Source organism: Aptenodytes patagonicus, chromosome 2, assembly GCF_965638725.1.
Source record: "Aptenodytes patagonicus chromosome 2, bAptPat1.pri.cur, whole genome shotgun sequence".
Classification (NCBI taxonomy): Eukaryota; Metazoa; Chordata; class Aves; order Sphenisciformes; family Spheniscidae; genus Aptenodytes; species Aptenodytes patagonicus.
The window spans coordinates 146,049,969-146,122,057 of NC_134950.1; the positions used below are offsets into that span (position 1 = coordinate 146,049,969).

A 72,089-nucleotide genomic window follows, 5' to 3' on the forward strand; every position below is an offset into this window, starting at 1 on the left:
CAATATCCTACCAGAGTTTTATGCATTTTGTGGGAGGCTGCTGAAGACAGAAATACTTGTTACAGTTTGGTTGCTTCTGTTAACTAGGTGTCCTAGCGTTCAGGATACTTTAGACATTGACCTGGGCTTGTCTTGGGACTTATTTCTATTTGTAGTCATTTCAGTATTTACTAAGCTTCTTACATTCCTGATGCTCTGGGAGCCAGTAACAGAGGTAATTAAAAAGACCATCTATCTTATGGCAATGTCAATGACTTGCCTTCATTACACTGCAGAGTGGGAGGTCATGTCTGAACTGATCACAGATAGGTAGTACACAATTGTTTTAAGGCTACAGAGACTCCCAGTAGAGAGCACGTTCTTCATAGTAAGTGATTTTCTTAATAGATGATGCCAGTAGGCATCATGCTAGATGCTAGAGGCACTGTCCACAGGTGGATATGATTAGTAAAACTATTCAAGATCAGACAAACCTGTTAACTGAAAGTCTGCTCTTTATGAACATAGAGACAAAGTACTGAACAGGCCCTATTCTAGCCAGTGCTGTACTGACATTTTCGGACCGACTGAAACAAGGAAGTTTGATGAGGGATAGAAGGAAACATCCCATCAAACAAGGAAGTTTGATGAGCAGAATGATTCAGTCCCTGTGCCCATTCAGGCCTTCAGTGTTGTATTCATATGTAGGAAGTGTGCAGACATGAGCTATATAGGAGTACAAATCCCCTCTGCTACCAGAAGATCCTGGATATAGGTTTAGCTATTCAGAAAGATCCAATTACTGTGGAGAGAGGCATGAGTGGTGCTCATGCATGATGATTAAATGATTCCCTCAGAAGGGAAATGGTAATTTAATCTCATTTTTCTTCCCTCTCCCCGCATTAGAAAGAGTAATAATAAGATAAATAAAACCCAACGTGGTAGTTTGTCAGGAAACAACACATCTCCAAATTTCACCAAATAATAGATTTGCCGAGCACATAGCCATTGCTGTAAGATGTTGAGAGTAGAATCCTTGTAAAAAGCAATGTCCTGGATTTCCAGTCAAATAAATGCACAATCAGCTTCTCCCTGACACAGTCTGAAATCAAAAAAGAAAATTTAAGATGAGACCCAAATACAGTATGCCAACTGAAAACTTGTTACTTGCAAATAAGTCTTAGAAAAGAGTAAGAGCCTAGTTTAAGATAAGATAGAACTTCCTTCTCTGAGAGAGGTCCTTGAAAAAGCAGTTGCAACAGCAGGAGAGATCCAGATCTCACTTCCCTTAAGGAGCCTGCCTGCAAATTGCTGTCCAAAGGAATGGGTTAAAAAGGTTCTAGATTAGCTGAGATACTGGCAGCCAGGGCAAAACAAGCAAAATGCTCTATTCAGTGGCTCCTGCCACAGATGACTAAAAGTCTGAGGGCAAAAGGAATTCCAAATGTTTCATGTTAATAGAGCTGAAACATTGGCACGCAAATCCTATGTTTATGGTATTTTTTTAAAGACTTTTAATTATTAATGCTAGTTTTCTGAGATGAAGGGGGACAAAGAAAGTGCTGCTAAAAGCCTCACAATGGTTCTTTTGTATGCAAAGCCAAAAATAAATTTTAAAACTTTCTTTGGCAGTCAAAATAAAAATTGATTTAGGCTTTTGATGCCCTAGACATTTATTTTTGTATATGCCATATGCTCCCTTAATATTATTTGTTTTAAATATGTTGTTTCACTTGGAAGAAACCCAGAACAGGAGGAGAATTGCCACCAGCTGGAATTCTATTATAGCTGTAGAAGAAGCTGCAAACTATTATTTTACCTTCTTGGAGCTCCCTGCTGATAAATTTAATCAAGTTGTGTAGGTCTGCATGACTTCCCAGGGAGGGATGGCACCTTTAGCTGAGAAGATTGAGTGTGCGCTTTGTTAGATAGACTCATGCTGATTCTGATTTTTAATATAGCTTCCTAAAACAGGGCAGGTATTTCACAAAAATGGGACCACTGTCCCAAAGAATTTACAACCTGAGTTGACTCAGTATGACTCAGTATGTTACGGAAACAGGCAATAGGGAGAGAATGGTATGAGGAACTATATACAGTTATTAATAATAAGATGTGGTTCCTGTTGGGCTCCATTTTCCTGTTAAGCTTCTGAAATCCACGTTTAAAAGAGAAGATACAGGGTGCACTATTGATTTGTTTAGCACGGGGCTTGTAGAAGAAGGAATTTTCAGGACTCGTTTGGAGCAGAAATCACCAGTGTTGAGAGAGTAGGGTCTTGTGAGAGTTTCACACATGAGGGGCAATGAGGCAGTTACAGACCCCTTATTAGCAACAGTACAAATTCACTCCTGATACAGGTTGGAGCAACTCAGCTGACTTTCATGGCACAGTATGCATAAGCAAGCTGGTGTGGCTCAGTATTGCAACTACCATTATTAACAAAGAAACTGCAGATTTTTTTTTTTTAAATTATAATGAATAATACAATTATCACCTCTTTAATCTCCTTATAGGTGAAACTTTCCCAAAGCTATGAGAACAGCAGTGGGTGTTTTATTCACTTTCTAGGCTCTATATAGAACTCATTGCAGGTTGTTGGTTTATAGTCTTAATCTTTTTCCCTGATTTCCTGCTTCTCTGCTCTCCCTCACTTGTGCAGACCACCAGACTACACCCACTATCACGTTTAAGGGAATTTCTTGAGATGTGGTTTCTACAGTTTGTCTCTGCTTTTTCTCACTGTCAGCAAGCTCTTTTTTCTGCCATTGAGTTTCTGAATGGATTCCCTAAACTCAGCTTCCTTCCTGACTGGTTGTTTTCTTGAAAATATGATGGCGTGATAGCTCCTGGTTAACTGCTGGGTCCATCTTAAATTTAGGCCTCTCTTTAATTTACAAGAAAAAGTTCGAAAAACATTTTCAGTGGTTTCTGATTGCAGCAGCCCATTAAGTTACCTCTATTCTTTCACAAAGGGAAACTTTTAAGTACAAAATAATAATACTTTTAGTATTATTGGTTGTTATTTAATAAATTGTGATTTGAAATGATACATTTACAGTTTCTTAACTGAAATCCTTCTGTAGAAACCAGGTCTTTGGAATTTCTTCTGCCAATTTGAATGACACTGATGTGACAAGTTGGTGACACACTAGTTGCTTTATTTTGAGTTGTCTTAGGCTGAGGACTAAACAGTGAGAGAGAGACTTCAGAATTGTAGCAATTTAAAAGGTAATTGAAGCAGATTCCTTAGACTTCCCTTGTGGATCCTAAGGAAGCTTTCCACTGTCATGACACAAGACAGATTGAAAAGATGAGGGAATGAAAAGGCACTTTTTTCCCTTTACTATATTTTAAGTTCTGTATCTTGATGTGCACAGCTTAGAGAAGCTCTCGGTTCTGGTTCCAATATGTAACTGTGCAATGAAACTTGGATTTCCATCAAATTTAAGAGTGTAGGTTTTTCTATAATAGAGCCAGCCCACATCCTGTCTTTGACAGTAACTAGTACCATGTATGATTGCATTAGAAAGTTATGAAAGAACTTGATCAAAGCTGGTTGCAAACTTCGTAATTTGCTCAATAGATGGTCAAGTTATTATTGATTGGCTTATGCCCCTTATGACGGGCTGGGATAATTTCTAAACTATTAATTCCGTCTAGTGTTACTGGGACATCTCATGTTCCTCTGACAATTTTGAAATAAACAAGAGAACATCTCTGCTAGAGAAATGTCAACACACTTGTACGGGTCTTCCCCCCCCCCCCCAGTATTTTGTTTCACTGTGGATGATTTATTCTTTATACCATCTATAAATGGCCAATGATGTGCTACAAAAGCACAGCAAACTATTTATGACCTTTTACTAGGCAGAATTAAATATATAACCAGTTTGTACAAACACAGTTGTTTTGTACCCCGGCTTACTGCCAGCATGCCCATTACTCCTGAACCCCTTGTACGTGTCAAGACCTATTCCTGCAGGCATCCTAACCATGCTCATTCTCGCGTCTTCTGCTGTGCTCTCTGTTCCTTTCTCCCCTGCTCTGTATTAATTCATTCCCTTTGCGTGGCAGCGAGAACAAACGGGAGAAGGGAAAGGAAAGGGCAACTCTGTTGAATTCTTTCTTAGCAAGAACCATTTTCTTGAAATAAAAGTCTTACTAAAATGGGTAGAGGAACCTTCCTCCATGTGCTAGAGGCAAATACTATGTGGTTCTCAAGGAGACTGAGATAGACAGAGGACATGGGGAGTGCTGCTGTGTAAGCAGATGAGAATTGAGATGAACGGGTTGTTGATCTGTATTTGGTTTGTTTTTCCATAGGGGAAGATAGTGTATGATTTTACTGATAAAAGTTTGAAACATGCGTGCTAAAGGGCTGAATTAAGTTCCCTAAAGAATTTTAGTTTCTACATTTCTCAACTTCTCAGTATTTGACTGTGCACCTTTAAGAAAGCTTTTCTGACATAGCTTTTTCTGTAAAGTGCAGAAGTGCCACAACTGTATTAGTGAAATACAATAGAATATACTTTCAGTGGGTTATTAATTGATACTGAAAGATCACAACTCAAAATGTCTTAAATTTTATTTCTGTAAAAAATAAAATTCTATCTTTTAGTTAAATCAGATTTGCATTCCTTTTCATAAGGATAGTTCTTAGTCTTTGTCTAGCTGGCTTTTCTGCTGTTTGCAGCTAGATGGGGTGAGTGCAGCACTAAAATTCAGTCTAGACACCAGTGCTGAATTACAAAATACAGTGAGTAGATAATTTAAAAGTCCAACAGTATATTTAATATATGGCTACACAGAAATATTGTTTAGGTAAAAACATGTTATACTGTAATTTCTGGCAATTTGGTAAAAAAGATGCAACTTAAATTTTGTTTTTATGACTATTAAATGATTTTATGTCTTCACTGCAATCTTCATATTCATCATGGCTTATACCTAAACTATCAGATTGTGTTTCCTAGGCATTGTCTGTACCTATGTAATTGACTTGGAGGGTTATATATGGAATTTGAAGGGGATGGGAAGAAGGGAGCATATTATATTTCATAAAACAAATGAACCAATTGAGGGAAAAGAGAACATTATTTTCTTTTTCCTTAAATATTTATCCTTCAAGACCACTTCATGAAAGTAACCACTAGATAATCATCTGTCTTGCTATTTTTCTGCCCACTTGTTAAGAAGTTTTTGGCTGCATTTTTCTTTTTTCTTAAACCATGGACAGCTGAGCCCTCATTTATGTCCTTTGTCACTTAGTTCGTAAAAACATGGCAATGAAAGCATGGCAAGGCTTTGAGAATAAAATGTTTTCTAATTACAGAACATTGGCAGCTAAGGGAAAGAAGAAGTTGGATGCTTAAAAAAATGTTAAATAGATCTAGCTGAAATTTTTAACTTTGCAAAATTGCAGAGATGCTTAGACTTTATATCTAGAGGATACAGAGCAATAGATTTTATATCACTTATGCCCTGATAATTGTATACAATCTACAATACTTACTGTAGAATTTTATCCAGTAATTCCTTTGTCAATCCCAGCAACTTTGCTGCTGAACTAGCTACATATGGGGAGCTGAGGAATGGAAAGAGCCCTAGCTCAAGGTCCTATGGGAATCAGTGGTAGAGCTGGCAGCTGAATCCAGATCTCCTGAATCACAGGCCAATTTTGTACAAAACAATCAATTTTCTCTAGTTCGCACAATAAAGCACTGTCTTTTGTCAGTGAACATTTTAGCTGCATAAAGAATGTTGTCAAACTGTGGTAAACATCTATACTACTTCACTAGGGTCCAGTTCAGAAAAGTTGTGGCATTGCAGAGTGCCACAGACCTGGTTCATCGTGTTGTCTATACCAAGCTGGGCTGGGCTTTGGAAGACTCCTATAGTACCGCCTCTGTGGAAGATGTCTGTAACAGTTTTACTCCATGTTTTTGTTCCTGCTATATAACCAAACAGTAAACCATTAACATTTTTTCTGCTTTCTTACATAGTACTTTACATTTTCAAAGTGTGCTATGAATGTTCGTATGCCATATCAGCACTTCAGTTACGTCAATGAAATGGATGAAAGAGTATTATAGCATATTGTTTTACTTTTGGGGACAATGAGGCATGAAAAGTGTAAGTAATCTGATTGTAGGAACTGTGGCCTAGCGACTTATGCATGGATCCGGGTGGCAAGAGACCTGTATTTCAGTCAGAGCTCTGTCTGTCTCGTTATGTGATATTAATGACTAATCACTTGCCCTGTGTTTTTTTATTTCTAGGAGCAAAAGACTTATGTGTGATGGTGCACAGTGCTTTGTCCTGTGATCAGTCCAATACACCACACTTCTAAATACCTTGCAAAGGAGTTTATATTCAAACAAAAGCTACACTGCTTTCTCAGGCAAGGCAAGAGGGTTGCTATACTGAATGCTACACATACTGTTTTGCCAAGGGCACTATGTGTACCAAGAAAATGAACCATTTATAGACCTCTGAATTTCTGAATGACTGTGTCCTGGCTTTAGTAGAATTTAGAGCAGTAGTTAAATGTCAGTCTGGGTTTGCTGCAGTGCAGAATATCCTGACCATATATTTCTCTTCTTGTTCTGATGAATCTGCGGAATAGACAATGATAAAGGGCACGCTAGTCTAGGAGAAAATGGATGATAGAAGAACTAGGACTGTTGATTTGACCCCAGCTCATACTTTCTTCACAATAATGCAGTTCTCTGCTGACTGCATTGACCTCCTCTCCAGACTTGTGCTTCCTAAAAAAGCCAAAGGCCCGTGCTTCTAAGGGAATTGGGTCCATTGTGCATATTGTGTTTAAACACAAAGTGTATTCTGTTTTGGTGTTTTCAGACATTTGGGTGGGACATCTGGATTCATTAACAAAGCATGGCTCTTTCTCCTCTTACATGCTGATGAAGCAGGAAACTAATTTCACTGAAAACTGGTAAAGGCAGCTTTTTTGTCACAAAAAATGGGCTGATATTACCTTAGCCTGTCGTATACACAGTGCTGGAGAGAGTGCCAGGCAGAGCTCAGTGACTGCACTCTGCACACCCCCTGTGTTACACAAGCCATGGTATCATAAACAAAGTATAATAAACACTACTTATATCCCTTTTTGGCATTAAAGGTGTTTTCTCACCTCTCTCGGATCTGAACAGTGAAAGATTAATCAAGCCTCCAATCAACAAGAAGTAGCAAAGGTTTAACAACTATTATTTGAAAAAAGCCTAAATCTGGCACCTACTGTATCTTATTTGCCACTCAGTAGGCTGGGCAAGTGGCTTCCTACATTTCAAGAGGAGTGCTTGCAGAGAGGGAGGATTGCTCATGCCAGTAGCTCTCTGATGAAAAATGGAAAGCAATGATTATCTTCAAAAGTCCATGAAGGTTCAGTTAAGGTAAAATATGAGACATATGATCAAAGGACTAAAAAGTACACAAATCCCAAGTGAAGGTCTGATTCCATGACAAATACTCTGTTCACCCTTTACCAAGAGACATAAGGGCACCAGAGAAACCATCCTGGATGATTGAGGATACCCATCCCATAGTTCACTTTAGGAGGATTAAGAGCACATCTGCTTCCTTTTGTCAAGGCACATATTTCCCAGGCTGTTGATGGATTAGGTTAGCATCAGTAAGATGCAGACTGCACGACATGTATCTTTTCATCATCTTGAAGCTTTGTTTTTTTCTTTAAGAGTGGGAAGAACCCTGAAATGAAAAAAGTTGAACAAATAATTTTTCCCCAAAAAGTTATATTCATTTTTTTCCAGGAAAATTCAAGAAAGGCTGATTATGATTTAGCTTCAAACAATTTTTTCAGTCTATTTTACAGTATTGACAGTGAACTGGAAAGTTGATAATTGCTGAATTTCAGTGATTTTTATCTCCTAATTTGTAGTCCAAGGACCTATCCCCTTATCTGGTAGAGATTCCCATTAGAGCTTTTAGTTTAAATGAAGCTCTGAAGTACCTCTATGTCTGGATGAGGAATAAGGGGTTTCAGACAGAACTAGGAGCCAGGAAATCTTGCGCTTTCTCTGGTTTTAATTCTGTATATTTTTCATTAAGTCCCATGTGCTTCCATGTAGGAAAAAAATGAGGCTATTTTCTATCCTTCTTCCAGCCATTTGTTTTAGGACAGCCACAGGGCTTCTCTAAACTTAACTGCTTCCTAATTATCCTTAAAAGACAATTTCACTTGTGGTGATGAAGATAATGGATGAAACAGAGGGAGATAAAAGAGTAACTAAAGTTCACTGTGCTTTGACCCCCTACCCTGTCTCCCAGCCCCCACTCTTCCCAGGCCTGGCAAAATGGAGGCAGAATCTGGCTCTTAACCTTTTTGTAGCCTGGAGCAAGACAAATCCTTAATCTCTTTGTCTGTTTTTCCATTTGTAGGAAATAATCTCAGAGTAGCAAGTCTGTGTCTGTGAATGAAAATGAAAAGCATGACTGTAAATAGAAACTACTATTATTAGCTAATTTGGTTTAGCTATAAAGCAATATTTTGTTTAGTAATTTAATTAACAATGGGATACTCACTAATCAGGTAGATATTGCAAAAACTTTTCAGAAAGCAACAATCTTTTTTTATGCATCATTATAAGAAGTACTGAAAAAGTTGCTATACGCATTTCTGTATTGTACTGGGATTGCCCTTCTCAGAACCTTTTGGTTTTCATTCGCCTCTCATTTTTTGGCCTGGGTGCGACTGCTAGCCTAGAAAAAAAAAGAATATGTGTTAACCGTTTAGCAGTGTTCAGTGTTTAGTTTTCTTTTCTTTTTAGGAGGAAAATATATTTCACAAAGACTATCCACTGAATTTATAGTGCATTGCCATGGTGATCACCATGGAAAACTCAACAGTTATGAACTATCATATTCCACAAAATATTAAGAAAATGCAAAATTTCTTACTGTGGAGACACCTTACCTGTCAACCTGTGGTTCTGTTTAGCAAACATATCATTGTAATGAGAATCACTGAAGTAATTTCCTTTGAATGTTTTTATCATCGAGGTTAAGAGCTCAAGATTTGCTCTTACAGGACTGCTCTGCTTTTAGAGGGAACGTGAGGCTTGGGACCACGTGGGGAGGAGGCAGTGGTGTGAGGCTACAGCTGGGGAGCTGCTGCCTACCTGCAGGACTCGGAGGGTGGGATCTCCCTCAACAGCAACCGCTCCCAGCTGCGGAGCATGCTCCACCCTCCCTCCCCATCCAGGACCCCATCTGCCAAACACAATTTGTCGGCAGTCTAAACACATGTATCTGATGTTGGATCCCGGAGCTGGAGGGAAGCTGAAGAGCTGTTGTGTGGTCGCCTGAGACTGAAGCACCACACTGAGGAGAGCGAGATGGAGCCAGATGAATGTCTTGTATGTGAAGTATGAGGCTTGACAAGTCTGGCATTACGCACTCTGATACTGCTTTTGACTAAGTTAGCTTTTGATCTGAGTTACACCGTGATAAATCTATGTAACTCTACTGAAGTTTACTTAACAAAATTAAGTATCAGAGTTTATTTTAGTAGAGTTACTCTGCATTTTACCGGATGCAATTAAGATCAAAATCCTGTCTGAGTTATGTTGTTTTTAATTTTGAACAATTGAAATGTAAACAATGAATTCAGCAAACTTACGGAATGATGAAAGGACAAATTCTCTTCTTACTTATATCTACGGAACGTGAGTGTTTAGGATTTGATGCTGGTTCTGTCAAGGCCCTGTGTGTTCTGAGTGTGGCCCTGGATGTGTATTTTAAACAAGACTCAGACTGTGGTTGGGTGAGGCTCACCTCAAATGAAAGCTTAAGGAAAACTTTTCCTCTCTTGTAGTAACTACTTTCCTCCTCCTATAGCTGTCCACTTTTTTCCATATTAATGATTAATTGCTTATGTTCCTGCTTTCTTACTAAAATGCTGAGTCTTCCACCTACTGTTTCCTTCTGTTTTATTCCTTTATAGTTGTTCCAGCTAAGCACCATCTATATGCAAAGCATCTAACTGTTTATATGAAACATGTGGTTCTTATTTTGCTCTGCTCCAGACATGACGTGTATGTGCATAGGAAGATGAAGTAGTTAACAGTGCTAACAGAAAGCTAGATGTTTTAGAAGAAAACTGCTTGCTCAAGTGAACTAAAAAAATATAATCTTTCCAATTAAAATATTCTTAAATCAAGAAAAAAAAAAAAAGGAGTTTCTGGATTAGTACTCCAAAAGGAAATATCTTTAGCATTGCAAATTGTTGCTTTACAGTCTGAAACTACAGCAAGGTTTCCAAAGTCTGGTTTAAATAAGCAGGAGTCTTAAGGAATGCAAAATTTTAAGCTTAAAATATGGGGTTCCTTTCTTTTTCTCTTTTTTCTTTTTCCTTTTTTCTCCTTTTCCTTTTTTCTTTTTTCTTTTTTTTCTCCTTTTCCTTTTTTATTTTTTCTTTTTTCTCCTTTTCCTTTTCCTTTTTTTCTGCTTTTTCTACTTTTTCTACTTTTTATTTTCCTTTTCCTTTTTTTCTCTCTTTTTCTTTTATTTTTTCTTACTTCATAGACAACTTTCCAGAGATTTTTTTCAAAATCGCCCTTCAAGACATGGAAGGTTTTGTCTCATTTTGCATATATTCAGGAGATAGTAGTACTTTAAATCTTATTTAACAAGGAAGTAATCCATGGAGAGTCCAGTCCTTTTTACAAGCTGACTCTGGGAAACCTTTTTCTGCAATCTATATAGAAAATCAATTATGAGGAATACTGGACCATCAGGGGACTGTTCTTAGCTTGACTTTACTATGGTTTACGGTGAGGTTTTAGATGCTTGAGGGCTAGATATTCAAGATCTTACATGGACATTGTGCACCTAGAAACTGGTTTTTCTGCACATAATTGTGTTTCTGAGCTCCCATGAAAGTCTTTAAACATACAGGTTAAAAGTCACCCTGCCTGTCATAAGGAACATCATTTAAAGGGAAAGAAGAGCTATGTGTATGTGTGAGAGTTTAATGCCTGCACAGGGATGGAGTAAACTGGTTTTGAGGAGAATGAAATGGGGACTGGAGGTTGGGATGTACTACCACATCTGTACACAGTCCTCTCAGCCTCTGGGTTGGAGTGGTGCCTCCATCATCTTTATTTGCAGATCTCTCAGGCGGTAGGACTGTGTGTGAACACTCCTGGGCCTTTCTGGTTGTGTTTCTATAGCAGGAAGCCTTTGTGTCACAGTGTATGTGGTTTAGGACAAGGGTTTGGATTCCACCTGTTATTACAGCAGTTGCCATTCTTTTCCAGACAGACATACATAGCTTATGGTTTCCGTGGGGCAGAGAACTGCGTCTTGTTAACCAGAGGCAAGGGGTGCAAATTCAATCTACAGTGCATATCAATTGCAACATCAGGGTTACTTTGCATCTCTCTCAATATGTTTCAGGGAATGGAGAGCAGAAAGACAACACTTGAAATAGATTTGCTGATTTCATTCTCTATCTAGTGAACAAATAGCTTCTTACTGTTTTGGTATCTGTGCCCCTCTCTTTTTGACAAAGTTTGTCTGTTCCATTCTTTGCCTTACTAAATCCTTTGGGACAGGAACTTTATTCTGTGTTTGTACAGTATCTAGCACAGGGGGTCCTGACCCTTAGCTGAAGCTATGATGAATATTATGAAAATGCAGATAACATTAAGAATATAAAAATGTCTGTACCACATAAAACCAGAGCTGGCTAGTACAGACTCCTCCTTCTGATGGTGGACAATTTTGACTATTTAGGGTAAATATGTAAGATACTGGGCAAGAGTAGCAAGATGTTTATTCTGATTTACCTTCCTGGATTCTGGCATTCATCAGTATAGGGACTTGTATAGCCAGAGGGTGCATCTAGATCATTGTACGTAACAGACACTAATGGACCTACCCCCCTGCATCCAATTCTTTGTCTAAAACAAACTGTAAAGTAAAACTAGATAAATGCCACAGATGATATAAATATTAGCGTGGGTGAAAGTTAATACTATAGAGAGTGGAATAATGTGGACTAGCTGCTAATGCTGTTAGAGACTTTAGGGAGTGGTACAGCACAGCTCAGAAACAATTAGCTAACTCCTTCCAAACACATTTTTATTCCATGAGCAGGTTGGAGAACCACACCTAAATTCTACTGTTAAAAAAAATTGTAATGGTTTTATTCTTTTAAGCTTTAGTGGCTCTGAGCACAGCAGCAATCTATAGGTATTATTTCAAAGAAAATAGTATTCAAAAGAACTGTATTATCTTTGCTTTAGCAAGCCCGGCATACTTGTCACATCTCATTTTTCCTGTGCATAAGAAATGCAGTTTTAGTCCAGATGGACTACAGAATTAACATCCTTGTGTCACATTCCTCATTGGTCACTCATTTTATATTCCCAGAAGAGTACATGAGCCTGTGTAATTATAAGACTAATGATTGTAGACACATCAACGCAGCTTCCTATTAATAATGCTAGTGGGGTTTCACATAGATGTGGAAAGTCATCTTCTGACTAGCTGCTGGACCTAGACCTTATATACCTTAGAAAATAGCATGGCTTGTAACTATCTCATTCTTTTCTTTCACAACTTTTCTATCACAAAAATTTATCATTTTCCTCACAGGGAGCTGCACAGATGCTACATCTGATATTTTAAAGCCAAATAGTTTCTGCATAACCTATTCCAAAGATATCTTAACAGATCTTCAGCTAAATAAATATCCTTACACTATTTTAGGTCTTGTATATCTAAAGGAATAGCTGGATATTCTTCAAACATGAAGAGTATAAAAGATGGGAAACCTCGGTGGGGATAGAAACAAGGGCAAAATATTTCAGGCCAAAGGTAATAGCTGAGGAAAGTGCTGAAAACAGGGGCTTGGAAAGAAAACTCCATCTTTATTGTAGAGTGACTGAAGCAAAGCTATAGTACTCTTCAGTGCTCTCCACCTAAGAATTCCCAGGCTAAAATAAAGTTCAATTTCCACCTATATCCCTAGGTGATAAGAAATTCATTCCAGGAATTACGTTTACTCCCGAAGTCCTTCCTCAAAGCTTGTCAAGCAAAATTCCCTTTGACTTGAAATGGCCATTTGCCTGAAAAAGGGTGGCAGGGTACAGCTCATTAAGAAGGTCTTTTATACTGCGTAAGAATAAGAGGGAGATGTGAGTGAAGATTAACTTTCAAATCATGTGGAAGATTAGCACCTTCCATGTTGAGAAGAAGCAAAAAACTCCACATAGTCAAGAACACTTACACAATCTGTTTTTCAAGCAGAAATTCAGGCTCAACATTGTGTGCGGAAAGTTATGTTTTCAAATTTTAAATCGTGGTACTTGTACATCAGATGACTAGAAACAAATGTTTATTTTCTGTCTGAAAAAATGTACATTTTCCAGCTTAATTGCCTAACAGCTCTTTATTTATGTTGGATGTAAATTCATAAATGTCTTTTCAGGAATAAACTTGCCTGCAGATGGCCGCTATATGTTTCTGGAAATCTTTAAAAAAAATCTATTTAAACTAGCTTCAGTGGAAATCTTATAAATAAACAAAGGTTTCAGCTAATTCTTGCAAATATTCTGGAAAGAAAGCCATGTCAGGCTAATAACATGGAGCTGTGCTATCATAGGTTATGTTCTCACTGAAACTTTTTCACTGCAAATACTGGATGTGGTCTTTGATTTTGCTTATGAATGGGCAATGGCATATATACTTTTTCATGCACCCCCTACTTCACTATTTCTGGTAACATAAATAGTTCCTGAGTTGGTATTTTTTCAAAGCACACCTTGAAAAAAATCTTTGAACTTCGGTTGGTTTCACTTGGAAGTGTTATTTTACATCATGTATTAAGCAATTCTCTCCATTACTTCAAAGTCTTCAAATACAGCTGTCCCCACTTTCATAGCTGTAAAATCAGATGTCTAATATACTACACTGAAGTAAAAAGAGACCTCATTAATTGGTTTTAATTTTCTCAGGGCTAGAGGAAGAACCTAAATCTCTGCAGCCAAATTAAAATTCACCCATAGTGCCCAGTCCCACAGTGCACAGACACACCTTGATTTTCAGAGCAGATGGATGAGGTCACTTCAGATCCAAAAGCACAAGCATGTTCTATTTGAATTACGAATTACTTCTTAGGTGGTTGATCATGTGTCCTTTACACAACCTTTCCTACATCCTTCTCAACCATTTAAATTCACACCTCATTTCTTAGATAATTTCTACTAAGAAGTCTCTGCCCATCATCATAGCATGTAGATCCTTGGAGGGGAGATGGCTGCATTTGCTGCTTGCAGTTTCTCACGGTAGAACGTACCTTGGGGTTTGAGAAGTACTGTTTCAGACAGCACAGTCAATCATTAAACACAGATGAGAGAGGGGGTTATTGCAATTCATAACCTTCTCTTAGGCAACTGTAGGAGAGCTGTCTGCTCTGCTGGAAAAGCAAAGAATTCACAATATAAAATGTCTGTTAGGCCCATGTAAGGGAGAGAGTGGTGACTTAAGGCCAACTTTACTACCCATTGCTGAAGTCCCAGCTTTGAGGCACTTAATACACTGATAGATGTGGTTAGGTGAGAAGAATATAGTCCACTCTGTGACACTACCCCATCCATATGCAGTTCATTGTTAATATATAGCTAAACCAGGAAACTTCTACAATCAGATAAAGAAAACTCTACAGTATGTGATTATGGCTTGGTCAGATGTGAGCGTCTGTATGAAAAATAATACCTCAGGTTGAATAACAAAGAACAGCTTGTATTTGAACTTGGCTGTGGTGAATTAAAATGAATTCCCCAAGTCCCTTTGCTCATGGTAGCTTTCAATTTTGTAGCATTTTTCAACTCTTTTGCTGCTTCAGGGGCACGAGTGATTAATTTTATTGACTTAATCTCAACCTGATATTTTTATTGCAAATCCTTCCAATGTTCAGAGTATAATTATAGTTTAATGATTTAAATTTGTAGATTCTCTTCCCCAGAAATAAAGGACTATATTTCACTTTTATATTTTTAAAGCTATTTTTCTGTTTCTCTTACAAAATGAGCAAATAACACGAGGAAATTGGGAAAGTTTGTTTGTTAGTGACATATTAATCACTACAGGTCTCCATCATTGATTTTTTTTTGGCCCTCAATTTATAATTTTATAATGAAGTCTGCAAGCAATTTAGTCTTATCCTTGAGGAGGGTGGGTAGCAAAAGAATCAATAAAAGAACTGAAGTTTAATACAGGAAGCAAAATTGTGTTTCATGAGCTGCAGTATAGATCTGTATTGTGTATTCTATGCACCAAACCAGTATTGATATTAATGAAAGTTCACTGTGTGTAATGAGGGGAGAATATTCACTGGAGATTTCCAGTACAGCTGAAGGATCCACAGCATTGACTTTGCCCTGAATGTAGAGCTCTGAAAGATAAAAATATCTAAACTACCACACACATTTAACATTAAATCTAGCTAGTTACAATGAAACAATTATAACACTGTTCAGATAGTATAAGAAAGAAGTATTGCAAATTTAATGAAGGTCAAATTTTCAGAGACCTAGTGTGATCTCCATTCATAGATGCCTAAGTCACTCGCACGTGCTCTTCTGTCAGCTACCTTTTGTTAACAAAGAATAACTTTTAAACCCAGAACTCCTGTGCTCTGGTTGTGCCTGCTTTTTTTTTTGTATAGGCTGAATGATGTTAATGCCATTTCTATCATTTTTACTCTCAGTCGCTAACATGAAAAAGGACACATGCAAGACATTCTGCTTCACATAACTACACACTGAGTTGAGGCACATTTTGAAAATCTGGCCTATAGAGGTGTTATATTCCATAGACAGAATAAAAATTGCTTGACATAATAACAACTAAGGCTAATCAAAATGATTAAAATAAGTATTATTTTAGTGACTGAATTTTTTTCACCTTCTCTTTGTCTTTGCTTTCACTGTACCTCGGATATTCGTAATGAAATATGAAGCTGAGAAAACACGGCAAGAAGCTAAAAGGGTTTTCTCCCCCCTTCTTTTTACCAGACTAATTACTTTTAGAACATCATGTTACCTCCTCAGCAAGTTACTTCAAAGGAGTCTAGGAGGGTAAGTATCCAAACTGCTCTTAAGTTTTTACTTATGTTCAAGTTACTACTGTTCTAATCGAGTAGTATTGCTACCTGAATTTACTTCATTCAAAATTGCAGTGGAATTTTACTTCCTTTTGTAGAATACTGCTTCTGCTCCTGAATTTACATTTTGGGATACATGTGGCTGGGGACATGCTCAGTAGTAGAACGGTCAGTAGAAACTTTGATAAGAGGCTAAAAGCAGCCTAATCCACCCCTTCTCTGAAGACAGAAAATTGTCCCATTCTTCATTGTAGCATGGTTGGATACTTGACAAATACTTGGCTCATTTTCCTTTCTAGAGGAATCCTTCGTCTGACATTCTTCAGGAGCTTAGGGAATGAAAAAGATTTTGCTGGTATAATTTGTGTAATGGAGTCACAGTTAATATTGGCAGATGTCTTCTTTTGATGATATTCCTTAGACAGATGCCCTGAGTGAAGGAAGTAGCACTGGCAGAGGGGTTTTTGATTGTAGGACTACTGCTGCATTGGGACTTTCTGCTGATACAAAAGTGGGGCATAGTCCCACTCCTAAGTGAATACTGTTTCTAATGTACAAACATATTTCAAATAAAGAATAACGTATTTCTGTAAACCTCAAAGCATGTACCAGACTTCTTTGTGGAACTTACTTTAAATTCTTTCTGATGGCCAATGCCAGCTCTTCCTAGTCAGCTATGCACAGTCACTTTGTAAATAGATTTAATGTAACTATTTCTACTTAATTGACTATCCTGTCCCCAAATCACTGTAGAAACTTTTTTCATCCTTTCTTTTTCAAGACAGTGGTATTCACAATGAAAAAGAAAGCAGGGGGCAACACCTGTGATTCCTGGATTGCACAGACAGTATATGAGACAGAATATGGACACTGGCTTTGAATCACTGCAAGCAAACTTTGCAGGTTTCATGTATAGTTAACTTTCCAGAAAGTGAGAGTCAGATCTTAAAATTCTCAACCCACAGAAAATTCTTTGATCCAAAGGAAAGTCCTTCAGTTGGGTAAAATTAATCAAAAGGCTTGGGTTTTTGCAGGTCCTATTAAAAGGATTGCCATAGTCCTGTGTTCCACATGGCCATGGCATGTGTTTTGAAGATTGGTAGAGAAACAATTCGCTTATAAATATCTACCTGTCTATTTGTCTTTAGAAAGAGCTTGTCAGGTTTCAGCAAACATTGCTGGATGAACTTGTAAGGTCTCGTCCTGAATTCACTGCATTTTTTCTGAGCAGAATTGAGGCTTCGATGAACTGGGGGTGCAGAGAGCCCCTGGTTAGCAGGCCTATTGGCTTTAAATCTGCATGAGCTGTAACCTGTAGATCATTCATTTGTGGTGGTGGTCATTCGTAATAACTGAGGAGGGGGCAAACTTCTCAAGTTAGTTTCACCTATGGATCAAGGGGAGAGTAAGAAAGCTGACTCTGAAAGAAGAAATGGAAATAAAAAAGAATAGTTTCAAGCTCCTGATTAACAGGTGAGCCCTTCTTTCGCTTTCGGTTTTTGGAAGGAGGATCAGTCCTGGAATAACAGGCTTGTGCAAATTTTTACTTGGAAAATTGCAGCAGCTTCTTATAAGTACAAAATGTGATTGTCCTTCTGAAAATCAAACCCCATGTCAAGATTAAATAAATAAATTTATTAAAACCTAGCATTTGTTTGCAGTGAACACAATTTTCACAGTTTAAATACTCATTATATGTGTTTGTGGAACGTTCAACTTGGTGCCTTTCACTCGCTTTGTATCATTACAGAGCTGGATAATAATAATTCTTGGAAATGCTCAGAGGTACTGCATATTCAAAGAAACAGTCAGCTACCCATAAAGATATGGAAAAACGCTTATCTATTCTAAGGGCATTTTTTAGATCCACTGCCTCCCACATACACGTATAGGGATTCTGGTCAGCAGACATTTAACAGATTCTATCTTTGGCAGGTACACTTTCAAACCATATTTCAGTCCTTGTATGTCCCCTTACACACCTTGAATCTGGATTTAATTTTTTGTTGAAATTATACAAATACTTGGGCTTGATAAGAGTTCTAATTTCTGAATTTCCACGTATAATTGCTGTCTTGTGCTTGCAACACTGAACAGCCAAACACTTGAGAACTAGAGCTGGATGATGAATTGAAAGTGTTTCAACCTTTAACCCCACATGTCTTTAAGTCCTGTCTACTTGCATAAAACTGACAAAACCACATTTTTATGGTTTGTTTTCTCTGCAGCAGATCTAAAACAGCTTTTTAGGGGGAAAGGAAAGTAGATTGTATTCTGCTTCAATCAGTATCAAAGTAATGAGAGAATTTTAAATTACAGAGGCATTGTGTGTTATTGAAGAAAGTGTAAGAAAGAGAAAATGCCTAGCTTCTTTTTGCAAATCTGAGCAGAGCAGAGAAGGCTGACAACTTTGGAAAAATAATATTCTCCTTTCCTATAGTTACATGGCCCTGTATGAATTGGTTAGGAGGTCGTTCAGTGTAGGAATTGCCACTCACTACATTCTGCTCTCAGCTTCCCAGCTTCAACCGAGAGATTACTCACATACACAAATGAATCTAGCCATCTCTGACAAAAGTGTAGTTTTTTTAAACCTAAGTTTCTCATCAATTCTGTGATATAAGACCGTTTCTGGATGCCTTTTTTTACCTGCCACCTTTATTGTGCTAGCTAGATTGACATTTGAGCTGTATAAGTAGAGTAGCAAGGATGTCCCGATGCATACTAGATAGAGAGATAACTTCTAGCAGGAGTGTATACAACTTACAATAACCCACAACTCAGACCGTCATCTGTGATCTGTTCCTTTTTACATTTGTGAGACCCTGCTTTTCTGCTTCTTGCACTGTCAGCAATTCCTATCATCTTTGATAAAAATAGCTAACTAAATTTGGAAAAAATCTTAATGCAGGAGAAATACTGCATATACTGAACTAAAACCACCTTCAAAGAAGGTTGAGATACCTCTTTGGAAATTAATGTTGCAAGCTATGTTTTGTAACCATATATTACAAAGAGGTTAAACTGCACTAGGGAGAAAGCGGCAAAAGAAGGAAAACTGTAACAGGAAGAAATAATTATTCCTATGAAAATAAAGAAGACTAGATGTGTATAAATTACTTTTCATGCCAGAGCTAAACAGGCCCCTTAGGAAAATAATAAAGGCCTCTTGAACCTCAAAGGCTTCTTGCTGCTTTCATATGCAGCTTCTTCGATAATACCTGTTTTGTTCAAATTAAAACTCATGCTCCTGTTGCCAATATAGAAATCTTTTCAAGCACATTGAAGGCATAGCTCTTGGGACCAGAAGTGGGGTAAAACATTCTGAAGAAATATCTCTTCCAAAGTGAATTTGTCATTTCTTGAACCTCATCCCACAAACACAAACAAGAATTTTGGTAAACATGTTTATCTTCAGAAGACTGTGAGGTCTGAATAAAATGTTTCTTGCTTTATTGCTCAGAATGAATGGACTTGTAGTGTAACTGCAAATGATAGAGAATATTTGTGCTGAAATACATTACCTTATTTAACAGTTATGATAAGACTACAATATAAAGCATGTCTACACTGGAAGATCTGTTTGAATAATGATGAAATTTGTGAAATTAATCATAGCCAGACTGAACAAATGAGTCCAACAATAAATTGTGCGTCAGTATAGTAGAGTAGTGTAAATGGAGACCAACTGTTTAAATAATTGAGTGCCAGCTGATGCTTTTGTTACAGGAGTTAGGAATAGATCTTAGATGTCAGTAAATTTTTTCCACAGTACTCTTAATTTTAATATCAGACTCTATGATAGTAATTGAAAGGCATCTTCTACTGTTTGCAGAGCCCTTATGGAAATGAAGGATGGGATAGTTTCCCTAGGACAGAGTCATGATCCCATAAAGAGAGAAATGAAAATCTGAACAATGAGTCTGAAAACTTTTCAGCACTGCAAGATTATGTCTGGAGGAAGAAAACAAGGTACCAAACCAATGACAAACCTGGTGGTGACATGCACACTGGAAGTCCTGTGGGATCATACCTTTTGTCCAGACTGAGGTGCTTTCTGGCACCAAATTTATAGTAAAGGACATTGTGTATTATAAGTATTTTTGTATTCAGATGTTTTACTATAAATGAGAAGTAAGGAAAAAACAATAGTAGAACTTAAAATTATTCTAAACTATGGAGACTGTGATTTAGGGAGAATGAGAAAGTATGGCATTTGTAAGATGATTCTCAGAAGTGGAATGTCAGCAAAAGTGAGGATTTATCTGGAAGTGGTAGGAAGGGCGAAGAACTGAAGAGATGATCCCACATTCCAGAAGTGTGCATAATTCCACCATGGTGCAATTTGACAGTACAAATATGCGGTGGTGAAATACTTTGGGTAAAGATAAAAGGAATAGAAACCAAAAAGAGAAATAATAATGACCATCTGTTACACATCAGAAGATCTGGAAAAAAGTGGGGAAAAAGAATTCCTGGAGCTGTTCTTTATGCTGTGGGACGCTGCGCTCCTGAGGAATGTTTACAACTCATATATTTGCTGGTTAGCAAACCCAACAAGCCTGCATCACTGAAGAGGTCTGTAAAGTATGCAGAAAGCAAATTTTGGAAGCGGTGCTTAATTGTGCCTATAAAGTAAAGACTTACTGTGAGGGACTGATGAAGAATCATCTCTTTAGCAAAAACCCACATGTTTTAGATATAGTCACTATTCTGAATTCCACCCATTTGGATTCCTACTCATTTTTTATGACATGGCAGTCAATTTAGGAGGGAAGTGTGGTATGAAGAGATAAACATTTATCAAGTCTTTGTTCTTGCCAAGGCAGGGCTTAACTAAACTGTTCCTTGAAAGGCCCAAATCACCTGAGCCTGTGAGACTTCACAAATTGATAAAGTTCAATGCAAGTTTGGGCTTTGTGGTATCACTGTGGATGTTTGACTGCCCTGAAATGGTACACACAAGTCAGGGCACGCGCAGCTGGAAAGGTGAACTGTAAATAGAATGAAAGAGCGCTGATTTTCCAAATATACCCTTGAAAGCACTATTTTGCTTGAGTTCCAGAAACTGCTTAAACAGAAGTTTGAATTCTGTTTTTGCAAAATAGAGATTACTATTGGTTGCTTTATATTAATTTCAGAGTTACCAGAACTCTGAATGCAAGAGGTAAAGTTTTCTCTGTCTATTGCATGACTTCTCAAGTTGATTTGTATGATGACAAGCTGGCATCAGGTGAGAAGTGTTCGTTGACAGAAAGAGAAACACACTGTTATTTCTAAGGGAAGTTAAGGTCAGAGCACAAATATATTCTTTTTTTGTTTGTTTGTTTTTACAAAACCCCAAGCCAGTCTGGTCAAGTTCTTCAGCCACACGAGGGTCTCCATTTCCTGCTCAGAGAAAATTTAGCCCCACAAGGTATACGCTTCATTCCTGACCTAGATTAGAACCTTCTCTCTATGGAGTTTGGTCAAAAATACAGAAAACTGTGTGCTTTGGTAAGGGCAGTAATAACACATTCAAGATATACTTAGAATTTGGTTCTCATTAATTTTTAAGTCTTGGCTTAACAGAAATGAATAATGAAGTTAGTTACAAAAGAAGCCCAGAGAAGGCATCTTGTTCAATCCTTCTTCAGTGCTAACCATACCGGAGTCCTGGTTCAAGAATCTGCTGTAATGCAAACAATGATTTACAATAAGAAACAGCTTTGTAAGGGCCTAGCATTGTGCTTCTTATGATTGGCTGCTGTGACTAGGTGTTGTGGTCGTAAAATTCATAATCGAGATGAAACTAACCTGGAACAGTAACGAAAAAATGGTGGTATATAAGAAAAATATGAAAGGACATTTTTTCCTCTTGTAGTTTGAGAAAACTGTGGGCAGTGCAACTGTTTCCAGGGTTTTCTGAAATACAAAATTATATAAGTAAAACAAAGGTATTTTTCTAAGCTAAATTAATGCAGTGTTGAAACTAACATTTTCCCAGTTAATTCGTATTTCTCTCAAAATCAAACCACGCTCTTTTAAAAGACAGCGTGTTCAAGGAGGAATTAATTCTTAAACATACTTGAGGTGTCTTCAAGGTTATTTATGTGGGAAGAAAGCTCTCAGTGCAGAGTTAGGCTGTAACAACAGCTACAAATACTTTTCAGGAAAACAAGAGGACAGGAACTTTGCATGTCCAGTATTGCACACAACACTTACAAACTTTACGATAAGGAGCACAGCATAAAGGGGGTTTGTTCCTATTACGGGTTTGTTTAAAATTCTCTTGTAAATTACACTAAGCAGCAATATTGGCTTGAATCACAAATCCCTCTCAGCCACTGCCTTATCACAGATTCCTCAAAAGCACTAACCTACATGACCTTTGTGTGAGTCTCAGATGACTCCAATTATTCTGCTGTGGGCTCTGATTCTTTTACACAGCCTGCCCTTAACTTTAAAAAATTAGAGAGGGAGGAGGTCTGGGGGGAATGAAAGCCATGTCACATGGCCTGACCACACTTTGTACCCTATGAGACAGGCCATCGAAATCTCGGAGAGGTAGAGGGAGGGAATTCATCTCCCAAATCTGCAGATATCAAGAGGAACTGAGTTCCACCACACTGGGGTCAGCTATGCAAAAGCACCGTATTTTGACACAGTCAACTTGAAAAGTGACGGGGGAGCAGAGATAAATGAGAAACAGAAAGTAGGTTACGAAAGGGAACAAAAATGTGGACCGGGTTATGCAAGAACAGAGGGGTCAAGGCTTGAAGAACCTTGAAAGTTATCGGTAAAATCCTGAACTCAAATCTCAATTTCAGAGGAAACCAATATTGTGGCGTGAACAAGGGGGCAGCATGGTAACAGCAGGGGCAGCAGCAGTGGGAGGAAGGTGAGATAGGATGCTTTGATAAAAAATGTGCAGCTGATGTAAGCCCTCAAATCAATGCTACTCCTATGTAGAAATTTGAGGCCAAGTCTAGGTCCTACTGAACCTTCTAGCAAAATTTCCATCCAGTTAGGAGCCTCTTTGGCTCCTAAATTTAAAGTTAGATACCAGGTTGCTGTAAATCCTGCACTTCTGTGTAAATCACTTCAAGATTTAGCTTCAGGTTTCTTTTATAATGGTGTCTGTGTTTTCTACCCCTCAAAATGCTGCAAATATAAAAATGTCCTCTGCTCTACATCATGTGTTAATCTGTGGCCAAAGATACAACAGGGCAATGGACAATCCTGAACTAAGGTTTTAGCTGGAGCTGGGAGGAGAATCAGTTTGCCTGTTCTGTGAAAATTTCCACTATTTCAGAGAGTCTTCCTGTCTAAAAGCAGAGTGGAAAATCAAAATGCATTTCTGCAAACAGAAAGAGTAACTTAATGGGTAATCAGAGTGCACTAGCTGAAATGTTGCAATATGTTCACCATGCTTTCTTTCAGTTCTGATCTTATAGATTTTATGGTTGGTTTTTTTTAATACTTGAACTGTAAATGAGCTCCAATTTTGAAATGAAAAAAGTATATTGAAAAAAATGCCAAAAGGTGTTTTGACAGTTTCAAAATGTTCTTCTAAGGTTTTCTTTAAAAAGGAAAATCACTGAAACTTACTATTCTATAGATAGATCAGCATTTCCCATTGAAAGATTTTATGCTAGAAGTATTTTGACTTGCTCTTGACTTCTAGCCAAAACTCAGACCTTAAAACAAATGACAGAATTTGGGATTGCCTTTGACCTACAATGAAAAACACCTTCCTCCACCGTTAAGCTGTTGTCCTCTTACAGAGGAGCTACTCATTTGCGTGTGAGTGGAAGGTAAGTTGTACAGTCACGTGTGCCTCATGTTGACAACTACTTTTTTCCTACACCAGTATATGTTAGTCTTGCTTTTGATGGAAGGTATAATTAGCCATTTCTATGGCTAAGCTACACAGAAGCTATAGCTCTCAGACGTAATGCCAGTACCTGTCACTATCTGGCCTCTATATGGCAAGTGGGCTCTGACCACCTTAGACTCACTCCCCAAAGTGTTTAGATTAGGAAGTGCATCATTCTAGCTTGCACAGCCAGGTTTCTTTCCTGTGAAAACCTTGATGAGGAGGGAAATGCCCTTGGCACTGAGTGGACTGAAGCACTATTGTCTAAGCACATACGTGTAGACATCGTGTATTTTAATCTGCTTTTTGTTATTGCTTTTTGCTTTATTTATCAACCCCTGCTTCAAACAAAGGATTCGGATTTCACTAATGTTTAACTTAAGTATGGCAACTTCAAAGTTAGGTTCAGCAATATCTAATCTATACTTTTACCCCATTTTAAATCATAAACTGAGCTTGCTTGAGATGGGGAATGTTTATACTAACTTGTCATATTTTGTAAATAAAACAAATGGGGCCAGATTGTGGTTCACAGTTCACAGATGCTTTGGGGAAGGTGAAGAAGATAAAGAGTTTTGCCTGAGTAGCAAAGACAGTCATTGTCAGTTATCTCCCCAAAGGAGGAAGAGGGGAAGGGTAACGAGGAGAGTGCACTGGGTGTGTGCTCCACAAATCCATCCTGGATATTCCACTGCAGGTTGGCCTGTCCTCACGCTGTCTGTGGTGGCTGTATGTAAATAGCTATGATGTGATGGAAATAAATACTGTGAAGTCAAGATTACCATAATCACAATCATCATTAGACGTTAAGAAATAAATAATTATTTCTGAGTAATATTTTATTACATCCCTTTTTTTCCTGTGTTAATTTAAGACAGTAATACAGATGGGAAAGTACCATAGCTGATTTGGTTAATGGGGTGACCATCCTTGCACTTTTTGCTAAAGAGTTTAAAAATGCTTTTTCAAACACATGAGACAGTGTGCAGGGAACAATAGATGATCCAGCTATAAAAGCAGAAAAAATAAATTAATTGTTTAAAGCTATATTCACAGTGGGAGGCTAGGTGGATTCTTGCTCCAGAGTATTTTTAAATGGGACATCTCAGAAGATCTGTTATAAACTGAAGTGTTGGTAAAAGAGTAAAAGAGGTCTTTGAAGAAAATGGATAACGACAGTTAGAAATAGTTTGGTTGGTTTGGGTTTTTTTTGGTTTTGTTTTTTTTTTTAACTAGAAATAGTAACAGATCAGCCAGAGCATGTGGTGCTCACTTAAGAATTATATAGGAAGTTAGCTATGAAATGAGTGAACTACTAACTGTGGCATACAGTCTTCTAAAATTTCCCCCTTGCTTATGAAAAGAAAATCACACAATATGAAAAAAAAAGGCTTAATGGGGGAGTTGAGGATATATAAATCTTAGTAAACTGACATCTGCATTTAGCAAATTGGCAGTAGTTATAATAAAGAATAGAACCAATGAACATATATAAATATGATTGTTATAATAAAGAACAGAACCAATGAACATACTTACATATGATTTACTGAGTAGGACACAAGCCTTGTGTTTACATAGGGAATTATTCTTAAAAATGTGGATTTCTTTGAAGGAATCAATCAGCATTGGACGGGAAAATCCTGTTGATACATTCTATTGGGTTTTCCAGAAAGATTTTGAGGAGGTTTTCATCAAATGCTCTTAAGGAAATTAAATGCTGTGGGACAATATGAAGGGTCCTAGCATGTTTAAATAGCAAGTTTGGAGGTAGAAAAGAAACCAAAAGGGGAACTGGTTGGCTTTCCTGATTGATGCACCAGTGGAAACCCACAGAGATCATTGCTGAGCTCTGTGCTTTCAAACACATATAGGTCTGGTTAAGAAAGTCAACAAAATGAGGTGACACAGCTTTTTTAAACAGAACTAGCAATTCAGGGTAGTTTTGGAGGGATCTTAAGGTGCTGAATGGATGATAAAATGGCAGATATAATTCAGTGTTGGAAGATGTAAACTGATGCACCTGGGGTTGACTCTGGAATTGACAGTTGGAATTATTAAGAGAGGGATAGAAAACAAAGTAGAAATGATCAATATAGCACTGCATAAGTCTGGGAGGTGGACATATTGTGAAGACTACATGCGGTCCTGTCTCCTACATCTCCAAAAGGATAAAGCAGAACTAGAAAAGGCTGACAGGGTGCTCAAAGATATGAAATAGCTTCCAGATGAGGATTGACTACATAAACTTGGTATCCTGAGTAGGAAAAGAGATGCCTGAGGGAGGAGGGAATAGAAATCTATAAATAGTGAGTAGCACAAGGGAGATAGCACAAATAGGGGCATGGAGTAGCAGGTTTGACAAACAAAAGCAGGGCTTTTTCGCAGAAAGGGTAATTAAATTGTTGATGGCATTAGCACAGGATTCTGAGGATGCCAGAAGTTTACATGGCTTCAAAAGGGATTAGATAAATCCACAGAAGAAGAATCCATTACAGGCTGTAAAACACAAAGATGCCATTTCTGGCTCAGAAAATCTTGGAGCTCATAGAGTGCTAGAAGCCAGGGAGCATTACTGCGTGTTTGTCTTCATTTGCATGCTTCCCCAACCTCTCTTGGCCACTGCTAGAGGCAGGATGCTGAACCAAGTGGTCCTTTGGTCTGACTTATGATCATGCTAATGTCTCTATGCCTGCTTTCCCTCTGCCATAGCTTGGAAACTCATGTTTGCTTCTGCTGAGGTGTCTGGAACAGCTGCTAGTGTTGGGGACAGAGGGAGGATGTCTGTTCCCAGCAGCAGTCTTTCCCTTGCTTTCCCCACTCCGTAAGGCCACCTGTGATGGGTGTAGCCCAGCTCCGAATCCTGAAATTTGGGGTGGTAAATTTCCATTTTGCCTGTATTATGGGAAGCTCTGGATGAACTTGTCCTGTGTTTGGGGCCTTTCAGAGCCAGTAGACCTGACCGGTTGAGTCGTTCTCACCTGCTGAGAGATTTTAGCACTCAGCATGAAACCCATTGGAAAGGCATCAGGAGTTTCCAGCCAAATATATAAGTCACTCCAGGATCTACTGGAACTTGGCCTGGTTTTACTCAACCAAGCAAAGTCAAGCCAAGCCAAGCAAATAAACAGTCATTTTCAAAATATGTCCTGAGTCTTCAGGTGCAGAATCGAACTCCAAACAAATGGGAGGTAGCTCCTGGTTTTTACTGAAACTGTGTTAAATGTTTTGGGTGAATAGTACAAAACAGAATTTTTTTAGGGGACTGAAACTGGTTGCAAATATGAATCATCTGCAGATAAATTCAGCTGAATAAAGAGTAAAACATATTATATGCAAAAGAAGCATTTAATTCCTGAATTTTCTGAAGAAAAATAAAAAAATCATTTTAGAAATGCTAGAATGTTTACTTTTGACATTTGCAAAATAAACTTCTCTTTAGTGTTTAATAATGGCCCACTGTAAAAAGAGAAGATTTTAAAATGAAAGCAAAAATCACTATAGATTAGCTTGATCCTAAAAAAAAAAAATCCCCTATTTTTCCAAAACCATAAAATGTCTCTTTTGATTAAAACTCAACTGATTAAATTTTCTTTTCCTTTTCCTTTAGTGACTAAACCAAAAAATTACTTGCTTGTCTAGCTCTGTTTTGGGTTATATTATGGAAGTTTTACAAAGTGGTTCACATTAAATTGAATGCATTCATAACAAATTATAGCTGCATTTTCCAGCAAGAGTAAATACAATTTTTTATCTTTGTTTGCAAATAATGGTAACTGCTACATGAATATCAATGAGGAAGGATAGAAAGGAGAAGTTCAAAAATTTAAATTTGCACGGTTATTGAAGCTTCTTGTTTTAAGTGCTTAATGCCGATTAATGCAGATGCCACATTTTCCCTTTCTTCTTCATGATTGTTTTGACTTCCTCAGCTTAAGGAAAACATTCAGAAGAAATCAGTTTCTCTTTCTTTCCCCCCTCCATTCTTTTTTCTTCTTTTTTGACTGGGTATGGCTTCCCTAATTCTTCTCTTTCTTTGAGTCCTTCAGTGCTGTTAAATGCTTTTAAACTAAAATTTGTTTAATGACTTTTTTCATGGAAAATTTGCTTTGTTGATTCCTTTTAAAAAAAGGCAGTTTATTTTAACAGAAGAATAACTGACTTTTTGTGTAATCATTCACTTCAGTGGGTGCTTGCCAAAAGGACTGCACAAACGAAACGCTGTCTCTAATCTCACTTGGCCATGCAGAGGAGTGAGCTCCCCACATACTTATTTGCAAGTTGATTTGAGGGAGAGCTGCGAGGGAAGGCAGCTCCCCCATGAGAGAGTGAGTCCCCATGAGCCAGAGCTGTCATCCCTTTTCTCCTAGTTAGACACCTGGGAGGTATGTGAGGTAGCATAAGTCCGAGGAATGTGTCAGTCCCCGTAGACATTATTAGCAAGGACTTTCTCTCCCCCATGCAGTGCATGGCACTTCTGGCTGAGCTGAGTCCCCTTCTCCACCTTCCTCTGGAGCAGCAGATGTCAGTCACTGCTGTAAGCTGGATAGTGCGCTGATTTACTGCTGGTATGTTGCTGTTGGTAATTAGAGATGGTTTTCACTCACAGAAAACCCCTTGGCTTGTACATAAAATAGGCAAAACCCCATCCTTTCACCCCAAAACCAAATGGCATTGCACACATTGCACCCACTCTCTTCCCACTCAAAACAGGGTGGCTTCACTCCTGCCATCCAGTCTCCAGCCCACTGTCCCTTGGGTCATGCCCAGGCCAGGAGGGTGTTTTGCACCCTCTCCGCGGGCAGGGCAGTGCTTCAGCCTGTAGCCTGCTCATTTACATGCATGGATGCAGTGGTGGTGATGAGAGCTACAGAGAGGGCTGGTCCCTTGGCCTCTGCTATGCCATGCATAGGAATGCAGCAATGTGTAATTTCCTTGTAAAAGCTGGAGGTATTTGCCCAGATCACCGATACCTAAAACCATTGCTATTACTAATTGCCATTTTATTGTGCCAACAGAGTGACAGCTACCTCCCAAAGGAAAGCAGACACAATCTATATCTGTCCTAAGCAATTTATAATTAAAAGGTCCCAATCCTATGCTGCTTTCTGTGATCTGTATAGTCTATATTTGCATTAGGTCTTCACCCAGATTTAGCTTTAGAGCTTATCAACCTTCGTCAGGGTGCTGAGGGTCCCTGTAAAGGCAGCACAGCTTCTAGAGAGAGATTTGGAGAGCTTGATTTCACGTAAGGCTTCTGAATCACCATTATAGTTTACAGCAGAAAGTTTACTCTTAGTTTTTAGACTCGTTCATAACTGCTCCAAAATACGTATTGCCATATTTAGTCATCATCTACTTTGACACTTCTTGCTCTTTATAGTCTTTGTGGTTTTGCTTCACTGTCGGTCATTGTGATTTCCCTTTCAGCCCTTACTAAAGTTCAGAATTTTCACTTTTTCTCCCCTTTGCAGTGGTGAGGATTCTCTTCAACGAAACACCCACACCTATTTTAATTTGTGATGCTTCCCTGATATCCTTTTTTAAAAGGTATGGCCTCTTGCTGGAGTGGAAAAATCTTGCAGGTTTTATTCCCTTGAGTTGTTTTTACCCAGTTATCTAGATCGTATCAGTGGAGCTGACTGAATGAGGCAGAGCCATCCACTTGAAATGTCTGCATGATCGAGACTCTAGTTACTACGACTGAGAGACATTAAAGTCTGCAATATGAAAGACATTTTCCTTTCAGAACACATTTCCAAACCCAAAGTGGCAGATAGTAGTTTTCTGTTGCTGGGCTATATTAATTTCTGGTGTAATCTCATAAAATGTAGTAGAATTACACCAAGAAGGAATGTAAAGCTCCAACTTGAAATTTCAGTTCTGCTTCACAGAGCTATAAATTGCAGTGGTCTGGCATAAGCATCTATGGAAACACTAATTGCTTAAAACTAAATGTATATTGTTGTGTTCAAGGAGGTCACACAGCTCTGCTTACTTTTTTGTGATTATTTACCTTAAACATCCAAGCAGAAAAAGCAGACCATGCCATATACATGGAAATACTTAAATGACCACAGCAATGAATGATTTAGTGCAGATTACCTGAAAGATATTTTCACATTTTGCATTTTAAACACTGCCATGTTGTCTGAAAGTTTTGGGACATGTCTGTGAACAACTGCAGAGCAGCGCATGTCAGAAGTACAGGAAAGTAATGGCAATCTGGAATAACAAACTCTAATTTTCAGTTTGTGAAGGAAGATTTCTGTGCATTATGGGTTATTATGTTATTATGTGTAGTATAGGCAAGCTTAGAGGCTTCAGTGAATTTGGCACCTCATGATGCAAGGCATAGTAGAAACATAGTGAGAGACAATCTTTTCTGAAAACATTACTTACAATGTGCAAGACAAGAGTGGAAGAGCATAGAAAAATGAAGCCCTTGGAGATCACAGTGTAGATCAGTGGCTGAGTCCAGAATATAAACTGAGTTTCCAAACTCTTAATTGATCCCTTCTTATTTGGATCCCACTGCCATAGTAATGAGGTTAAATCTAAGCATTGGGAACCAAAAGCTTAATTTTTTTGTAATAGTAACAATCAGTAACGTGTGGTGGCCATAATTGCAAATAAATTAGTTTAACTTTGGAACTTTCTGTATAAAACTGATGGATTTTGCCACTTTTAATCCCACCATAAGCATTCCTTGTTCATTACGCACAATGTTGTTGCCAGCTACATGGAGAGCACAGGGAAGCTTATACAGGGAAAGCTGAAGGAATTTCCACAACCGTTCCACCATAGGGCTGGCATTGTCACTTTTCTCTGGGTTCAGTGGCATACTGAGGGATTCAGCCACAACATAAAGTAATTGAAAACATTCCCAGGACATCTGAAAAAAAGTAGCCATGCTCTCATCTCACTAAAATATCATTCCCTTGCAAGGAATAGCCCAGTAAAAACAGTGTCACATTACTTTAACAGAAGCATTTAACATTTTTACTGACAGAATGTAAAGCATGTGGTTATGGAGTGTGAAATCCTCATTAAAATTCCTTTTTAAAGGAATTTAAAGGAAAATCAGTTGAATAAATATCCAGTAATTGTCACAGTGCCCTCATTGCTGTAGTTTTACAATACAATAATTCTCTCCATTGATCAGCTTTATTCTCCTATCATATAAAGAGCTCGGATTCTTCTTCAGGCATTTACTACCTGTCAGGGGCATTTCTGATATTGGGAAGTCTAAAGCTATAGAAATATGTTGCAGTAACTGTGGGCTGGGTCATACCGGTGCATTCATGGAGCTTCTCTGTGCTGCTCCTCTGGAGCAGTGGCAGTTGCCTCTCCCTGCACACCTCTCCCACTTTCCTTGTTGCCTGGTGCGTACGGAGAATATGGGATTCCCGAATGAGCTGGTGAATCAGAAGTGGGAAGCAACACCGATCCATCCCACCATGCTCAAGTCTCCTTTGGGCTTCTCTCTTTGCTCAGCTCCTTAGAGAGGATTTCTGTAAACCACAGTGTGCTATAGGACCATGCAGCCTGGGAGAGAAGGGATGGGACACTAAACTGATACAGAAGGGGTGTGCCCTCCTTATAAATGATCCTGGAATAGCTGAAGGTTTTAGGGAGAACTTCAATATCTTGAAGTTAGTCCTAGAGTTTCTTCAAAAGTGGGAGGGAATGGTAAAACTCTGCCCCTGGATTGAAGGCTATTGGAGAAATTTGATATGGGGGGGTGTGTGTGTGTATGCATATGTGTGTCCAGGGTCTCTTCCGACTATTAACTTTAATAAGCAGTAGTACTATCTTTAGCTTGGTCCTGTCACTATTTTAAAGCACCTGGCAGTTCAAAAGGACTGGAGATGTGGGGTATTGAATGTATCTTAAAAGAGCTGCTGGCTTTCCTAGTGGCAAATGATTCTTATTTTGGCTAAACTAGAAAATATTTAAATTTTCTTATCTCCAAGCTGTTATGAAAATGTCTCTGCATGTTGCAGAGTTAAGAGTTTGTAGCTATGTGACTCCAATAACACATGAGGTTCTCAAGAGAAAATTCACAAAGGCCTAATTTTAAAACATTTTTGCTGCCAAAGTTATTAAATCATAGAATCATAGAATATCTCAAGTTGGAAGGGACCCATAAGGATCACTGAGTCCAACTCCCTGCTCCTTGCAGGACTACCTAAAACTAAACCATATGACTAAGAGCGTTGTCCAGATGCTCCTTGAACTCTGATAGGCTTGGTGCCGTGACCACTTCCCTGGAGAGCCTGTTTCAGTGACCGACCACCCTCTCAGTGAAGAACGTTTTCATAATGTCCAACCTGAACTTCCCCTGATGCAGCTTCATTGCAAGGAAACGTTATAAAAAAATCAGATAGTCTATGAAAAGTGAGTGTGTTAAAATTGGAGGTCAAAACCCATTGCTAGCATGTGAAAGAGAGAGATTCTTGTCTTAAGATGCAAACTTGCACTGAACTTTAACTGTTGAGTAGCAAGACTATGCCTTTAGTCCAGGCTGGACTGCTCCAGAAAGTTCAGTAGTGGGGACACTGTGATGTGCCAAAGAAACCAGTCCAAGTAATCGACTGTATGGTTATTGAGAAATCATACACAAAATGATCTAGTTAAATGCATCTGAGAATAGATAAAAATGTTCAATACAAAGCTGGTATATTTTTCTTCACATTTTAACCAGAAGGTGGCATTATATCATGTCTTTTGCAGGCAAACCATCTCTTTTTTTTTTTTCTTTATAAGAAGACTAGGGCTTTACAAACAACACTAACTCAGGTTTTTCGTTTTTGTTGTTCTTGGGGGGGTTTATTTGTTTTTATAGATGCGATGAATCATCATTCATACATGTGTGATCCACACTGAAAAAGTGTTCTCTCTGTGTACTCTAACTTTGCTGGAAGACCGATACTCTCATTATTGTTTTACCATCCATATATATTTCTGGTCAAAAAAATTTGAAGAACTTTATCTAGAATACTACCTGTATATACTCTGTTGTGAAATGTTATTTCTGTTCACAGCTATGTTTGAAATAATTTATAATGATGCCAAAAGAAATTATACTGCATTGATTCACAACCCAGGCAATTGCTTACCACTAAATGTACAAATCTCTTATTTATGGTGACTGAATAAAGCTGTTCTCTTAGAACAGAAACAGGGCCTGCTTAAAAGCCAGAAACCAAAGCAGGGAGTTGAAATGGTCTGTGAATGAGTGGGAGAGATTTACATTTTACAAACTACTGAAATGCATATACTATTTTTCTTCTTAAGCGAGATTAGAGAAAGTTGCAAGATACTTAACCAGCCCATCAGAGTCCTCAGAGGTTTGAGCAGGTATCTGAAATCAGGAAGGAATGTCAGCTGTTTTAAGAAAATGTGTTTGTGTGTGTGTGTATGATTTTTGAAAGGCACAGGATTATGAGTCAGATGTCATGCTCCTATAGTCCATGGCCTCACACAGATTATGGGAAAAGATGTCTAAAGGGGATGACAGTTTCCAAGATTGGGTCAGTCTCTTCAGCCACCCATCGTGTGGACTCTGCAATGGCTTCTCATCTGGGTCTGTGCCAATTTTAGTCATGTCCTATCAGTATGGGCAGCTGTCCACTGGAAACCACACAGACACGAGCAACTAACCGTAAGAGGGTGACAGCTGCTTATCATCTGAACTAATCCAGCATCCTAAATACTGAAGATCTATTTTACCTGTCCTTGATCAGTTTCTTAGGCAATTTTGCACAGGAACTACAAATAGTGAGCCAGCAAACACATTCTGCTGAGCTACAAGCCTACCCCATACTGGAAGGAAGTATCCATCCCAAAGCACTGATTTTCGATAACAGCTTTTCTGGTGCTTTGCTAGAATATTTTCACATCAAAGTGGAAACAGAGCTGTATCTGAAAGTGAAATACATTTAACCTTTCTATGGTGATCCCACAACCAACATCTCTGCTCTTCACATTGGGAAAGGCATACGTTTCTATGGTATAATTCCTTATGTATATATGGGGTCAGGGTCAGTTCACAATGGCGTTCATGCAAACCTTCTAAATCCAGCCAAAAGCAAGGAAGTATATGTGTCAAAATCAGAAATTCTGTTGCACTAGGCTTGCACAGAGCCTATGGTCAGTATGGCTGCCCAAACTTTTAGACTTTCAGAAACAGCAGCTTGACTCACCACAAGGGACTTATATAAATGCTTTTAGAAACAGGCATAATAATCATCTCCTGGTTAGCAAATCATGTTGACTGGTTGACATAGAAACATCCCTGCAGCAGCAAGTAACAAAGATCGTATCATACAATTGACAGGTTTGATGTGTTCCTGTGCTGTACATGGTTGCAAGCCATATGCATCCTCTACAATGTGCAATCCAATCCAAGATATTACACCAAAACAGTTAAGAGACCTACTGATACTGTATTGCATCAGTTTGAAAGCACTGGCATGGTCTGTGTTTCCTATTTTGAGGACCAAATACTGGCACTGCCATACCCTAGAATCTGTGGACCATGTGCCTTCATTTTATCACAGCACTGAACCAAACCTTCTATCTGTATTCTGGAGGGTACTGCAAGCATGCAGCTAAGACCTTTCCATTTCTAATTATATATGATGGAAAAGGTCATGAGACAGATGAGAAACCATATTCAATCAATATCAGACTGATTTTTTTCCCCCCACTGATTTTGGAAAGTGTTTCCATGGTTAGTAACACTCTGGGGTACACAGAGAAAGAACAGTTAACTGATGTGCCTGTAAACATATTTATCTGGCATTTTGCTTCACTGAGCATAGAAGTCATCTGGCCAATCTTAATTTTTTTCTAAGGGACCATCACAAAAAGACCCCGTAACACAAAGGAAAAACAATCTGCAAATGCTCGCTTGAAATGTGGCCTTTCCTGCCTAGTTACAGAATGAAATTGATACACAGCTGCAGATTTGTTGACCTGCACATGAGATTGAAACTATAATACGAAAAAAATGAAATTCTTCCCTGATGATAGATTTTTCTCTATTTAGATACCACTAGTGGGAACAATAATGACTGGAAGGATCTGCAGACCCCTGTATAATGTTAGAGAATGTCATGTTGAGAAAGGGCATATGTTCTCCACATCACTGCTCCTTAATCTTCTCAGATTTTCACAAAGAAATCATATTAATCAAATCTGCTTTCAGCTATATGAAAAGTGCAGTTTGAATGGTTCACAGCTTAGGAAGAAATTGAATGTAGAAGAAAACCTTGGATAGAAATAAGCCCAGAACTTAAAATAACTTGCTGTTGTCAGTATCTCACTTTATGATTCTGAATAGCTGTGACAATTATGCATCAGAAAGCTCTGAAACTGCCCCATACTGTGGCTATGGAGTGGTCCGTGAAGGCAATACAGGAGCAGAGGAATTGCCAGATGAAATCAGACTGGTGAGCCATCTGCTACTGGCTTGAAAAGAAAAAAAGCAAACCCAACAAAAGATTCTACCCAGAAATATATCAGCAAGGGGCAAAATTCTGCCTGACACTGAACAGATGCACTGCTCTCCCACCTCATTTGAAAATCTGCTTGGGAGTTTGAGGAAGATTGGGCTGTATATGTATGAGGTACAGGTTTTGTTCCAGTCTCGCTCCCTTTGCATTGCTGCATTGGGGACAAAGTGAGGGGGCAGAGAGTGGGGACATCCCTTCAGTTCCATGCCACAGAGGGATGGGTATGGAGGGGAAAGCGGTCGGCACTCTGTAATGACTGGGAGAAGCCAGTGTACTCCTCCACATACAGGGGCTGTCTTGGACTCATCATGCTTTCTTAAAGCAGGATAATCTTTCAGTGCTCCCTCTGACATGGAGCTGCATCCTCGTTTTGGGTTGTTTTGGAGGCAGCCTTAAATCTGTGGGAATATATTGTTTTATTAAATATACCAAATAAAAGCCACAACACTTGTATGTGGTTTCTGCATTGCTATTAGTGTTTGGTGTTTACTTGACATGACTGTTGTGTTTGGCACCATTCAGAATATGGAGGAAGACCTGTTCCCCGTGCCTGAATGCTGATGTTCTGATGACCCAGTCTTGCTCCCATTGAAATCACAGGGATCCTTGCTGCTGACTTCGGATATGAAGAATAGGGTGGACCTGAAGGTGCTCCAGGAGCAGCACTCCTTTCCTTTCTGTTAAATTTGAATATCAGACTTGTAGGTAGATGATCATCATATCACAAAGTAAACTTTGAGATATGAATGACAGAATGTTGGTTCTGGCAATAGGATCTAAAGGGCACTTCTCTGTCATTTAAAACAAAGCTAACCGCATTTCTTTTGAAGGTAAAGTGTATTTAATTCTAGAAAAAAACATGAATAAAAAAGAGGCACCAATCTAATGAGGATTATATTTTAAATTGGTGCCAGAAAAACAGGATATTCCTGAGGTCTTTCTGAACATGTCTACTTCTGTCTGGACTCTGGAGAAAATCTACTAATAGCAAAGGCATGACATTAGATTACAACCACAAAATTGCAGTCTTAAGACTGTAATGAAAATGGGTTAAGTCTATACTATTTCCTATTCCTCTTATAATCCCTTCCATAAGAATAGCCTTTCCTGGAATTATTGAAAAGGAAATTCTCCCTTGCTTGTAAATGTCATTTCATTTTTCTTCTCACTATATTTGTAAAGATAGCTGAAACTGTTTAGCTTACCATTTTTCAGAATGCTATCCAAATCTGAGGATGGTTGCTATAAAAGGAATCTAGCATGGGCTAACAGTTATTATACTGTGGTATTTGAAATCAGGAGTGTTTAATTATGTACAGACACATGGTAAAGTCAAACTTCTAGGGAGAAATGAGAAATGAGATTTCTAGTCTATGGGGCTTGCAGAAGCTCAGGATCCAGGTGTAAGACCTCTGTCTGCTCTGGTTGCTGTTGGTATTGACTACTATGCATACCCCAAGGCATTCCTAGCTCTTGACGGGAAGACAGCCTTCAGATTTGCAGGTCTTTTGCTAGGTGGAATATGATGGATCTCAGTCAAGTGGAGGAACACATTTGTGCTCAAAAATATAATTCTGTAAGAACATGATCTTTTTTTTTCTTTCAGTAAGTCCCAATTCTCATGCTGGTGAGAGTGGAGGTACTTATTGTAGTTAAGGCAAAAGGTTTCCAACACACAGGCTGTAGTTGGGTGTTAAGTGGCATGACTGGGGAGCAGGAGAGGCTGTGGGCCTCAGAAGTGTAGTGGTGGGGACCAGTGTGCCAGTGCTATTCATTAGGTCCGTAGTGATTCCCTGCTCATATGGAGGTGCCTTCACAATGACATCAGTCAGGAGTGAGTCATGAAAAGGTGAAATGCTCTACGCATGGCAGGGAGAAGACTCATATTGTGTGTGCCCGACATAGCTGATAGGGGTATGCGCCGTTAATACGGCTCTTTTGAGACAGGCGGGCTTTGCTGTGTGTGCTACATACGTGTGCCTGCAGAAGCAGCAAGTTAGGTCCTGTGACCTGCCTTTGCAGGAGCATGGGCACCACTCACTTGCAGCACTGTTTGCTTTGAAACAATCGCTTAGATGTAAATGACTCATTTTGAGGTGTTGGAAGTCATGCTGGTTGGTGTAGCATTCAGCTGTCTAACAGCCTCAAGCTCAGTGCAGGAAAGAAAAGACAAATTTTTCACTGGAGTGGTAAAAAAATAAAGAGAGGAGCATGCTGCTTAGATTGCCTTTTTGATGCTATTGGAAATCAGCCCATCTAGAAATTGCAGTAGACAATCCGAGGTGAGCTATGATGTTTTAAAAGCACTGATTGAAGGAGATGATGAAGCTTGCTCGCATAGAGTCAGGCTTGCTGGCATGTTAAAATCAATGGCTGAAAGTATGGAAAACAACACCTAATTTGGAGAAAAAATACGGGTTTAGAATTATTTCCATTATTTTGGTATTATTATTTCTATTTTTGCTAGATCTTCAATCACTGACTGAATGGCCAGCTAATATGCGAAGGTGTCTGGTGTCCTGCAGCAGACTAGCAGTAGAGGTAACTTAGCAGGAAACCGTGATCAACTTGGTGCTTGTGATTTGGTTTTACTTGACTCTTCACTTTGCTTTTTGCCCAGACAAGTGGTTGGGAGTTGAAGCTGACTCTTTTTAGAGTTGTACTGAGCACAACACATGCTCTGCTGGTGGCAGTGGAGGGAGGCTGAACTCATCCAGGTGCCCTATCTTTCCAAGCCCTTTGTCTGTGAGGGTGGTGGTGAAGAGTGAAGGGTTTAGGACGTTCTTATTCCAGGTATACCATAGTGTAGTGTAGTGTAGTGTGTATATATAGATTCACCAGTTAAATTGACAGTTCCCCCAGGAAAAGTATAATCATAAGAGATTGTTATCTCTCTGCATGCTCCCATTCTGGACTCACTTTAGGTATTTCTATAGCAGGGATGACTTGTTAAAGAGATAAAACTATGTGTTCATTTCCTTCCTTGACGCAGCACATGCCTCTTCATAGCTCAGCACGAACTTCCAGTCACTTGGCCATTTTATCTGTCATGTAGGGACAGAAGAGGGAGTTGGCTAGTGTGAGTATGCTTCAGAAGATTTTGAGCTCACTTAGGTGGAGAAGTGAGCCGGACATAAATCCAGAGGAGGAGAAGGTGACATGGCCAGACTTGAAGTCCTGTGTCATTAGGCACAGGAAGGGTACCAAACCTGAACCTTCTTATGGTAGGAGTGCTCTGGAAGTCTCCATCTGAGTTGTGATTTTTGGAAAGTCTGCTCCTTATGGTAAGATGGACTAAAAAATTGATATTCATGAAGTGTAGAGGCTGCTCCCCCTGACATTTTCAGACAGAAGGTTATAAAATTTAAACCGGTGTATATTCTTTTGCAATTCAGAATGAAAATATGAAATTGTTGTTACGGATAGCCAAATACAGTCTATTTAATGAGGGAATTGGATACAGATCCATTCATGATTGCTAACTTTCTTCTGTCTCAGGAAGGCCTTCCTCCCAAGAAACTATTTGCAGGAAGTACATAGTAGGTAGAAGTCACTTTGTACCTGTTGTCTTTCTTCTGCTTTTTCTCTAAGGAACTGGTATTAATCACTGTCAGATGCAGGATACTGTGCTGACAGGGTCTTTGTTCTTACTCAGTGGTGTTCTGAAATTGTACTCTTATGTATCTCAGTTTCCATACCAACTGCTTGACTTCGCAGACTCTTGGGAAATGTTTGCTGCAGACATGGTTTTCTCTGAAACCTGAGAATCGCTTACATACACTTTATAGATCTCCCATTTTATAAATCTCTGCCTGTCTCCTCATCCTAGTCTTCTTTCCTGCCTACTTTTTTATTCCTCCATTGCATCCTCTGAAATGCCAGGTGTTTTGCTCCTTCTCCAGATACATTCCTGAATGTTGATTATGTGTCCTTGCCTCTCCCTTTCCTTCTCAATAAAGAATTCACTTGTATCACTTGATCCAGCGGGCCACCTACCTTGGCAAATACTACATTATGTTGTTGTCCCTGGTGTTCTTGGACTTGACCAGAACTAGGATTAGTTCTGGTTCTTTCGTGTACCCACTAAACCACAGTACAGTTAGAACACGTTTTTTCTGTATTCAGTAGCTTATAAAAAGGGCAGCACATTACCCCAATCTAAATGCTAAAACATACTATATTTTGAATGGCTGGTTACACTTCCTCTTTGTCACAGGTGGCCAGGTTTGTAAAAAGGAGAGGAAAAGAATTGTAAGCCTATTAAAATTATTGAACTTTGAAAAGAACAGCTAGTATAATCCCTGTCTGTCTGTCACAGAATGGTTGAGTGTCTAGAAACATTACAGCATGTCTTATGTAATTAATGAAAGTTGAAAATAGAAGTCATGTAGTCTAGACGAGGCATTTGTAACAAGAGTCAAAGTACCAAGATGGAACTAGGGCTGACTGGAAAATACCAACATATGGGTAAAAGGGGAAAACCAAAAGTTTTGACCTTAAACACAAAAATTGTCTGAAAATCAAAACTCAGATATGCAGTCAGGGACTTGATACAATTTCTAGTTGGATTTCTTGTTGGTCTGTCATTCTCTATTGCTCAGTTTATTTATTCTGTGATATGCCATCTCTTGCTGATCCACCAAGTAGGACATGTAGTCCATCATGAAAACCAGGCTTATGAGGGCTATTGCGGGACAATGATGAAAAGGTTAAAGTTTTTGTTGAGAACTAGATATTGAAAAGTAATTTATTTGAAAAACCATAGGAAAAAAAATTATATGGCTATATATAAGCTCTAATTGGGACCAATTTTCTACAATCCTAATAGCCATTGTGATTTTTGTTTTCTTCAGACGTGCCATGGCATGCTAAAGTAAATTACTAGAGGAGGTATACATAAGGGGCAAGAAAAATGTTTTTGTTATGATGCCATCTGTCCAATGCTAGCTGACTGCTGAGACAGTGGAAATGGAAATTAATATAATACAGTTTCTGTAATCTTCTTAAATCTCAAATTAAATTAGCATCAGGATTGGCACTTTTAGACTGAGTTGATGGCTCTGATTATGGTTCCTTCTTGCCTTCTTTAGTTTCATTTATTGTTAGTTGCTATTATATGTTCATTAAAAAGTAATTTAATAAATCATGGGATTTTCTGCCTGTAAAACAATTATGAGAATGAAGAGTGATGGCAATGGTTGGGGAATATGCTGAAATTTGGTAACCCTTTGTGAAGGCAAAGCAGGACACAAAAACCTTACTATTTAATTAAAAACTATTTAGTATAATAGTGCTTTCCACTCCATAAGTAAGTGAAGCGGACCTTGAGGCATCTTCTGGGTTCTAACTCTGTTTGTGCCATGGGTGAGTGTGCAAAGGTCACTTGCATCAGTATTTTTGGGAACCAGTGCTGATTAATCTGTTGGTTATTCAGATAGGTCGACTGGGCAATATCATGACACTGGGAACAAGAATTCACAATTCTCTTACACAGGTGAGTACTGAGGACTGTACTGAAATGATTTTAAGGAATCACTGACCGATTAATTTAAAAATTTCAGAGGCCTCTGGGTATCCAAATACAGACTCTGAACTTCATTATGGCATAGACGTATGTGAAGCCATTCAGGACCAGGTGCTTTTTAGTGGCCTTTCTGTACTGTTTGAATACCTCTATTCAACTTGCTTAAAAGGTCTCCAATCACACAGTGAGAGTGAGGAATGGTGGAGGAAGCAATGAAAGCTTGGTGAGGGGGAATGGGGGAGCCTGAGAGAAAAAGAGAGAGATTGTTCAGACAGGCAGAGAGCATATAAGCAGTAACTGGGACTGTGTTTATACTGTCATGTTAGCTTAGGATTCAAGGTCACACTCAATGGTTTCCTCATTGCTTACACATTAACGTTCACCCTGGCCTTACTGGCTGTCAGGCAGAGCTCGGATCTGACCATGAACACAGCTGCATACACACTGCAAAAACCTAACGATTTTGAGGTCTAGGGAAGAGTCAAAGTTTATGTGGAGAGAGCTGAAAGAGGCAGGCTGATGAGGGATGAAGTGAGATAAATGATGGAGTGCTGGACAAGGAAGGGTTAAGCTCGGGGGGATTCGACAGAAAGCAGGATGGTAACCAGGCCAGCCTGGGAGACAGAGGAGGCAGTTGTCTTCTGCAAATAGAGACTGCGTTAAGAGGTTTTCCCTTAACTTCACTGAGATGCAGATTACCAGAAGCCACCCTCCTCATATGGTAAGCTGGTGTGAAGTGTGGAGAGAGCTACTGACCGCGGTCATCTTCTCTGACAGCTCCTCTGGTCAGCACACAGCCCGGGGCACTACCTGCCCAAGGAGATTTGTGTTTCCCATCAGCAGTGGAGAGAAATTCTCAGCACAAAGATGCAACAACAGCAACAATTGTCTTTCCTGGAGACCAAAATAAATAATTTGAGTTCATACGATATCTCTTTAAAACAGAAAAATATTTCTTAGTAATAGCTGTAGTACAAGGAATTAACATAACTCTGAGCACTCTCTGAGGACAATGCAGCTTTCAGAGCCAGAGAACACACCTACACTGAGTATGATGTGTGCTTGTATGACTCAAAGATAATATTTACAGCTGTGGTGATTCGGTTCCTCAGAGCATGCCATGAGCCTTCCTTTCACACTATATTATCCTAGACTGCATTGTTCTGCAAGGGAGACACTGAGTCTGGCTCCCTTTGGAGGATGCCGGGAAGCCAGAAAAGGTACATGCGGTACTGACTCCTACAGGATCACTCACATTCATCTCAGAGGTGGCAGAGTCATTGCAGCTAATAATTCCTCTTTCAAAACCTGGCTCCTCACCATCTTCATAAACCCTGAAGCAAATATAATAGTACCCTCAGGCCCTCAAGAATGCTCATACAGCAGGAATTTGGCATGATGCAAATGTTATTCATAGGCTTATTCGTTACGTTTTGCCCCTTAAAAAATCAAGAGGAGAGTCCAGGTACACTGCATACATGAGTCCATTCCCATTTGATGAGGAAAAATGTTTGCCTGACCTGGAGGACCTGACATTTCTGATAAACTTGGAATTGAAGGATCTGATGAAGAAGCAGTTAGGAGTGCACGTGGGGAAGAAGAATTAGGAATAGTCAAAGTTTATATGGAGAGAGATGGACCAACTAGAGCATAGACTGAGATAAATGACGCAATAATAATTAGAAATAAGAAGATTTAGAAGGATTAAGCAAGTGAGCAAGGAACAGCAATCAGATAGCCTCTGCAGTCAGGGGCAGGCACCATGGCTGCCTATTGAAGTTACATGGCAGAAGGAGAGAAAAGATCCCTGGGCCAGTTAGCACTGAGTGGCTGCAGTTACGGTATCTAAGCTTCATGTGTTAGCTGACTTCTCAAATTTACAGTGGCTGAACAAACATCCAAGTCAGAGTATCCAGGCATTTGCCTACCAGGTGCAGAGGGCATTTTCTCAAAAACAGTATAGACTGTCCTCATGTTGCAGTATTTTCCAAATCTAGTACTCATTTTGTTTATTATTATTTTATGAAATGTATTACAAAGGTTTCTACAAGCCTGATTCGTGACTCAGGGTGTGCTAGATACAGTAAAAATAGATGGTTTTTATCTTCGGGATAGTCAGCATATATGACTGGAGACTGCGGAAGGAAACAAACACAAGAGACAGTGAGATACATGATTAATAAGGTAGACACGTACAACCTTTAGGTTGTAGGTTTAGTCACTTACAGATATAGGACATGTCATCTAAGAGACCATTTTAGTCTTTTGCTGTTCTGCATCTGTTTCAATGGAAGGTATTAATTGGTTAGAAGACGCATCTTCTTCAAAGAAAAGTCACAGTAAAAAAAAAAATCTTTCCTTCCTGGAAATTGAAACGGCTTCAATGCTAAGACAAGTCATTACTTAGCACTCAGTGGTTTTTACCTTATTCAAATACTGCCTTTCTGCCTTACCCACCTGAAGGGGGCTGGACAATACACAGGAGGATTTGTTTAAAAAGGCTTCAGATGAGACATGGGGAATAAGAAATAGGTGTAATGGTAAAAGTCCTTAGCAGAATGGCGTGCTGGACAAAGGTGCGTGGTGAAAAAAAAGAAATAGAGTCGTAAAAGGAAAGGTAATCTTGGAAGGGAGACCTTAAAGATGATACTAAAGAAGTTTTGGAGGTCATTTAGGGTAAACAGAAATGACATGGTCCTTATAGCAGAGAGAATTTTATATCCAGCAAATACAATTCACAGTCTTTTTAAGGACCTGCATAATAAATTCGCTGGTGAGAGAGAAACATTTCTTCTCACTATGTAGTCATTCAAACCATGCTAACATACTGGCACCCTGTGCACGTTATGGGATTGCTTCTTGGTGAATACTGAATAATTACTCTTACCACTGGAGAGATTAATGGCATGAAAATTAAGCCTCTCTAAATGCAATCTTGATTATTAGGGCTCTGAGTGTGTTGCTGGGAATGCCTTGCTCAAGTGTTCAAAAAAGTGCACAGTATGTACTGTGTTATCAGTATTTTAAAAGTTAAGAGTTTGACAGGAATTTCAGCATTAAACGTAATCCCATATGAAACACTCTCCAGGAGCTAATCTATTGCCATTTCCTGTTTATATAACTAGATCAACCATAATGAATTAATAAAAATACATGGCAATTCTTGATGCACTTAGCAAAGCACGTACCACTGACACATCCTTGAAATGCCTGCTGGCTTATACAACACATTTCTTTTGCCCACTGCCTAGGCTTTTTGAAAGCAGTGTCTTATTTTGGTACTTACCTCAGGCACAGAGCTACGTGGAGGAGGAGGTACCTCTCCCATGCCCAGATTAGGTCCTGGGACAGTACAGTTGCTTCTGCACCCAGCACAGACTGGACTTTTCATCCTGGTAGATCTGGGGTGCCTTTGTGCAGAATCAAGGATCTGGAAACACCGAGCAGAGATACAGCTGTTTGGTACTTTCCCCCTCAGTCTCAGACCTTCTGAACCTCATAGTGGCCATTACTGTCCTGCTTCCACACCTCCTCACACTGTGAGAGGGAACTGTGGCTTCCTATGCAGCACTGAGTGAGGACACAGTGCCAGCACAGATCAAGTGGTGTGCCCCAGCCCCTCTTGGAGCAGGGACCATGTTGCATATTCAGCAGGACTCTCAGACTTCCAGTCCTTGGGACATTTCCATGCTTTACCTCCTCAATACATGCTTTTCCTATTGTTGGCGTGATGCTTTCTGATAACTATTTCTCCATCCAAACCTACAGATACCTTAAGGACCTGCTCCCAGCAAGACATGATGCAGGGGCACTTTTGACGTGGGTTGTATGAGCTCTCAACTTGCTCAGGAAAAGCTTATGAGCTCTGTGTCAGCACTGGCCAAGTTACACTTATGCTGGATCTGTGGTTAACTAGCACTTATATTTCCTAGATTTTTCCATTACCTATGGTATCCTGGACCTCTTTCAGTTCAGATAATGGAGTGTTAATAAAGGTCCTTTTGCTGTAATTTGCATTAAAAATGAGACAAACTTTTTTTAAGGAAAATACATATTTTTCCCTCTTGCATTTGTAAAACAGAGAAAGGGGTAAGACCCAAATTTAAAAAATAATAATGAAGACTAGAAAAAGAATAACCATGGAAAAATCAACTTTGAAGTCACTTGAGAGGAAGAGAGAACAGGGCAGAAATATCCTGCTGTAACTGTTCCATGGCACCATGTAACTGGAAAAAAGGTTTCTTTTAGTTAACATTTATTGTTAATATGCAGTTGCCCAATGTTTAACTAATTCTTTCAACAAAGTTTTGCAATGACAGTTCATTTTTTTGATTTTAAAGGGCAAACCTCTAAAGCAGTATATGAAGAACAAGGAACTGAACTTACAGAACAAAGTGTATCACTGGGTGGAGTCCTGCTATCACTGCTCTGTGAACTTCCTTTGATAGTGAATTTGGCCCAGATAAAGACCAGCAAACCCCCATGATTCTCTCACAAGTGGCCTCATCAGATTTTTTCATGTAAAAAACAGTTATTAAAAGATTTTAAATCCTAGTGAATAATTAAAAGCCTGCACTAAAATGGCTTTACTTTCACGTGACAATTAAAAAACAACTGCTTAGCCTTTTAGTTGCAAGTGAAAAAAGAAAGGGAAATTTTCAGCCTTGAAAGTTTTGAACAACACCAAGTCCAACATGTTTTTTTATTTTTGAGAGATGGGAGGCTGCTATGAGACACAAATTGCAGGAGATAAAGGGACCTTGCAAGAGCAGTTGACATGTCTATGTGAGGGACCTGCTTGTCAGAAAAGTTATTTGTATTTTTCTAAAATGACAGTCATCTATCAGTTAAATAACAAGGATTAGAGCTTTACTTCTGGTTTCATTCCAGGAAAAAAGTAAGGATTTTAAGCTCAGAAACATGCCAGGTTTTCTTTAAAGTAGCCATTGGTACAAAACAAGAAGTTATAACAGGAAATCCCTATTTGGTAACACAAACTTACTTTCAATTCAACTATAAATTTTTGAAACAGCAAATATTTATACATGGATTGGGCTGGGTACGTGTTGAGAAGTCTTTGGAAAGACAGGAAGAAGATATTGCTGAGCAAGTATGAAAGCAAGGTACTCACAAAGCTCATACTCTCATGAACATACACATTTTCTTTTACTTTTCAAAAATATCTTGGTTTAGTAAGAAATTCACCAATTGGTTGTCTCTTGAGTGTTCATGGGATTGTTGCAAAATGCAACTTGCTTTCTTTAATTTTTAAAAGGCAGAGATTGGAAACCTGTAATACTGGTCACACAAAATATGGAAAAAAATCAGAGATAAACCATGTAATTTTCCTTGAAAGCAGTGTCTGGCAGTGAGATCATAAAAGGCTCGGTTTTTTTACCCTAACAAGGATTAGCAGTACTTTGTTCTGTTTGTTCTGTTCCTTATCTGTCATGATTCTTGCTTCTTCCTGACTATTTTTTTGAAATCCTGTGATGTGTTGAATGTCACCCCAGTTCTTATGACTATATTTATTACCATCAGCCTCAATATTTTAAGATAAAATATTATTAAAACTAAGCTATTTCTGCATTCGGTGGCTTTTTCTGTTTCAATAATTTTGTTTTGCTCCTTACAGCGGCTGTTTTGCAATTCTCTGAACATCCCTGCATTTGATGGCACTCCATTTAGATAACTATATAATCAATCTACATCTCACTGTGATGGCAAGCCTTTGGAAATTCTGAGTTAGGACTGCCTGCGGGATTAACGCATGAAAGAGCTGCTAGGCTCTTTGTTGAGTGCCTGGAAACAGGAAAACATCTACCATCCATCTCCTGACTGTTGCCCAGCACCTTGTCCTTTTGGGGGTATAAGACAGTATCTTAGATCCTGAGTAACATTCTACATTAATTTGCACTGATGCAGCTCTACCAGAGGTCATTCATTTCCATTACTATCACTGATAATAACCCAGTTAGATATGATGGTCCAGGTTCTTATTTAAGTCAAGGGCTATTACGTGGCAGAATGGGATGAAGTGGTCAGGACATAATTAAGAATAATTCCTCAGCTGCCAAAGAACTGTCTGGAGCCTGGTGCTGGGAGACAGTGTAACAGTTCCTTACAGTATTTTCCATGCTGTTTCTCGTGCTCCAAAAATGAGACAGTGCTTTTTTATCTTCAAAGAAATGGAAAAAAAAAAAAAAAATTTGCTCAATACTGTATTCATTTTCTGTGTATATATGTAATGTGAATTATCTCCAGTAATTGCTGACAAATCTGAAATGCCTACATCAGTATATTGACCATCAATAAATGAGAAGTGACAGTAAATACATGGTTGGCTGCTCCACATATTTCTGAACAAGATTGCTACAGTTAAGACTGGAAAAATGCAGGACAAAAGGGCAAGCACTTTTGGTGGGAAAACATCTCCAGAATTTTATTTATTCTTTAAATTGTCTTTTGATTAACTTTGTAGATCACTATGTTCCTAGCATAGGTTAGTCATTATTTAATTAGAAGAGAGAGACAAAGAAGAATCCTGTTTATAATTCTTAATCTACTTAAGTTATTATCTAACCAGCAGTCCTGAGAGAATATTCAACATATTGAACTGATTCGTGCATGCTTCATTAGCTCTTTATATCTTAACTGTACATAATCATTCCCAGCTCTGTCATGGTTATCATGGTGGAATTTCCACTGAAGTCAATGAACTCTGAGTGTAAATTCACTGCAAAACGGTGACTGGGACAAGTTCTCTCTTTATCTGAAACCTTTGAAATGCCACTGGCTTGAGTGGAATTGCTGGAGACATGACTGAATTTGGTTTAATTTTCTGGTATTTATTTAAGTTAGTGCCTTGAAGACCTGGAGTTCTCTCATTTAATTTTAATATTTTGAGCTGAACTTGACAAATACTGATAAAAATAATGCCTTCAGGGTTTGGATGAAAAGCCTTTTTGTGACAACCTGAAAGATTTCTGTTAGCATCAGCAAGCCCTTGACTGAGCTTTTAGTGGTCATAGAGGAAAGGTAATTGAAAACATCAGTCACCTAATAGGGTGCTTGAAAAATGGTAATTTTTTCATGGATTTTTAAAAATACAGCTAAAAGTTTATTGCATTCAGATTTGTGCAAAATGCAGCCATTTAAAATATATATGAAATGAAATAATATCATTTTGTTTCATTCCAGGTTCAGGCCACATTTTCTGACCTTTTCTCTCTAGAATAAAAGGAAAATAAGAGGAGAAGGGGAAGAAGGAGAGACCTAGAGCAGTCAAGACTTCTATTCACCCTGAAAAAGGGGAAATATTTGAAACGAAATAATTCCATCACACTCTTCCTTCCTTACTTCCCTCCTTCCTTTCTTTTTCTTTCTTCTCTCCCTTTTTCCATCCCTTCTTCTTTCCTTCCTAAACGAACAGGTTTAAGGAAAATAAAGGTTTAAAGGAAAATCTTTAGCAGCTTTACTGCTATAGGCACAGATTTTGCAATTAGAGCACTTTCCAGGAGAATGTGGCATCTTATACAGTCAACAGAGAAGAGCAATTACAATGTCTAGAACAACCACCTAGCATGGGATTTGTTTCATCTAATTTTAGCTACATGAAGTTTAGATTTCCAGTCAAGGTAATAATTTAGGCTCCTTTTATAAGCAATGTAGGGATTTAATCACTTTCAGAGGAAAATTCTTCAGATTTATGTTGATATCTGTCCTACAAAGAATTGAGTTGCCCTCGGGATGGTCTTTCTCTGTGTACAGAGGGAGTCTAGCTGACCGGCTTGGACCAAATACTTGTCTTTTGAAGATGGTTAATGATAGCCAAGTGAATGGCAGCCAAGCTGAATATGGCCATGTGCACTTCCATCTGAGGTGTCAGAAGACCCATTAATTTCCCTCTAAAGCAGGTTCAGCAGGTATGAAAGAGGGACTGTGGGTCACATTGTGGTATGCAAAATATTTCAGATGATTCTGGTGAGGAGCCAATCCTCTTTTTTTAACTAGCTCTGTAAAAATATTAGAGACCAATTTTATTAAAGAGAAAGTATATTTTGCAGCTTTTTTGTGTACGTCCTCTTCACACTGTTAGTTTTCATGCATAGAAGAATCTATGCTTTTTGACTTCCACAGATCTTCACTGTGGAGTTAATTTGAACTCCACTTTGATTTTACATCTTATCTACACACAACGTTTGCTCACCTGACTTCGGTGATGCTGTAATTTTAGGATTATTGATCCAGCCAGGGATAGTGATGAGAGAATGCCACATTCATTCAGTTCCTTGTCTTCCAAGCAGGATGCTGGCTGAGTCACTTGCATACTAATAATTCTGCCATCCTTTTCCACATATCTCCCTCTTTATGCTCAGAAGACCTGACAAGTCCCATCACAATTCATCATTTGGGGAGAACTGTAGAGGCTTACTGGAGTGTAAAGTCACTCGCCATGGCCCCAGAATTCCCAGCCATACACGAGCATGAACACAATACCAGGGACGACCAACGGCTTAAAAAAGGCTTTGCATAATGTGGGTAGTCAGAGCAAAATGAATACTTTCTTTCAGCATCAACACATCTTTTTATGGGTTCCTATTGCCATAAGAGGTCCCCAGCTTGTTCTAATTATGCTTATTTCTAGTTGCACAGAATGATTGTAGCTAGAGGCTGGCAGTTCTCCTGCATCCTTTTTCAGGAGCAGTGTTAAAATGTTATTCCTGCTTTCTGAAAGTAATGAACTGTACTGCGACCTTAGCAAAGTTTGCAGGGTAAATAGACTCTAAATCATTAATACTACTTCCTAAAACTCCACTGAGGTTTCCCACCCACAGATTGACTTAGCCCAAACCCAGCTGGACCTGTGGTATGTGATGAGATCACAGCATTCATTTCTGGGACTGTAGGTGCAAGTTAAGAGCCTATCAGCATTGCTGTTGCAAATATCTTTCTGAGGATTTATAATTTAGTTTTTAAATATGCATCAGTCTGAAACTTGGCATAGGTGCAACATTTGGTTTTAAAGGGGAGAAAGGACTTTAGGTAATCAGTTATTTTTCAAGTTTTGGGAATTTTTGCTGACATTCATGCTATAGTAATAAAGGCAGTCATTAAAACTGAAATACTGCAAGCTCTTTCTGTGGAAGATGTGGAGTGCTGGCAATTAAGAAAATCTAAAGAACAGAGTCCTTAAATAAAATGCACAGACACACACCTGGTTTTCATATTTTCATCGTGTTTGCATGTTATGTCACATGAGGTATTTATAACAATGCTTGCTGTACCATATCCAAGCTATATATATATTCCCATGACACATTTTCGTTATGCTTTAGGTTGAAGTACTAGTGGCTCCACTATGCTCTGCTCTACCAAATGACGAGATGAAGCCTATAATGCTGTAATTCTGAGGTTCCCTTCCCTTTACGGCTCTGAATCAAAACTCACAAGAGAAAATCATGCCTCTAGAGGAGTCGCCTTTTAGCAGGTGCTAGTATTTGAAATTACAAGTAAGCCATGTAGAGTTAAATTATTTAATTTAATTGAATTCATATAACTAAGCTATCATTGTTGCAATGTACCCACAGGCATAGGATTTGAAATGTGAACAGTGTACCCAGGCACAGTGAAGAAGGGCAACACAGGATAACACCTGGAGTTCATGATTCAAGACTGGGCACTGCTGGCATAGTTCACAGCAGAAAGGATCCTTAAACTTACTGTTAAATCCATGGTGTCTGCTGAGTGTCAGAGGAGCTCTTTTCCCTTTACTTTTGGTCCAGCCATCAGCCAGTTCTGACCGCTGAGGGCAGCTTCTTTCACCTACCGGGAGAGTCTTCTTTATTGATTTAAGGTCACATGGAGATGTGATGTGCTGGACCTAAAATTTCAAACTTAACTCTTTGTCTGCACTGCCCAGCAGGGTTCAAGTTATAAAAGCCAGTATGTATGCTCTAATTAGCTGACACTATTAGCTCAGGTCAGGCCTGGTTATAGTCTTGGAAGAATAGACACAGCTTTTGTCAACATTAATGCTAACTGCCTCCCTGACCCAGATCTCTCTCTGTCACCCTTTCCCTCCCCTTCTCGTGGCACCTGAGGGTAGCAGGCATCTCACCTGCTCAGGGCAGCCAGGGTACCGGTGCTGTTCCAGCTTCAACCCCAGTGAGGTTAAATACTTGTCTGCACTTGGAAATTAGATGGGATTAACTGAATGGTGTGAAGTGAGTGTGCAATAGATGCTTCAGAGTAAATCCATGTGTGCATGAGCCCTGTGGGCTGCCCTAATCTCTTCCAGCTGGCTGTGACATCCAAAGGGACATCCCTAGGCAGCTGAAGTAACAAGCTCTCTTGCCATGTCCCCTCTGTGCCACCTCTCTGGAGCAGAATTGCAGGGCTCCCCACTGATCGACTTTTGCCAAGCTGAAATTTTCCTACTCATTCCTCCCATTTGTTTTCTTTCTCCTAGCCAATTTCTTATCTATAAACATACTTTGCCTTTTACCGCATGATCTCTTAGTTTCCTCTACGGCCTCTTGGGAGGGACTTTGTCAAAGTCTGTTCAAAAATTAAAATAATTACATCATCCTGCTCTCTTATCTGCTCTTACTTGACATACTCAAACTATTCTCTTAAATTGGGATGGGGGGCTGGGATAATGAAATGGAAATAGCGGTACCACTGATCCCCTGTAGAGCAATACCTTTAATAGTGCTTATTTAATGCCAGGTTTTGTGTTTACTTAATTAGTGATAGAAGAATCTTTTATATCTTTCCCAGCTTTGTGTCCTGCTGGCAATCTTTGCTTGACATTTTCCTTGAATGGGTCAAAAATGAGTTGAACAGGGTGACTGTTAGAATGAGGAAAGGATAGCTTTTTAAAGGTAAACATCAATAGCATTTCTATTTTTTCCCAGCAAAATTTAATGACACCTTTACAGCCAATTACACATTTTTCCCTTCCATTCCATTTTCTGTCTTTCTTTTTTTCTCTTTCTGTCTTTTTTTGTGTTAAAGCCCACAAATGGGGAAAAGATAATGGTTTACAATCAATGCTCGTGGACCAGACAGCTAATCTGAACATAACTAAAAAGTCAATATTTAGCTGTACCTTATCAGTGGAGAAATGTCAAGCACAGAGGTAGACATGAACAAATTTCCAACTGTTTTCTCTTTCTTATGCCTCAGCGTTCAAAGCTTCATGGAAGAGTTTCAACATCAGATAAGACAAAACTGCCTTTGAAAAAAACCCACATAACAAATGACAAACTTGCGGCTGCAGAGACTAGAGTTTATGAAATGAAAACACACGTCAAAAATTCATTCTAATCTCTCCTCACACATTCCACTGGTCACCTTCCAGTCTGTGTGATGCTGGCAGTTGATAGTTAAACACTGCAGGCAGTCTTTAAGAGATAGCAGCAGGAAATGTTTTCTCGCTGAGTGAAGTCGTAATTTGTTGCCACCCAAAACAAAATTGACATAAATCATTTTGAATTCTAAAATTGCTAAGGATTTTAATATAGGTGTGAGGTACTGAGTGGGAATTGTGCTGTTGTGCAAGAACAACTCTCACAGCAAACAATTTTTGTAATTAAAAATTTGTTTGTTAACTTATTTATCAGCTCACAATGAACATCACTTTAACGAAGTCTGCAATTCATTTAGCTGTCTTGATTTTTGTAAAGAAACAACTGGTGGAGTTACACCAGTAAAGAATTTAACCCTTGGCTAGAAATCGGAACTGCTTAGTTTATTTCCATTGCCACTCACTTCAGGGATGATCTCTTAATTTTAAGACATGATGACCCACATCTCTCAAGCATGGTCATGGCTTCCCGGACTAGGGGGTAAAACAGTGTTTTTAAGAATCTTCATAGCACATGGAATCCACTAGCTTTGAGTTTGGGTAATTTCAACATCTGTCTATACTGCTCTTTGTGGATGAGAGGGAGGGGATGGATGAAAGGTGGGCTGTGGTGTGCAAAGCTACAGTTCTGGTGCTTTATGCTCTTTTTCAGTAAAATCTCCTTAGGGAAACAAAGAATCGGGGGAGTGAAAAAGTCATGTAGGACTACAAAATGTTACATAAAAATGTTGGTAAGAATAAACCCAACAAGGAGTAAAAATAACTGCATGACTAGCACTTACTAAAGTTTAAACGTAACAGGAGAAAGATTGCCAGGGACTCCTCAAGATTGAAACAATAATGGGAAAAATCAGAAATTAATAGCTATATTTGGATCCTCAAAAGTGGTCTTCATTCATACACCAAACATACACATTTTGTTTAGGATTGCACCACTGTTCTGAACATTTTTGAAAGAGTAATTACATCACCAGACTTTCTATGGTCCACAGGTATTTATAACTTGGTTTAAATTTTGGAGGAATCCCTGCCAAAATTAAAACCTTAACTTTTACATTGCAAATACTTCAATTTTCTTTGTCCCTTCTCTCTTCTTTTATTCAGTGAGCAATAAATATTCAGGATGAGATTAATACGGGGGAAAAAGACAGCAAAGAATCTGGGTAAAGTTTTCAGCAATGTTTTTGGAAATACTTCACTAATGAGTCCATTTCTTTTGTGAAAATGTTTGAGATTAGCAGCGTGTGTGTGTGCACTTTATCAAAGAAACATCTTGGAAATGCAAACACTTTATATATTGCTACTTCTCTACTGTATCTTCAAAGGTATTTAACTTTTGGTGTCTACACATAGCAGAGCCAGAAAATGAATTCATTTGTTGGACATACATGGATTAGATTATAATTAAATAATATTAATGTAAACTAACATTGACATTTTCCTCAGAATGGAATATAAGATAAAGATGTTATAATTTGACAAGAATATTGCATTATTTTCTCAGCCTGATCACTCATATAACAAAGCTTTATATGCACTGAATTAACACACTTTGCTGCTTGGGATCACTGCTATTTTCTGTTCAGTTCATAAGGAGCCTGCAGAAAAATAGATACAGTTTGCATTTCAGTGTTACTGTACTGCTATTCTATTTTTGTTTGCATGTGCTTTCAAGATAAACAAAAAGCCTTTATGGTTCTGGAGTGTAGCTTCTCTTCTACTTAGGAAAAATTACCTGTAAGTGATGCCAATGTTTATTATCGCACCTCCGTTCCATTGGACATTTTGGAGTTTGGAGTCCTATGGCTGGGGTGTGGATAGCAAGGTGTCACTGTCATGGATGAGCGCAGGATGTTTGGAAAGGGTAGGCAGGGAAGAGGAGGGAAATTTTTGCTCCATATAAAGGAGCTCTTTTCTGGCACAGAGCTCCAGTGTGAGAGCAGAGAAGTGACTGTGCACATTCTTTGGGTCAAGATCAGAGGGGAGGATAACACTGCTGATGCTGCGGAGGGGTCTGTTACGGGCTGCCTGACCCTGCCCAGTATCCCCATGCTATTCACTTTGCTAAGAACCTATACCGTCCTGTATGCTTGGTAGTCAAATGACCATGAGAAGGTAAACTAAATTCAGGAACTACCAGTTTTTCCCAGCTGCCTGTAGAAATGGTGAAATTCTTACATCTAATGCATGAAATGTGTGGCTGAGCTTTTTCTGCTGACCCTGGATGTCTCCTAGTGACTTATTTCAGAGAAGGCTGCCATTGCATTCATCACGGTATGACAAGCTATATCAAAGGGAGAGAAAGGTTGCTCAATCAAAAAAGTGAAGAGCCTCCAGCCCTCCACCTGGACTGGCTTTAGCTGCCTTAGAGGAAACGCAGCCAGAGTGGAAGAGATTGTCAGATATGCCTGCCTGATATATCTGTAGAGATTTCTTTTCTACACAGATGTCAATTAAGGGGGTTCAGAATTACAAATTATATATGGGACAACTTGTTATCACTTTTTCCTAAGCTAAAAAGTAAGTCATTTGATGTGAGCCAAAGATACAGGAAATTTGCTTTTGAAAACTAGTTGCAATCCTGGTATAGAAACATGTTAACAGGTAGATTTAACATATTGTTTTGTTCCTTTACTAGCTCTTTCTATCATGTCTTTAAATCTGATCGAGGTTTTTTTGCAGTTGAAGTACAAATAAAAGAATTGAAAAATATTATTTGTGGACTGCTTCCTATTGAGAAATGCACGAATTAAGGCCAAATAAATTCATATTTTGAAAGACTGTATAATTCAAATGCAGAATTTCACCCATTTAGACCTTCAGTAAGTATCTGTCCACCTGGGTTTATTTTATAGAAAGGCTTTCCTTTTTGATTTTCAGACACCAAGAAGTGGAGAATCCTTCATTTTTCTCGGCAGCTTTTTCTAAGGAGTAATCACCCATAGCTCTTAAGATACGTTTCCTCTTCCTAGTTCTGTTTCAACCATTGGTCTTTGATCCGTTTTTCTTTGGTAGGCTAAGGATCACATTATTAACATCTGGTAAGAACTTAAAGAATAATGTCAGGTAACTCCTGCATCTTCCTTTTGACAAGCCGAAGAGATGGACTTCTTTAAAACATTCTCAATAAGGTACTCATTTAAAGTCTCAAGTTATTTTTGTGGCTTCTCTTTGTAACATCTCCAAGTTTCAACACCCTTTTTCTAATGTAGATACCAGAAATGAACTTGATATTCCAGAACTGATCTTGCCAGAGCTACCCATAAAGACAGAACGATTTCCTCACTCCCAGCTCTTCTTTTTTCTTTATCCAGGGCTCAAAGAGCCCTTTGGATGCGGCATTATGCAGAGGCCTCATATTTAGCCTGTAATCAATCATAACTTACAAATATTTAGCCACTGCCTCCCAAAGGTCTCATCCCCTCCAAATACAACCTTTGTTCTTTGTTCCTAGCTCTATGACTCCATGACTGCTCAGAAAAAGTCTTTGAGACACAAAATACTTGGAAGCTGAAGAGGTGGTCTGGGGAAGTGCCACCATTGCATGCTTATGTCAGGGCACCATGTGGACCAGGGGCTCCCACAAATGGGGAGCTCAGCAAGGCCCATGGTGGACAGGGCAGGGCTGTGGGGAGCTGGAGACCAGCCCTGCTGTGGGATAACTGGGGCAGGGACGAATGGCCCTGGTGGGATGGGTGAATTGGAGTCCTGGGCCATGGGCAGGGTGGCAGAGCCCCTGGGGTCTGGGAAGGGAAAGTCAGACCTGCCGGTGTCCTGAGGACAAAGGCAGCTCATCCTCCTCTTACATGTCTCTCCAGGTATTGCAGTTGACTGCGTCTGGAGGTAGGACACGGTGGAGGGTAGGCTTCAGGTCTGGCCAGGCACAGCCACTTTTGTCTTGTCAACTTGAACTGGACTGACACTGATGCTCCTTCTGGACACCTCCAATGAGTGCACTGGCAGTTTTAGTGCTTGTGCTTGTAACTTTTCTCTCCTCCCTGGCCATACTGAAACACACAATGTCAGCTTTAACACCATTGACTGAGACGACCTACTCCAGCGTGCTGTGCAGAGTCAAGATACTTATGGTTTATCCCTGAATAACCTGCGTTTTTTTGATTTTCCCTTACGAAACCTCCAGAAAGCAGATACCGTCACCTTCTTGGTTTTTCTCTTGCAGTGATTGTCTGCTTTTGTCATTTAGAAAGTTTTCCATCTCATCTGACTTTAATCTTCTTTTCAGCAAAATAAACTGATTTGTTCTGGTTCTGCCCCTTCTGCACTGGGAGAGCAGTTGTCTTCTTGGAAGACTGCTCTTATGCCTCTCTTAGTCCTCTATTTGTTAGACTAAAAAGGCAAAATTCTTTTAATCATCCCACAAAAGTCATTCTTTCTAAATTCCTTATTTTTATTCTTCTCCTGGCTGTCTCTTATTTGTGTAAATTTTTCTTAAAGTATAGGGTCCCACCAGGATCTTATATTGTTGTTGTGATTTTACCAGCTCCAGCTGAAATAATTACCACCTAGATCTTGCATATGACACTTTTATTAATACTTAAACAGCATTTAAGTATCAATTGCCTTAAATATGAGCTTTTTTGAGCTAATATATGAATATAATAACTATATATATACACATTGGAGTCAAGTGCATTTTATGCTATTTGCTCACTTGGAAACCTCAGTGAAGAACACTTTCTGTTACATTAATTGGGGAGAACAGTGCAGCAAATTAAGGAATGGGAACCTAGATCGTAAACATTTTTGGCTTTCATTATTTTTGTCTAGTGTAGCTTTTTCTATACAAATGCATGTGTAGGCTCCATTGTCTGCTTTGCATCATTCAGCTGTCTCACTTGGTATGCGCTAGGTCAGGTCACATATATATCATTTCTGAGCAAGGAAATTCTTTATTTTGGATCAAGTAAAATAACCTTGACTTATCACTAAAAAGAATAATTGTCTGGAATGTCTGCTTTTAAGTCTACTATTATGTGCTGCAAATAAATTCTTGTGTGAGTGGTACAATAAGCAGGGATATTTCTGAGTGACAAAACAAGCAATGCAAGCTGTAAGTAGTGTGAAATTTTGTGTCAACTCATCATGCTTATCATTAGTCACATAGGCAATAACAAGCAATCCATCATTGACATGGGATAACTGAAAATGGTATTCTAAAACATTTCTTGAAAATAGATCATATTTCATGATGCTGGCTCCCAGCTTTTCTTTGTGCATGTTTTGGATTATTCGTTGTGTAAGAGCCAGCTATAAAATATAGTAAAAGGCATGACAGATTTGACTTTGACAGATGATGTCTTTTCCTCTGTTCAAACATCATCAGTCAGGGCTAACATGGGGTTTCGGCATTACCACACTGCACTCAGTGAACTAAAGCACATGCTTTGTGGAAAATGTTTTTTTCTGAAAACTACTATTAATGTTCCAACTAAAAAAAAAAAAAGATATTTTTATCTCTTATGGATATTTACACCCAGTAAATGACCTTTCTTATCCTCTTTGGGAATTTTCTGAGAAAACATTTTTCTCCAGTGAGAAGACATTTTGACCGTAATATTCATTCTTTCAAAAAGCACTGATGTGGTGCCAAATATGAGATGAAGTCTAAAGAAGAAATGAAGGTATTTGTCTTGTTGCAAAACCCCTCTGGGTTCTTCTGTTAAGCAGTAAAGCTAAGTGAATGAAGTGAACATTAATTTTTGACCATTTCATGTATTTAAACAAGACTTTGTTTCTTAAGTGATGTATATTTTCTTCAAGCCAAAGATTACATATAAAGAGAATGGAAAAAAGTGTTTAAGGAATGCAGTTTGAGGTTCATAATTGAAAACCATTAAAAAATGCTGCTAGTTTGGGATGAAACAAAGTTATCTGAAGCAGAGTTAGAAACAATTTCAATATTAAGTTAGGTCTTCTGTTAAGGTACTTGCAATCAATCATATTTGTTGAACAGTTGCAGTTAGCAAACATATTCCTGTCTGAGACAATCTAAATAACCTCTCTATGGAGGAAAATGAAAGGGTAATTTTTCCAAACAAATCTATTATGATGAATTGTTTGCTGACAAACATTACTCTGAAGAAAAAAAAAAATCATATGCAACTGCTGAATTTGATAAGCCCTCTGTATGAGAAACCCTTTCCCCAAACACACCAGATCATAAATCCTGTAAGAAACCGGGACCTATTTTTAGGACAAATTCCATTCTGGATGTGAATTTTGTAATCTTGGGCTGTCTCCAGCTATTTATAAATGTTATGTTTTTCTGCTACATGCATACAGCTGTATCGTTACACCTATGTAGGTTTCATAGACAGATCAGTGTCTTTCGCTAGACCAATTGATACAGCTATTCAGATTTGAAAAAGGAGAAATCTTCAAATGAATCAGATTATAATTACACATAATACGAGGAAGGCAAAAGAAAAATGATGAAAGTAGAATCTTCACAAGAGGTTTAAGAAATAGATTTATTTATGTCTGTTCTGTAGGTTACCTGAGACCAAAAGCAGTAGCTCTTTCTGTTGCTCGGAGATTAATTTCCTTTCATTTGAAGGTTCAGTCCACAGTAAACATGTTATAATAACTCATATGTGTCACATACCCCCCGACATTAGGTACCCTGGCAAATGCTACAGCCTTGATCTTCTGGGAAATCTGAGAAAATTATGATAATGATTCAGCTTCCAGAATGAAGAAAAATGGAGGGAGAAGTAATTTGAGGACAGACATCATCTAGCGCAAAGGAGACGGTGCAACTGCGTGTTCTCGCTTGTGTCTTTCCAGTGTGTTACCCTGGCAATTGGTAGCAGAGAATCATCCCTTTCCTGGGACAAGGGTTTGTTTCCCTTTGCTGTCAGAGGTGTAGCAGGAAAATGCAATGTGAGGAACCATTCTGGGCTCAAATGGCGAGGGGAATGATTGCACCAGGGTCAAGGTGACACGGTTACTTCTGACTCTGGACAGCAAATGGATATAAATGATAGGAATGACTGTCATGGACCACACTGAAGAATCAATGTGGTGTGAGAGAGAGGCGAAGAGACTGTATTTAAGGTACAGCCATTCAAGGAGAGTGCATATACTCTTAAAAGCTCAGTCCTAGATATAGAAGGAGCAGTAATGTCAAAGGAAAAAAAAAACCCACCCCAAAAGTGGAATGGAATTCTATGACCTTTTGCAGCATTGTATTGGGAATAGGGGCTTGCTGTAGGATGTGCATATTCCTGCACAAAACCAAAACCAAATTAAAAGAACACGAATGTGTGCTATGCATGTGTTAGACCGACTTTGAAAAGTAGCATGGGGGAATAAGGGAAAAATAATAAACTATTAAAAATTTTCTATAATGAAAAGTGGGTAAATGCAGATTTCCAGAATAGGCTTTAAATGTTCTAAGTAGAATATGTCAGAGTAGCAGAAGACATATTTATCCCTAAACAGAGAAGAAAACAAGTGGAAAAAACCTGACCTCTTCCATGATTAAATAGCAGTGCTGATTATTCAGGTAGCTTCAGAAGATGCAACGGCAGTCCATAGAAAGGGACCTAAGTGGTGAGAGAGAATGGTATGTTCTGGAAAACAAGAAAGATGCAAACGTTTGACAGGAGAAAACAAGTAACAGGAAATAATTTTTGTATCAAGGGCAGGAAGTCTGTGAACTTTTATCAAAGCAGCCAAATCATTCTTGCTGTCTTCCTTATCAGCAAAAACAATGTGGGAACCACCATCTTAGGCATTTAAGACATGTTGATTCTGAAAAGTAGGATGAGTGAAAAAGGAGCTGCTATAGCTGCCATAGCACTGAAATTATAAATTCATTAAAATTAAATTAAAAATTTAATTGGGACTGGACAATCATGGAATAATCTCTGTTGGAACGGACTTCTGGTCCAACCCTTCAGTTCAGAGGACAATTCTGTGTTGAGTATCTCCAGGAAGGGAGATCCGACAGCATCTCCAGACAACTTGCTGCTCACTGATTTTTTCCTCTCATTGTACCCCCTGCTCCTGACACCTGGTGCGTCATTGTTGCCAGCATATGGTGATACCCATTATGGACCAGAGAAGCGTAACAGCACATGAGATGTTCTGGATGGCAAAACCCGTGATCCCCTGGTGGTCAGGGATGCCTCCTGTGACTGTTCACTCAACTCTTGCTCAGATTTTGGCTAACACACAGCTCATTCTAAGGCCTGATATAGGCTGGGAGAAGCTCCAGTAGGTCAAAGTGAGAGCAACAGGTAGTCAGGAGACAATGGTGAGGAAGAGATAAAGATCATTAAGCAGCCATTACCACCTGCAGCTTGCTGTCTCCTGCAGCCAAAATTCTTGCATATTGTCTGGCAGCCTCTTCAGAATCCACTAACTTATGGAAATGGTAAAGACCAACCTCCCAAACTGAGAGGCATAAATACATCAGGTTATCCAGAAAGTTTTTGAAGTGGATCCAACAGCAGCCGGACTGCTAAGGCCTTCATGTTTCCCGGTGTGATACAGGGGATGCCCAAACCATGATGGAGGGTGAAGGGGGAGCACTCTCACCATCGACTAGAGTATCGTGACACTGCCTCCATCATTCTTCTTCCTCTAAGAACTGAGTGTACCCATGTACTTTTTAAAGGCATGATTCACATAGATTGTGATTATTATGTCACACATTAATTATTAAGAATTTGACCCGATCTGCAGAGGGTTCAGGTGACTGAAAAGTCTAGGTAACTGAAATTTTAGGTAATAGGAAAGCTATGCTAATTGCTAGAAATTCTGTGTAATGATAAGCTATGCTGATTGCTAAACTCTTTATATAATAAAAAAGCTCCAAGTATAGTACAACCCTGCAGCCAGTTCTTATTCTACCAAGGATCCTTAAAAGAACCTGCTTGTCCCTGTAGTGTCAGGTGACACCTCATAGTTAATGAGTACTTCCTTTGCTGCAAATTTTGTCCATTACACCTTATCCTTTCACTGGGAAAAGCACGACCCTGTCTTCTCTATGTACTCTGTGCCCTCTATACCCTCCTGCTACATAGCTGAAAACAGCAATAAAATCTCCTTTAGCCAGCTCTTTTTAACGAAGAACAAAATCTTGTGCTGTCAGGCTCTCTTCTTGCACCTTGAACTCTAGCCCTCTGGCCATCTGGGTGGCCATCCACTAGACTCATTCCAGTTTGTCAATGTCTTTCTTGTACCGGGGAGCCCAAAACTGGACACAGTATTCCAGATGTGGTCTCATAAGTGCTGAACACTGGGCAATAATCACTTCCCTTGACCTGATGGCTCAAATTCTTCTAATACAGCCCAGTATGTGGTTTAGTCTTCTTTGCTGCAGGGGCGCTTGGTGGCTCATGTCCAACCTGGTGTCTACCAGGACGTCCAGGTCCTTTTCTGCAAAGCTGCTTTCCAGCCCCCAGACTGTACTGGCACATGCGATTGTCCTTCCCCAGGTGCATGCAGGAGTTTGCATTTGTGTTGCTTTCACCAACCATTTTATGGTTGGTGAAATCATCAAATTTACTGCAGGAGGCTCATATAGTTACCAAATAAATTGGAGGACATAGTTATAAATCACTGAAAAGACGTAAAAATATAAATTTTCAGCATAAGTGTGGCAAGGTCAATTGAGTTTTCTGTGTCCAGTTATGTGCTACAGCTCCTTGAGTAGGATAAAAGAAAACTGGTGAATGTATTTTATGTGGACTTTCACAGTCTTTTGATAAGATCACTCATAAATTGCTAGGAAAATAAAATTAATCATAAAATGAGAAGCATAATTCTGTTATATCTTAGAAACTGGCTAAAATGAGAAAGATGGGAAACATGGTCCATTTTCAACAATATAAACAGTTAATGACCTGTGCATTTTGCCTGTAATGGGATTGTCTTGGTTAAAACCATTTTTCAATCATTTGGAAAAGAGAATGGAAACCTCAGACAATTTTCATATGGCACAAAATTGCTTAATTTGGCAGGATTGTGGAAGACTTTGAGAAACTCACAACTTAACTAAATTGGCAGTACTATGGCAGACAATTCCATATGGTCAACAAGAAGATCACACAGACTGGAAAGAAAAGAATATTTTTAAATTTCTTTTGCATATGGCTGGGCTCTAAATTCATTGTAGCCTCATACCTCAGAAGAACTCCTGGAGTCTGGGCTAAGAGATCATTAAAAGTTTCTGTATTTTGAAAAAGGTCTTCCTGTGGCAAGTTGTATTAATTTCTGATTAGAAAAGAAATCAAAAAAGGTAGGCAGAAGATGAAAGGATTTTATATGTAGAGAAAAAGAGTTACTAGAAACATAGGAGGTCCCACAGAAACAAATAACAGCAGTCCCGTAGAAATAACTAATGAAAAAAAAATTATTTAATAAGAAACAATTAGACTTACTGTAGCAGATAATTATATATAAAGATACTCTAAAACAAATGACAAAGAATTTATATTGAGTGCTAAAAGTACAAGAGCAGAGATACTGAATGAAGTAGAAATATAGGAAACACAAAAACTTTAAAGGAAATATTTTGCATTAACAAACAAATGACCTATGGAAATATGTGCTGCTGGGTGTAGCTGATGCTAAGAAAAATAGACAAATACTAAAAAGGAAAACATTTACAGGAATAAAAAGAAAAATCACAACTGCAGAGGACTGAAACTGTGAATCTTATGAATGTCACATTTAAAAGTGCTCATCAGCCGTTGATCTCAGTTGAGCCTGGGAGGTTGTATGTCTTGTGTCCAAAGATTTTGACCAGCTGTTTTCTACGGACTTTAACTGAGAGATAAGCTTTGCAAATCTCCCATTTTTGAACCTTTATTTGAAGCTTTGGTATTGGCCGCATCAGAAGTGGGACTTTGGGTTAGATAGGTCCTAGGTCTGATCCAGTAGCATTTATATTCCTCTTATGCACTTGCCAAGAGAAGGGGTTGGAAACTTGATGTAGAGACTGACAGAGAGACTGCTGTGCCCTTGAGGCAGCATCTGAATGGAAGTGTATTAATTTAAGGCTAGGAATATCTCAGCAAGGAGGAATAAAGCCTGCCAATGGTGAGTTTATACAAACACCAGATAAAAATGTCTCCAGCATCTGCAAAACATGAATTTATGAAATCATAAGCTGGGATTCTCTGATTCACCTTGTCCTAACCTAAAGGACAAACCAAGAACTGGGTGATAGTCCTGCAATGGGAGGACAGACAAGCTGACCAAATAGATCTTTTTCATTTTAATTTTGATGGTAATGGAAGTGGGTTCACAGAGAAAGCTGAAATATCATCCGTAACTCGCCTTCTGAGTCTTGGCATTGCTGCAGACTTTTTCTGCTGAGAGACCTCTGCAGTGCAGAGGCACCACAGGCTGAGCTAAGCACATGCTGTCAGCTTTCACTGTAGATTCAATTTGGACTCCCACATTTTTTTATGCATTTTTATGGCTCCAGCCCCTACAGATTTTTTTCAAATAACCAATAAAAAAAGGAAACATCAAATAAAAAGAAGAAAACTTTCACACATAAAAGCATTTGGAAGTTAATTCACTTTCAGAGCAGGTTAAAAAACTGTTTATCAGAGGCAATCCATCATGTACACAATTTGCGTGTTTTAAAAGGCACCTACTGTCTTTCACAAGACTCATTATGATCTAATATGCAACCCTGAAGTTAACAACAGTAGTTTGGTCAGTGAACAGGAACTGCTAGGCAATGTTTGGAAAATGTGATATTTCCTATCCACTAAAAGTTGTTGTGAATGAGGATTACAATATAGTACAGAAAAGTGGAGCGTTCACTTGATGTATAGCAATTCTGGTAGGTCTGATTTGTGGGACACCTATAACCACACACTTTTGTTCAAGAAATGTATATTTTTTGAAGCACAGACACATATACAAGTAGATATTAGAAAAAAAAAACCCTTATAAAATGTTTCAAAACCTTGCAATTCTGTTTAAAAATCATCACACTACTGGGACATGATTTAATAAAACACAGTTGTCAGGATTCCAGGTGAACAGTTTGTAGTGAAAATTAATTTCAAACGTTCCATTTCTTACAGATTACTGCTATCTCAATATTGCGAGTTATGTCTGAAAACAAGCCTTGGGCCAAAGCCACACACATTTCCATATTTGTATTTAATTTTCAAGACCAAATTTTCCATTTTAATCCAGATTGGAGGATGTATTTTTTTCTTTGTGCCAAAGAAAAAGTGTCTCTATTTCTTCATCGTCACAGGTTCACCCAGAGCTAGAGGTAAACCAGTTTTCAGCACCAGAGAAAACATACGAATTTTACTGTTCTACACAGTACATTTGCTGGTATTGCAAAGATCAGGTGTATGATTCCAAGAGTATAGTCTTTATCACTTGTACTTTGTACAACTTCTTAACTTACACTAATAATTCAGTGATAATTAGACAACTAGACTGTTTTGGTTTGTCTAAATCATATCACATATATTATGACTCTCACCAAACTGTCAGTCAACTAGCAACAGATGTCACCTGTATATAGGATATAGCCGTCTCTTTTGAAAAGCGAGAGGGACCCCTGAAACACTGACACGTCTTACACAGAGAATCACATTCCTGGCTTCTGTGCTGGGCATCCTCAGTCTCTACACCTTCGGACTTGGATGTCATATAGTATCATTTCTGATTCTAACCCAAATGGAGGAAATGTGATATCTTTGATATACCCCAATGGCAGAAAAGGGTCAATACAGCTTTTTAAGTGAAAAACATTTGTATGGTGTCATTCTGCAGTGGTGTTAAGTGCACCTTGTGTGTTATAACATCTATGAAGCTGATAAAATAGTTGGTTTTGATAATCCATACAAGACTCTTGTAATTTATTTCCAACTGAGTAACATGGAACAAAGAAATACTGCTGTGAGAGTGCATGCTATGCTAGTAATAGTTTTTCAGATCTTATAATCCACTCAGATTGATGCAGAAATAATTTAAAAAACAAAAGAGAAATTTCTGTTCCTTCATGGTACTTCATTGTGGCCAGATGGGTTCAGAAATGATTCCCAGCAAAAAAAAATTCATTTTGTGTCATTCAGTCTGTATTGTCACATGATTTCTTGGCACACCTTTGTGCAGAGAGGCCCAGGTTAATCGTTCATCAACATCCGTCCACCTTGCAGCAAGAAGAGAAACTCTGATTCATCTGGATTTCATATCAATCCTAGATACATTCCAGAACACCAGAGAAAAAGGACTAGATATGAAACTTTGTGTTGGATCCTTGTTGTTTATTAACTCTTTTATTATTCCTAGGTAAAAGATACCCGGATTAATATTTTCATGCTTATTTGTCTCTTAATCCGGTGGAGCTTCACTGAAAAGTTGCTCCAGTATTGCAGCATCAGTGCTGTAATGCAACACTACTGTGAAGTTGGGGCAAGAATCTTAAGATAGAGATACGGAGTGACTTGCCCAGAATGGAATGGAAGAGAGCTGATGGCATGTTTTGGATGTAAGGTCTCCCACTGAATTCCCTGCAGACACACCTTTTCATGAAGGAAAGGGCCAGATAGCTGCAAAATAGGGAACCTTTCATCTTTATCTCTTCCTTCTGAGCCTATCGAGACCTCCCCATGTGAAACTCGTACATCTGGGCGGCTGGAGGTTTTTAGAGGGAAACATGTCTGGCAAACTGTCAGGAGGAAGTTATTTACTAGGAATTGGTGAATTGGCATCAGTCCCCTGGCATTGGGAAGTGTTGTGGGAAACTGGGTTCTAGCTGAATTGTGCTTCTGGAAGAAAAGAGGAATCTGAAAAGCAGCATGTATTGCAGAAGAAGGAGAAATAAGTATATGCATTTTCCAGCTTTCTCACACAGGTTGTTCGGGTCCGCAGCACCGGCAGATCACGTTGCTGCATCTGCAAAAACAAATACCTTGCTCCCCAAAGGAAGAGTGCTATAGGAATGAATCAGATCTGAGCTGTAAGGTCTAAGGGACGTTTTTACCACGTTTGTGGAGCAGTAGGAGCAGGAAGGTAAGTTGCCCCCCAGCTAAGGTGGGAAGCAGGGAAGCAAGCCAGGGGGACTTTTTGTTACTCTCCTGGTTTAATAAATAATGAGGCTCTGGGATGAGGGCAGGGTCTCTCATATTCAACATGCTAAAACACTAAATGGGTGAAACAAACTGCCACTGGGTGCTTTTTGGCCAACAGTGAAAAATTAAGGCTCCTGGGCTAAATGCTTCCCTGCTGAGCTATAGCTAAGGTGAATTTTCACAGGAACTGTTCAGGTATTTTGAGGGTCTTAGTGACAGCCCCACCACTGGGTACCACAACAGAGCCACTGCACTTGCTGCCAAAGAGACTGTCTTATGGTTAATGTTGGAGGCCTTGCATGAAAATCAGCTTTGGTTCTCCACTTGGTTGCAAGCAATATAACAAGATTCGTATGTGCAGTTGCAGGGCTACAGCTCTCTTCAGACATGCAAGAAGAACTCTCATTCCTGGCACAACATAACAGATCAGAAACCTCAGGTCTGCTTTCTGTTTCTGATGATGGTTTTGATTCACAGCTAAATTGTAATTACACAGGAAATCCAAATGTAAAGGTATGTAGCAGGGAGAGGTGCTTTTTCTTGTTCAAAAGCATCTCGCCCTTCTGTGGGTGGTCGCATAATTCAACAAACGCCCACAAATGGCAGAAGGTTGTATCAGCCGGCTCCGTGCAGACCAGCACCGGTGTGCAGTGCTGTGGCACACTTCGCCTAAACACTCCAGGGCACTCCGTCTTTGCTAGAAGGTAAAATTGGCACTGGAAACATTTCAAAAAGGATCACATTTGGAAAAAAAGTATTAAAGAGAACAAATGCTATGTAAATCAAGATTATACTGCTCTTACCAGGCAGGGTTTTTAATCCTCACTTCCTCAATGAAGTACAAAAGTAGAGAGTCATGAAAGCCTCTGATAGAAGACAATGGTTTAGGATTTTTGTAATTGTATGTAAGTGTCTGGGAAGGAATAGTCAGAAGTTTTCCATAAGCCACCTTGAAAATGTGAGTAAGTCTGCCTGTCAAGATTCACTGAGTCCCTGCTACCCATTTTCTGGGCCACACAGTTTATTCTTATCTCTTTAAATTGAAAATTCACATTGAAAATGAAATGTTCTTTATCTAAAACTTTGATTATCCAATGGCTTATATGTTGTCTCCTGAGACATTTAGATAATCAAATTGCAGCAATGCGTGGAGAAAATGAACTGTGGCTGCAAATAACTATGTAAAAATTGTACCTTCTTTCTCAATAATATAATCTAATATAATCCTGTCATGCATCTGAGTCCAATCTGTTTGCTTTACTGACAAAAATATGGGTTTGGTCTGGAAAGCAAAACAAAGGCTCCAGAGTTGTAGCACACTAGCTGAATTCTGACTCCAGTGTTGCCAGTCCGACTGTCAATTAAGTTGTGATTACAGGATGTTTATTATCTAACAGAAAGCTGCCTGTGTTAGGGTTTTGTTTTCCTCTCATCCCTGTCACCAGCATGTCTGCTTTCACTGCTTATGATCAGGAGTCGATTAAGGCTTAAAATGATGGCCAGATTTACCAAAATGACCAGGTGCTCCAAAGTGCTCCTTTGCTGCCTCTCCCCACCCAGTCAGCCTCTCCCTCTCCCTGCAGGATGCCATCTCGTCTTCCCCTACTCCTAAGCCCTTGATGTCCCAGCCAAAGGAGGCAGCTGAGCCCCCTGGGAGGCTGGCTGGCACCCCTCCCAGTGCCCCTGCCACCCCCCATGCTCAGCCCTGGCTCCTGCCTGCGCCCCGGCTGCTGCTGACCACAGATCTGGGGCCCCAGGAGGGCGGTTTAATCCCCTCCTGCTGATGCTGGGGATGCAGGAGGTAGAACCACAGCTTGCTTTTCTGATGCAAGGGGGGTTTGCAGCAGGAGAATATATAACAATAATATTTGGGCTCGTAAACCAAACTCATTATATTTAGAAGGTGCGAAAGGGATATATCGTATCCCCACAAAATGTCAGGACTACAAAATAATTTATATCTACACTTCACAGAAAGGCAAAACTGAGCAATGATTAAAAATCAAGCTTGTGTTATTATTTTGCTGTGGCTTCATAACAGCAGCAGTATAAACTACAGGTGAGAACACATCGAAAGTCTTTATTTTCACTTACAATCGTTAAAAAATAAAGTGCTTAAGGGCATGAAAATTGTCAGACCAAAAAGATTTTTTTCTTCCATTTGAAAATCTAACAACATTGTAGCTGGCCATTTATAACACTGACGTGCTGGGAGCCTACTGCTCCTGGGTCAAAATTATTTCAGCCCTGCTAGCTTTTATGCATAGTCTTTTCTCCTTGTTCTTTCTATACACAGGGCAGAGAAAGACTGTCTGAAGATGTAGACGGGAGATTGCACAGACGCTGCCTGAAGTCGTCTGTGGGTTCCCGCTGCCATCAGGTCCCCTGGTGTCCATGGCTTGGGGCACCATGGCAGGTGGAACTGCAGAGCCCCAAAATGATGCCCCTACAGTCCAGTTCCCTTGCTGATTTTAAATAAACTGGTGACTATTTCTTGACGCTAAGGAGTATCACAGTCACACAGCAGCTATAGAAATCCATTACATTCTTTCTCAGTGTCAGCCCAGCAACAGTAACCCACGTATGTGTGCCTGTATACAGGATGTATTCGTCTGTTTGCACATACACACACACACACACACATCCTCCGACAACATCAGTGACCATTCCTCTTTTGATCTCAGTGAAAGCTCATTCAAGCTGGTTTAAGATTTTATTGATATCAATGCCTAAAACTCCAATAAGCTTGAAAAATCAGAACTTCTGTGTTGTCTATCATCATTAAAAATGACTCAGAAAAATTGTTGCCTGTCATCTTTAAGTACAACTGGAGTATGAATTATGGAAACCTCCAGGGAGTAAATAGCAAGTAGTTTGTGAACAAAAGGAGGCAAAAATATGATAGACAAATGTCAAGCTTTTAAATCAAGTTGATTAGTTAATGACCTGTTAGTCAGAAGCTGTTTGATTGATCTTCTTTAGCTTTACAAATATACTCTTTCTTGCATTAGGTCTTTTAAATACTAGACAACCGTTCTATCTGAAATAGCTTAGGGATTGTAGATCTAGTTTTGAAAAAGATATATGGGCTAGGAAATCTCCTGAGTCTTCTCTGTTGCTGTTTATATGATCCTGTGTCTTTTGGGGCAGATCGGAATACTACACTGACCTCAATCAGAGTGTAAATTACGGTTTTAGTGTCACCTTAACTAAGGAGTGGCTGAATATTTTCTACAGTAGGGAAAGGAACAATTCTGTATCTGTAGATCTGCCGTGTAACACCGTGTTTAGCAGCTCTGTTTTCTCTTGTACATTGATCTGCACATTTTTGATAATTTTACTGTATAAAAAGTACATGTACATATACATTTTACATATAAAAAGCACATTTTTGAAAATTTTACTCTATAAAAAGCTACCTGTCAGTTCTGCCCGGTAGCTCTAGTGCCGACCTCCTACTGTATTTCACACAGTAAGCTGAATGGGGATGTTACTCTTGGCATCAGGCTGTGGCACACATTTTGGGATAAAGAAGCTCAAAGACCGGTCAGGCAGCCAAAATAGAGTCTGAAACAAACAAATGTAGCAGACCACAGTTGGTTTGCTGGCATATTATTTATTTTGTTAATCAATGCTGATAGTACAATCCTTTCCAAGAAGTCATTCAAGTTAGATATTATTTCTTTTTGAAGCTGTGGTTCATTAAAGCCTATTTTGTTATTAGCATTAAGGTTCCCCGCATATAAAGACTCAGGCTCCAGGCTCCAGGTCAGGCACAAGCACTTTAATAAGATTCAGATGGTATACAAGCTATCAGAGAGGTATAAAATTCTTCAGACTTGCAATAACAGCTCCTGTTCCTGGCAGACCATAATATCAGCAAACTCCAGTTCCGTTTTCTGTTTACTGTAGATGGTTCTGATTCACAGTGAAATTGAAATTACACAGGAAATCAAAATACTCAAACTTAAAGGTATGTGACAGAGAGGGTCTTTTACCCTTCCAAGACTATTTTATAATTCTGGGGAATGAGGGCATTTTGCAGTGTTTAGCATGCTAAAAATCTCACAGGGAGAAAAATATGTGATGGGAAAAAAGGTAACATAAATAGATACTAATCCTCACTCAAAAAATTGCAGTGTGCATAGTCTAAAGACACATGATTGTAGAGATTTACATTTCCTATTGTTTAAAACGTTGCTCCTGGTGTTTAACATGAAAAAGCATGATGCAGGAAGAGAAGAACAGTATTGGATAGAAACATCTGCAAATGTATCTAGCTCATCAATAACTCCTTATTTAAGCTCTGATTGGAATTTTTGCATAGAAATGAGGTTAAATCCCTAAGCAGCTGCTAATCCCCCACTTAGAGTTGTAGATTTCTGTGCTGAACAGTATTCACGTGGATGAAGAGTCAGCCTTTGTACATCTGTTTGCATGTATGTATGTATACATGTATATGATACACCTGTGCCTGTTTTAATTGCAGAATGCAGAATTTAAAAAAGAAAATGGATTCATAGAAATATTCGTATCCTTCTCTATTTTGTTGTTTGCAGAAGATCTGATACTTTTGGCTAGAAGCTCTGCCATGCTGACAATGAATTCACAGCCTGGAAATGAGCCAACTTCACCATCTACTTATCTTCCATTTAGTTTGCTAATGTTATTGGCAAATTGCACCAACATACCACTATCCCTTTCATTCTGAGGGAAATGGAAAAACTTAAAAGATGTTCAATATTTTTTGTGTGAAATGTAGATACCAGTGAGGGTGATAAAAGCTTCAGCAACAAGGAAAAAAGAATGAAAGCTGGCAGAAATTATGTGTTCTTTCATGCTCTTTCAACTGTATTTTCGGACCAGTGTGATTACAAGGGAATTATATTCTGATACATATATATATATATATATATGCGCATGTGTTGGGACATCCAGACAGGCCACCATTTAACAAAGCACACTGTCCCTGGATGTGGTAAAAGACCCGTGTTCTCATTTCGGAGCTGTTCTCAAACTCACTAATTAATTCTACAACTCATATTCGTAATTACCATTATAATTTTTTTTTTTAATAATGAGTTTAAATTCCACAGAAACCTGGCTTCTTTTCCTCCCTCTGTCTCCACACAGAAAAGCTGTTGAATAAGCACAATCTGTTTCTTATCTTTCAGGAACTCAGGCTGGTTCACAGTGTAAGCAGCTAAGCTGAAAGATTTAATTCATCTTGTTCATTAAAATTCAAATAATTATAAAGTCAGAGATGTTAACTTTTCGGTTATTACAATACAGCTGGCAAACAGAGAATGTTGCACCAACTGGGAGACTTAAAACCTCATCTTTGGTGGCCAGGTAATTTTATTTAACAGTTTAGCAGGAATTTAAATCAATACTTCTGAGAAATCTGCTTTATGAAATTATTACTATGAGTAATTGATTTAAATATGCTTTTCACAATCTCATGATATTTCACATGACATACATGTAGGGATGACTTCAAGTGCCTGTGGGTGTGTTTCTTGCTATCTTTAAGTACTAGGTAGAGTTCAGTGTAGAGAGGAATAACCCACGACCCCTTTAAGTCCTGATTCTGTA

At 38.9% G+C, this 72,089-nt stretch overlaps 1 long non-coding RNA gene across 1 annotated transcript; it reads right to left on the minus strand.

Moving 5' to 3' along the window:
* Window positions 1-43,025: 43,025 nt before the first annotated feature.
* LOC143157517 (uncharacterized) lies at window positions 43,026-50,850 on the minus strand. Its single transcript, XR_012994811.1, has 4 exons — window positions 50,760-50,850; window positions 44,323-44,466; window positions 43,263-43,315; window positions 43,026-43,171 (listed from the first exon to the last, which is right to left on the minus strand). It is a non-coding gene; the product is annotated as an uncharacterized LOC143157517 (long non-coding RNA).
* Between the last annotated feature and the right edge of the window lie 21,239 nt (window positions 50,851-72,089).